Source organism: Lethenteron reissneri, chromosome 52 (genome assembly GCF_015708825.2).
Source record: "Lethenteron reissneri isolate LAM-NWPU_2019-01 chromosome 52, ASM1570882v1, whole genome shotgun sequence".
NCBI lineage: Eukaryota > Metazoa > Chordata > Hyperoartia > Petromyzontiformes > Petromyzontidae > Lethenteron > Lethenteron reissneri.
In genome coordinates this window covers 1,102,789-1,173,268 of record NC_083830.1, presented here as the reverse complement: position 1 = coordinate 1,173,268, position 70,480 = coordinate 1,102,789, and the positions used below count along the sequence as shown (strand labels likewise).

General features: G+C 51.9%; 3 protein-coding genes across 10 annotated transcripts in view; 2 read left to right on the top strand and 1 right to left on the bottom strand.

Annotated features, from left to right (window-relative positions):
• The window catches only part of SLC7A7 (solute carrier family 7 member 7), a 28,708-nt gene extending 3,765 nt beyond the window's left edge, over positions 1-24,943 (top strand). The window contains exons 2-13 of one of the 8 annotated variants that reach the window (XM_061573397.1): positions 784-1,082; positions 2,586-2,739; positions 10,216-10,350; positions 11,467-12,024; positions 15,385-15,510; positions 15,919-16,063; positions 17,574-17,697; positions 18,228-18,331; positions 20,602-20,698; positions 21,548-21,697; positions 22,277-22,460; positions 23,360-24,943. In XM_061573397.1, coding sequence (XP_061429381.1) covers positions 2,688-2,739; positions 10,216-10,350; positions 11,467-12,024; positions 15,385-15,510; positions 15,919-16,063; positions 17,574-17,697; positions 18,228-18,331; positions 20,602-20,698; positions 21,548-21,697; positions 22,277-22,460; positions 23,360-23,454 — 1,770 coding nt within the window. In that variant the 5' untranslated portion in view covers positions 784-1,082; positions 2,586-2,687 and the 3' untranslated portion in view covers positions 23,455-24,943. Of the gene's footprint in view, positions 1-783; positions 1,083-2,585; positions 10,351-11,466; positions 12,025-15,384; positions 15,511-15,918; positions 16,064-17,573; positions 17,698-18,227; positions 18,332-20,601; positions 20,699-21,547; positions 21,698-22,276; positions 22,461-23,359 lie in introns of those variants that run through there. The other 7 variants (XM_061573398.1, XM_061573403.1, XM_061573402.1 and 4 more) reach the window with 7 other exon arrangements.
• Positions 24,944-28,830: 3,887 nt separating this feature from the next.
• On the top strand, positions 28,831-53,750 carry LOC133355865 (alpha-tectorin-like). Its single transcript, XM_061573278.1, has 21 exons — positions 28,831-28,900; positions 29,726-29,799; positions 30,200-30,345; positions 30,962-31,249; positions 32,260-32,397; positions 32,970-33,135; positions 33,730-34,172; positions 35,224-35,800; positions 36,524-36,785; positions 36,876-37,245; positions 37,976-38,269; positions 39,465-39,732; positions 40,198-40,304; positions 41,195-41,228; positions 46,980-47,173; positions 47,477-47,640; positions 48,310-48,588; positions 49,776-49,938; positions 50,701-50,794; positions 50,983-51,055; positions 52,283-53,750. The coding sequence occupies exons 1-21, from the start codon at positions 28,884-28,886 to the stop codon at positions 52,299-52,301; spliced, it is 4,170 nt and encodes a 1,389-aa protein (XP_061429262.1). The 5' UTR covers positions 28,831-28,883; the 3' UTR covers positions 52,302-53,750.
• Positions 53,751-55,470: 1,720 nt separating this feature from the next.
• Positions 55,471-70,223, bottom strand: LOC133355758 (uncharacterized). Its single transcript, XM_061573086.1, has 4 exons — positions 69,591-70,223; positions 60,651-60,713; positions 60,041-60,143; positions 55,471-59,427 (listed from the first exon to the last, which is right to left on the bottom strand). Exons 1-4 carry the CDS (start codon positions 69,742-69,744, stop codon positions 58,986-58,988), a joined length of 762 nt encoding a protein of 253 aa, XP_061429070.1. The 5' UTR covers positions 69,745-70,223; the 3' UTR covers positions 55,471-58,985.
• Between the last annotated feature and the right edge of the window lie 257 nt (positions 70,224-70,480).

Here is a 70,480-nt window from a genome sequence, read left to right as displayed (position 1 = left end):
TCACGTCGTCGAGCCAGATGATTGCATCCGGAGTAGCCGAGTGGTGGATCGCTGTGATAATTCCTCCTTTATACAGATGTCTGTATGAGCCTGAAGGGTCTCTATGTGAGTCATTGGGTCTCAGGGTGAATCTATAATATCTCAGTCTTCTTTTTCGTACCTTAACAGCCACCACACGCAATCGGAGCTACTCCATAAACAGTGGAGCAGGAGATTAACTCATGGACCGACCACCCACAAGAGATCTCCATCTGCTTTGCGCAGTTTCCACTCCGCTCGATGGGAACGGGAGTACAACCCAGGCCCTTCAACATTCGTTCTCAGGGCCCCCCGTTCCCCACAGATAGGCAACTCCTGGGGCCGTTTCCCGGAACGGAGAGGAACCGCATTGCCATCGAACTGTTGGCGATATTGTTCCCATCACTGCGCAAGCAGAGGCGATGCACTGCCCACTGCAGTTTGTAGTGAGGTGCGCCTCTGATCTCCGCACGTTGAAGGCAAGGGTTGATGGATCACAAAGAGATGTGTGAAACTGCCAGAACCGGCTGGGCGGGTCAGGCGTCCAGATGGTAGCTCAGCAGCGGTGACGTCTCAGAGCCAGGCGCTCCCCAGCGGCGGAGACGCGCGTACACCGCATCTCGACTCCAGACGTGAAACAGCGCCGCTCCCTCCCTCCCCTCTCCCCCCACACACCCTCCACCCTCCTCCCCATTCTCCTCCTCCCCTCCCTCTCCGCCCCCTCTGTGCCGGTTCCTGGGTTGCGGCGGTGCGCGTTGCGGCAAGGAGGAAACAGTGTGGAAGAAGAGGCGGTGAGGAGGAGGCGGCGGTGGTGAGGAGGAGGTGGTGAGGAGGAGGAGGAGGCGGCGGTGGTGAGGAGGAGGAGGTGGTGAGGAGGAGGAGGAGGCGGCGGTGGTGAGGAGGAGGTGGTGAGGAGGAGGAGGAGGCGGCGGTGGTGAGGAGGAGGAGGAGGTGGTGAGGAGGAGGAGGTTGTGAAGAGGAGGAGGCGGCGGCGGCGGTGAGGAGGGCAGAGCTCCGCGCGCGCTCCAGCCTCGACCAGCAGCACGGACCTCATCAGAGACGAGGTGTCGCTCTCTCCCCGTCTCTCGCCCGTCTCTCGCCCCGTTTGTGTCTCCCCGTCTCTCGCGCTCGTCCTGTCTCCACTCCCCGTCTCTCTCCCAGTCTCTCGCCCCGTCTATCTCCCCATCCCTCGCTCTCTCCCCGTATTTGTCTCCCCGTCTCTCGCTCTGTCTCCACTCCCCGTCTCTCTCCCCGTATTTGTCTCCCCGTCTCTCGCCCCGTCTCTCTCCCGTCTCTCTCCCCGTATTTGTCTCTCCGTCTCTGTCCCCATCCCTCGCTCTCGTCTTGTCCCCCCTCCTCGTCTCTCCCCATCCCTCGCTGTGCCCGTTTCTCGCCGTCTCCATTCCGCCCAGCTGATGACATCACCCGCACCCACACGTGGGCGCTGTGCACGGGCAGCGCGACTCGCGTATCGGGGGGGGGGTACTCTGAGTGGGGGGGGGGTACTCTGAGTGGGGGGGGGGGGCTCTGGGTGGGGGGGGGGGTATTCTGAGTGGGGGGGGGTACTCTGGGTGGGGGGGGGGGTACTCTGAGTGGGGGGGGGGCTCTGAGTGGGGGGGGGTACTCTGGGTGGGGGGGGGGTACTCTGAGTGGGGGGGGCTCTGAGTGGCGGGTACTCTGAGTGGGGGGGGGGGGCTCTGAGTGGGGGGGGGGGGGCTCTGGGTGGGGGGGGGTACTCTGAGTGAGTGAGGGTCTCAGTGAGAAGGGGGGGGGGCTAAGTTGGTTCTTGTTGACTCTGCGCTTTGTGCGTCAGTCCTCGCTGTGCCTCTCATCCTCCTGCTGCTCCTCGTGATTGCTCAGTCACGACGCGTCGAGGCGCGGCTGCATTGAGACAAAAACACACAAACACATTAAAACACACACACACACACAGACACACACACACACACACAGACACACACACACACAGACACACACACACACAGACACACACACACACAGACACACACACACAGACACACACACACAGACACACACACACAGACACACACACACAGACACACACACACAGACACACACACACAGACACACACACACAGACACACACACACAGACACACACACACAGACACACACACACAGACACACACACACAGACACACACACAGACACACAGACACACACACACAGACACACACACACAGACACACACACACAGACAGGTCGCCTCTGTTGTTGTGCGCGTGATGTGTGGCCGAACCTGTTCCCACGCCGGGGTGTGTAGCCACCCCCGCAGCGCAGCCCGCGGTAAACTTCCTCCGCGGTGTCCTCTCTGACTGCTCGGCACGGGACCCCAGTACAAGGAAGTGAACGCGCGTTCCCAACTCGCGCAAGGAATTTCACTTCACTTTTCAAATTCAAATGAGTGCCGTTTATCATGAGCTTAAAAAATGGTTCGGGAAAATCCATGTCATATAAAAAACAACGCGTGCAACTCGCATAGAGGCTAACCGTGTTCACGTAACGATTCTGAAGAAATGACTTGTGGGTATGTCGAATGAGTTGTAGGTGGAAATCGGCCATCCGTGACGGGTTCCGTGCCATCACAGAGTTGTTCAACGCCGCGGAGTTGTGAACAGCGGCCGCATCACTCAGCAGCGGACGACGCCAATGACCATCGGCCACTCACTCGGACACCAACGGGCGCTGCTGGAGGGACACGGTTTGACTTGAGCTGTCCTGTCGGGAGGTTGATTCTCTCCCGAATGGAAACACTGGAAGAGCAGACCCACCGCACTGCAAAAGCCCCTCCATTAAACCAGATACCGAAAAACTGATTTCGTAAACCTATTTGAGGAAGCCGTGGACAATGGGGATACATGTATTTTCGTCTGAGCTGTATCCCGCCTCGAGGAGATAGTTTTATTTGGGGCTCTGTTTGGGGTCACGGAGTTTGTTTTCGTGACGTTGACAGTCGTAGAACAGGGCGGTGGAGGATGTCGCATTTCAAAAAATTTGGCACAGATAATAAGGTTTAAAAAAACACCGTGTTTGATGTTTGATGAAAATAAAAATGGGGGATAAGGACCATTTTACAACCCCCATGCCCGATGAAATCATCACACGGTGTTTAAAATTCCGTAGAAGATGTAGATTTGAGATATTGCCGTACTGAACCACATGCTTGCCACGTAGGCAACGGGAATGCGAAAGTCAAAAGACGGTGGATTGGCGTGAGTGATCGCAGGTGGCACACACAATCACACCCAGGCTTCTGACGACTGCACCTGCGGGTCTACGGTCACGTGCGAATCGACGTGAACAACGTGAATCGGCATGGAGAGTAAACTGCGTCCACACAACCACGGCAGCGGCAGCAGCTGATGCAAAAACTCGGTACACAGATGGAAAATGTAAAACTCTCCGATCAGTATGCGGAGACTGTGGTCACCACCCACAACTGACCATGGAATATAGAACGACTCGCAAACACGAAGGAGCGATGATTCACCACTCCGCTACTTCTGACTCATCCCAATGTAAAATGATTGCTGTTGCTCTCCAGCGCAGTAGATACAAGTTGGATCATGCCATGATACTCCTTTTCTCTGATTAGTCACGGATGGTGCCAGCGGGGATGGTAGGTCTCTCGCTGTACTTCACGGCGCTGTCGACGCGGTGTTCATGACGTCGATATCAACGATCTAATAGCCGGCCACGCGATGCCGTCACTGGTTTGCAATGCCCCTCGGCACGCTGGGCCCTTGCGGGCCAACGCGTAGCGGCTACCGGCAACGCGTCGTCACGTGGCCAAGAGGTGCTCCCTCGCGATGGAGGAGTCGGGTGGACTCCGGCAGGGCCGTGACTTCACCAGAGACTCTTTAGGTTGACGCACAAGAGGTCACACGCTTGTGTCGGTTATTATTTTACCCATTAACAACGATTCCAGCTCGCCGTGTAACACGGCCTGCGTATTCACACGCACTGCGTATTCACACGCACGCGCTCGCACGCCCGCTGTTGTGGTCTCATCTTCCCCAAAGCCTGCTGACACTACTGCTGCGACGCAGCCTGACAGCGGTCGAGTGGAACTCGCGCTCCACAGGCCGCTGTGCCCGCAGCAGAGCGCATGCCTGCAATCCTCGGTTGGTGTTGGGCGAATGGAGAAAGGTTTCACCGTATAGACTCTCATATCTGCTGGTTTGGTGGTGGGGAGCAGGGAAGGGTTCAACCACAGATAGTGGAGACCGGACATTCGCTTGGGCAGTTGCTGACCGTGAGCACTGCCCCATAGTGCATTAGAGTTACCATTCTCGTATAGTTACCATTCTCTTCTACTCTTGTGTATGATAGCATCTGTTCAGAAGCTAGATGCCAATGTCGAGGTCTCATAATTAGCACAGCGAGAGGGCTGAGAGTTTTCTGTAGTTACTCGTGTCGTTACCATCAAAGTGATGCATGTGCAGCTATTGCTATATTTGTTGATGTCATGGCCTGAGATGATGGGGAATATTTTTTATTCGCCATTTTCTCATTGTCATTCCGCCACTGTTTTGGTGAAACAATGGCCATTTTCCTAGAAATGCGGTACTTTTTTGTTATTCACGTGTGGCCGGCTTTCATCAGTGCTCGCTAACAGCACCTGCCTCAACAGTCCGTTAAGGCTATACGGGGGATATTTGTTTGTGTGTAAGACAGACGGAACCTGATTGGTCGGGTCAGTCTGTCGCGAGGGGTGAGTCTGGTGACATCAGCGTGCATCCTCGATTCCCATTGGCACTGCTCCCCAGGTGCTGGTTGGCATGCGGGGGATTTTTCATGAGCAAATACTTCTGCTCATGAATGGGGCCTCTGAAGAAGATTCCTTTCAGAACTCGCGCAGAACAGCGTATCACCCGGCGTGAGAGCAGTCTGCAGAAGGAGACCACAAAATGGCTTCCAAGATTCCTTCAAGTGACCTTTAATTAACACACAAAGTAGGGGGCACACTTATCTACATGGCCACCTTTCAGATAATTGTCGCAGTTTTAGCGCTTAGAACTGGAATTTAGTGAATGTAGGTGATAAATCTTTTGGCGTCATCTGGTCCAACACCATGTGAGACTAGGCTCTAAGGAAAGCTGTCTCCGGTGTGGACCAATCAACTTCAAGGACAGTGCATACATTATCAGAGTTATGTTTTTTGTTTTTATTATGACTGCAGGTATTGTGGTCTATGCAAACATGACTCCTCGTAAAAAAAGGTGTCAGTTTTGTTGCCAGATAAAAGGGTAAAAAAACAGTTATCGTGATAAATCTAGTTACAAATTTAATGTATTATTGTTCAGTCATTTGTATCTGGCCAATACTCGGCTCTTGCGAACCCAGTTGAATCGAGGGTGTGGCTGAAACCTGGGATTGGAACCCAGGATCTCAGCCGTGCCGGCTCAGTGCTCCAACACGAGCCACCCGCCTCTCCTGACCCCCCACCCATCCGTGGCACATGTCGGGCCACGCACGTTGGTAGCTGCCAACGAGCGCAGACGCGTCCCGTCCAGCACCGCGCAGACCCTCGCGCTCACAGCGCAATGCAGCACCCATGAAGCTCTGTGGAGAGGCTATTTCAGGAATCGTGTTGGCAGTGGTGCGCAAATCGAGCCTGTGCGTGGCACTGACACTGCTTCATGACGAGTGTGCGCCCTTGCGCCGAGATTGTTCCTGGTCTCATTTGTTGCTTACCCCAGACTGATGTTGTTTTACTAATTATATGCATTCGCCCATTAACTTCATAAAAGTTTAAAAGCTTTGTTACCTAATATCTGCGAAATGTTACTCCAACCCTATTTTTAAAATAATTACCTCTTGACCTTGACATTTAAAATGTCACAGCCACTCTGTACCCTGGGGGAGCTATGCATCACTGGACTCGAATATTATTATTTTTATTTTTATCCTTCACGAGCCCAGCCACCAAGGTACAGAGAGAGAGATCTAAGGGCAGATTGTGGGACGCTGCCATCAGGGAAGATCGTGGAGGTTGCTGCGCTGCCTCACCACTGTGCAGCAGCAGTAGCAGCAGCTGCAGGATCTAGCGAAGAGTGGAGCGTGGCATTGTGGTGTTGCTGACTTTGGCCACGATGACGTCTTGATCTTATAACTCGACTGGCAAGAGAACGCGTAAACTTCTTTGCAGTCTGCATGTCTCTGTGGCTATATGATAGCAGAATGTTCGTCAGAACAGGGAGCCAATGGATTGGTGTCGGTCTCAGGGTTCTGGTTGTGATGCTCATTGCGTTATTTAATTATGCATCTGGAAGGTTTGTAGAGGAGCTCCCGGACCAGGCTGGAGCGCAGTGACTCTGCCACCGAGTAGATCGGTGAGAGGGCGACAATTCGCAGCGCATCATCCGAGGCGCCCCAGGTCGTTCCTGCAAGTTTATGGGTAATGTGATGAGTGTGTAATGTGATCGCATTACAGTGCTTAAAACACATTTCTAGCAATTTAAGTTACACCATTCCACAACAGTAACTCTGGAAACGCTAAAGAAAGCTTTTACAGTGTATAATCACGCTCTAGCACAGCGGTTATTAACAGCAAGTGGTAAAGTATTTTTTGCCGACGCTTTATAAAAAGAGCGGACAAATAGGTAAATGTGATGCAATAGTAATTTTCAGCACTTTGTAAATCCGCTGCTAGATGAAGGTCTCCTCCCGCCGTGGCGGTTACAAGGGGGGCATTCGACCATACTTCACCACACTGGTCGATGTGGAGGTGGGCGGTGGGGGGTCGGACTGATTCTGATATCGCTCGCCACTGACGTTAGCCGTGGCTGGGAATTACATTTTGGTAGCCAGGTTCATAGCACAGGGCGTTAGCCACGGCGCCACTGCACCCCACCAGTCCCACGCTAATGCAATGGAAACGGCGTCACGTAGATGATTCTATTACAGCTGCCATGCCACGTGGGCGCAGGTTTCGCATACAGAGCCACTGCAGTTCGATTTGTGTTGTTTGCATATTGAATTAAACACAAGTCAATGGGTGATTCCATGCCGAGTGACGGGCGAATGAAACGCAGTCTCGTGTGCGTGTTCACACCACAGGCAGACCGCGCAGTGACGGCGGGACCTCTTATCAAGCACTTCGTCTCGGGGGGGGGGGGGGGGCAGAAATGTGATGTGAAATACACTGCTGATTCTGATGTAATAATGCCAGTAATATAACAATGCCAATTATTTATTCAGGAAGGCCTCACTGCGGCCCCAAGACTCCATCATTGAGATGTTTGGCCGGTACCATTCATGAAGCGTTTGGCTCCTTGTGGCAGGAACCCAGAGAAACCCCAGGCAGGCCCAGGCTCTTGAGGGGCCACGCTCGGTGCTGCCACCTAGTGGCAGCCTCCTCGCCTACAACGCCCAGCCAGCCCTGGCGGAGGTGTCTCATCCTCGTACTAACCCGACTCAAGTCTGCTTAGCTTTCGAGATCTGATGAGGTTAGGTGGTAATCTTCTCGTAGGTGTAATCTCTATTCCGTTAGGATCTATGCCCCAGCTGTGTTCCGCCACAGTTTAATCTGGATATCCTAACACCTGTTTTATTGCCAGACAGGGTAAAACATGTTTTTTTTTCATCAACTAAATCTGAGTCTGCAAAATGACTCAACTGTGATGGAATTTAGAACTGATAGTTAAACCTACTGTCTTCTCTATTAACAGTAAAAACACATTTATGGATTAGAAAACACACCAATAAATGTAATTGCCCATGGTTAAACCTTAGTACCAATGGACTTCAGCAGTGCCCTATTCCTGGCATCTGGCCTTTCAAAATTACTCTATATGGTATAAAACTGTTAATAACATGCACTTTATAAACTTTATACTGAACAGGTGATTGTTTTTATCCCTGTATTTCTTTCACGAGTGCGCCCCGAATTACAGACTTCTGCTGGGCCCCCGCTCCGGGTACCCCGGTGCCTTGCGTAGCACCGAGGCCGTTTGAAATTCGCATCATTAGCAATTTCACACTTGAGCAAACAAACCCGAAACATTTCTAAGGGTAACAAATGTACAGGTTAACCTGGCGGGCCGCACCCTTGGATGTTGCGTGGCCTGGCCGAGTACGATGTCCTCTGTGTACAGTACACGATGAACTCCTTGACCCTTAGTTGTGTGTGCGAGGTCACGCCACTGCCTTAGACTCCCTTGGGCTCGTACTGACCAACTCACACCGCAGCTCCCTCGGGCAACACCGACAAGAAACCGCTCCGCAAGAATCACCTCCACCACTTCGTGTCGAGCGAGTTGTGAACAAGATTCCTCGGCAGATTATGAGGCTTGGCAGGACGCCTCGTGTGCGCCGGCGGGATTCTGAAGGTAATATCGCCGCTGCTCACAAAGTAAATCATATTCTACTCGTGTGCATGACTGCAGCGGCAGCAGCAGCAGCAGCAAACAGTTCAGAAGCTCGATGCCAATGTGGAGGTCTGCTGCTGGCCACGACGAGAGGGCTTCAGCAGAAAGAGAGTTCGTGTCGCTGTTCCTCCGCTGAAGGAGTGCAAGCTGCACACACCACACACGAACCCGTGTGTGGTCACTCCTGCAGTGAAGTGGAACGGCGAATTCCCGACCTGGGAGAATGGCACCGCATCAACTAATGCGGCACACTCAGTCATGGAAACATTAAAACGAAATTAAACAGGAAAGTAAATACATAAAAAATATGTAAATGCTATTTTGTAAAACCTTTATTTCTACCGCTGCCCAGCTCCGCGCTAGTTAACTATTGCAATTTAAATCACCCTAATGCTCCGTCCCGCATCAGTGGCCCAGTTGGTTTGCCCCAGCGGCACGGCTCCTGGGGCGCTTTCCCCTGGTAGGCGTGGACTCTGTCCACGGCGTTGGGGGGGGGGGGACCTGGGGACTGTGTGAGGCCACACTGCGCATGCAGGTGGTGACAGAGGCAGGTGGTGACAGAGGCAGGTGGTGACAGAGGCAGGTGGTGACAGAGGCAGGTGGTGACAGAGGCAGGTGGTGACAGAGGCTGCTGCGCTCACCGCTTCTGTCCACAGAGGTGAGGATACTCTCTGCGTGCGGCGCTGTTCCATTGCGGTTCACAGTGGAGTACTGGGTAATGATCAATGTGTTCACACTGCCAACGTACAACTCTGTTGGGACTTAATGGTTTTCACGTAACCATCATATGATGCTGATGTAAAGCAACGGCTGTCATTTTACATTGAGGTGGTTGATGAGCCAGACGATTGCGTCAGGAGTAGTGGAGTGGTGCGTCGCTGCTGTGATGATGCCTCCTTTGTGGTTCGGGCACTGAGTTATTAGACGCTCTGCGGTTCTGTTCTGGGTGGCGACCACAGTCATCCCACACTGCCCTGAGAATTTTTAATGTTCCTATTTGTGCCTCAAGCTGATGCGGTTCAGGGGTTGTGGCCCAGAAGCTTTGTGGAAAATCAAAGTCAGGGACCTGCGTCATTGGGTCTTTGACAAGGAACAGGTGTTTGTGACTTCTTGTGAACTCCATTCAGCTTTTCAAGATTTCGTCATTATCGCCAGGGCTAAAGTTGCACTGTTGAAGGTGAAGTGCATGGGTCCAAAAGGGGTTGTGTGGCTTAAAGCGGTGGTGGTGAGGGAGATTCTTTAGATTCTGGGATTATCATCTTTTGTTATTGATGCCCTTATTTTGCAATCGTGCAAGGGTCCCCTGACTGTCCGTTGTGGACTGTTATCTCCGTCACAATTGACACGATGGGCCACGTAGTAAACCACTGCAGGATGCGCTCCTTCAACGGAAAAGGAGTTGCAAATCAACACAAAATCTCTCTGCTGGAGCCCTCTTGCCGTGACTGGCAGACGTTGGCATTTAGTTCTTGAACGTGTTTTTGCCATCACGCGCAAGAATAGAATAGAATCCGTCTCTCGGTGTAATTCCCTGCTTGGCAGAACCGCTGATGGAACAGCCAGAGGAGGGGAGGGGGGCGGGGGCGGTGGTGTCCATGCCCTGTAGGCGAAGCGCATTGATTGAGAATCCCAAACTGGTGAAGCAACTGCTGAGAGTTCAGTGTATCAGTGTATCCGGGCTCTGAACATCTCAAATCTTAAATTTTCTTGGGAAAATATTTTATTTTATCCTTAATGATGTTCATTGGTGCAATTGCACGTTTACAATGTATGTATTTAGCTTGTGTCTGCATGCGCGGAGCCAGGCAGCAGCAGCAGCTTCATCGTGTTGCAGGTCGCGGCATGGCCCCACGTCGCCGCCCGGCTTCCTTGTTGTGCGCGGTCCCACGGCGATGCTCGTCGCCATCTTGGTCCTGTGCCTGGCACCGCCGGGGCTCCAGGTACTGCGCGGCGAGCCCAACCTGCGCGGCGAGCCCAACCTGCGCGGCTGCTGCTGCTGCTGCTGCTGCTGCACACAGTGGGACCCGTGAGCGGTTCGGAGCCTGCCGAGCAGGGCCCGGTCACGGTGCCGCAGATCCCACTTGGGCGGTGGGATCTGGTGACCAGGGTGGGGGGCGGGGTGACTTGTTTCTTGGCTGACAGACAAACGCCTGTCTTCTCTGTGGCTTTTTGTAAAATTGCCCAGACGATCTTTGCCTTCTTCGGTAGGGGAGCGGTGGCGACGAAGTTAGCGCGTGGCGCTACAAACAGCCGGCCCAAGTTCGATTCCAGCTCACATACAACGCCAGTGACTAATACCTTAACTGGTCCTGGACATGTCTTAGGTCGACTTAGCCTCAAATGAGTACCCAGTGTGTAAACATTGCTACTGGGGAGATAAATGCGGCTGGGTTTGATGCTGGCCACCGACTCCCTCGTGTGCCATGCTGGCTTTAATAGGAGTTCACTATCATAACTGCCAGCACTTTCTCCGATAGTATGTTAAGGCTATAGGGGGGTCTTTATCTTTGCGTGTGATAGTGATTGAGACACTGGGGTGCATCGCGTCGACAGCCGCTGCCATGCCTCGCCCGCACCTCTTGTGTTCGCAATCCAACAAAGATTCCCTCCGGCTTGAGAAAAGTGTGCTCGTTACAAGTGGTCGTTTTATTAATGATTGTTGTTGGGAGAGAGAGATTTGTTAGCTCGATTCGTTTCCAACCTGCTTTATTTGTTCTGTTGTAATGGGTTCTCTCGTCATTTACTGATGCGAGCCCTCCAGGAGCGTCGCAAATACTGTGCGTACACACGTCGCCTGGAACTCTAGCACCACTCATTCACTGCATCCAAGCAGCATCTGCCTCCAGCAGCTCAAGATGACTCTCAGGTGACTCTCAGGTACTCACCTGCTGAGCTTGGCGTATGAGGGACTTTGAGCTCTGGCTCGGCAATTCTGAGGTCTCGATCGAACATTGCGTCCGATTCGCGAGATACGCGCGCGGGATAAAATGTGTTTATTATTCTTGTGACTCACTCTGGCTCGTAATGCGTGTGCGCGCGTTTGTGTTTGTCCGCAGGAAGCGCCGCTGCAGCGATGGGGAAGGATAAAGGCCGCTACACCGTCACCCCCTCCTCGGAGCAGCACACCAACGGGGGGGGGGGGGTCGCCGGCGAGGCGACGGGGCCCACGAACGGCGACGTCCCCGCCCAGGAGCCCCAGGACTCGATGCAGCTGAAGAAGGAGATCTCGCTCGTCAGCGGCGTGTGCCTCATCGTGGGGAACATGATCGGCTCGGGAATCTTCGTCTCGCCCAAGGGGGTCTTGATGTACAGCGCCTCCTACGGCCTGTCGCTCGTCGTCTGGGCGCTGGGCGGCATCTTCTCCGTATTCGGGGCCCTGTGCTACGCCGAGCTGGGCACCACCATCACCAAGTCGGGGGCCAGTTACGCCTACATCCTGGAGGCCTTCGGCAAGTTCCCGGCCTTCATCCGCCTGTGGACGTCCCTGCTGATCATTGAACCCACGAGCCAGGCCGTCATCGCCATCACGTTCGCCAACTACCTGGTGCAGCCGATCTTCTCCACTTGCGAGCCGCCGTACGCCGCCTCCAGGCTCATCGCCGCCGCCTGCATCTGTGAGTCGGCCCCCCGGGCGTACAGGGCGCTGTGTCGGCAAAAACAGATCATCGTCTCGATGTTGCAGCAGGGCCTGTTTTGGCTACGCACCACGTGGCTGCCTGTAATGCAGCACTGTGGAGGCAGCAGCGAGGGTTGGTGGATCGCACACAGACATCGTCGTTGTGAAACTCCCTCCCCACGGGCGTCGAGGTGCCGTACCCTCGCTCACCAGGAGAAGGCAGTACAGGGAAATGTGGACTCCACCTGGTCCATGTGTATGGGATAGAGTGTTGCCCCCTCACACGCGTGGGTTGTCTCCAGGTGCTGGGGTTTCATCCCAAATGTACACAAACCCATTAATTGACTGAAAAAAAATCGCAATATATCGGGGACCGCAGAGCTCGGGCAATTGTTTGGCTCTTCCTCACCGCCTGGCCTCCTTGCCGCTTGTCTGTGGTTCCTCCGCACGGCACCGTGTGGGATGTACACTACCCTACTCATTAACCATTATTGGGTTCAGGAATCAAAAGGTCTTTAGATAAACACTTCAGGTGCAGAACATTGTAAAGGTGCTGAAGTGATTCAGCTTGACCTTTGCCCCCTTGCCTCTGCAGATTAACGCGGGAGCAGCTGAATAACCCGGCCATGGCTCTAGGTGTTGGGAACGCAGAAATAGAGCAGGGAAAACGTTCAGTTATAGCCCTCAGCCATTCCACTGCTGGATGATGTCCTCCTCATGCCCCACGTCGATCATGGGCGTTGCTTGGTAGTACAAGAATGCGCTGAGTTGCGCTTCTAGTGTTCATAAAGAGTAGCCCCCCCCCCCCCACGTCTACCCACTTCATCAACCAAAATCACTTCCTTACACCTGTCTTAAATAGCTGTCTGTAAATAGCCTCAACGAGCACTCATCCGGATTATTCCAAATCATCATTGTTGTTACCACCACCATCCCCACTCCCACCACTACCACGGCCACTTTCACATGCCTGTGATTGGAGGTATTCACGTTTTAAATTCGCACGATGGTCCCTAGTACAATCGTGCTTAACTACATTCATAATGACTAACTAACTCTTGCCATTTCGACGTAATCAATTTATATATTTTTAATTATAATGTAACAAACTAAAACACCAACAATCTCTTTCCATTACAAATTCCTCATCGTGCCCCATAACATTAATTCACGAGAATCACAGTAGCATTAGAATTCCATCACTAATACCCTGCACCTTACCGTAATTCAGGCGAGGTGATTTTCACACATCACCTTTTTGCACTGCCCTAACCCTCCAACCACAACCAAACAACTCGCGATGAATCTCGACCACCGCGCACGACTGTGCCGATGACATCGCGGCACCCACTTCAGGACCGGGATAGCGTGGCACTCGCAACCTGAGCTCCTGCTCACAAGCCGAGGTCGCTGGACGTCGTCTCCGGCGACACGTCGTTGCCCGTTGGGAGACTCCTCCCTCTGCTGGTGGAGCAGTCAGACATTTGGCACGTTTGCATCACGGGTGGAGAAGAGGTCACGACACACTTTTACACCACCACCAAACCAAAAAGAAACCAATTATGAATCAGATAATTGGTTCTTTACCCTTCTATCTGGCAACAAAACTGACACCTTTTTGCAAGGAGTCATGTTTGCATAGACCGCAATACCTGCAGTCATAAATACAAACAAAAGACATAACTCTGATAATGTGCACTGTCCCTGAAGTTGATTGGTCCACACCCGAGACAGCTTTCCTTCGAGCCTAGTCTCATATGGGTTGGACCAGATGACGCCAGATAGAAGGGTAAAGAACCAATTATCATATTTTTACTGGCAAATGAGGTCCCCATAGTGTGAATTATGAATCAGTTATGAATCACTTATGAGTCAGTTATGAGTCAGTTATGTCTTTGAAGTAATCTAGATTACTTTGGTAAATGTTGTTTCACCCATCGGATCATTTTACGTGGTTCCAAGGCAACTACTGTTTTCCGCAAAGTCTCTTAACTACCGCAGGGTCCGCAGCTTCATCGCTGGTGGGAGAAGCTTCCAGCGTGCAGATAGCAGGAAGCTGATCTGTGTCGTTACATTCCACGGATCTCGAGATGAGATTGTGTTCACTTTGACTTGTCACAGGCACGGTGCGCCGCACACTCGCTCTTTTGCCAAATCTTTTACAACTCGTACAGAACGCCGCTGGTAGAAGAATCGAGAGGAGAAAACACTTGAAACCGTTTATAAAATGTCACTGGTTAATCATATGCTTGAGTACGATACAGTTTTCTATTGGTTCCAGGGGAAGCGTGGAATGTGAACGCGTGTTTGTGACACGTTCTGACCGCACGCACTTTCAAGAACTCCGTGTTCGAGTGCAGTCGTCAGCTTTGGTGACTGATTGCGCTGCACTCAGACTTTGGAGTGGACACGGTGCATCCACACACCCCGCCCCAACGCCTCTGTCCACCCAGCAATGTACACGGGGACAACCACAGTTCGTCTTTCAGCAGGTGTTGTGTGGTGGGGTAATGTGTGGGTACACCCACCTCTTCCAAGATATTTGGTCAGCGTGGAAGAGGAGACCGAAATATTATATAGAGGAGGCTCTCCAGAGGTTTCTCGAGTGGTGGCCTCATCCAGCAGCAGTGGAATGAGCAAGGCATTGCAGGACTGTCCATTTATCTGGCTACCCACAAGAGATCTCTCCCATACACGAACACGGATTGGGTAAGGGAAAGAGAAGGGCAATCATCCTCTCGTTTCTGTTGGGTTAGATTGTCGCGTAGGTATAATGTTGTAAACAATAACCTTCCACCACCCAACGGCGGGGCCAGTCGATTTGAGTTGTCACGTCACGAACGAATGTACCATTGATTTGGTTTATCAGCAAAACCAGTTATGGTGATAGGCCCAAGCAAAATCGAGAGAGTTTTGTCGGACATTTTGCTGGAGATGCCATCCAGCTTCGTCAGATGCCATCGGCAGCTCTGTTCTCGCGCGCCAACGCGGCACAACGTGTGGACTAATCTCAATATGTTCTATCCGTACAGGGCTGGAATGTCTCCCCCTTTACACAAGTGGGTTTTCTTTCCGGCGCTCCCATTCTTAAAATGTCTTAATATATAGAGGACCGCAGATCTTGGGCGAATTGATGGTGCCGGCTCACCACCCGCCGTGACTGCTGCTGCTGCTTTCCTGCTCGTTTGCCTCCGAGTCGTTTTATCTCTCCGAGAGCGAGCGTGGCGGGATGGCTGCGGAGTGACGTTACGAGAGTTGTAATTCCGGTCGTGATTGTCACGATGTCTGCCGTGGGCAGTGAAGCGTTTGATGGTAGCGAGTGCATATCTCCCCCCCCCCCGCCCCTCCCGTGGTGCAGGCCTGCTGACGTTTGTGAACTGTGCGTACGTGAAGCATGGCATCCGCGTGCAGGACCTCTCCACCTACGCCAAGGTCATCGCGCTCATCGCCGTCATCATCGCCGGCATCGTCTTTCTCTGCAAAGGTACGAAGTCACACCACTCACGATTAGCGCGCTCGGCTACGTGCAGTGTGAACCAAGTTCAACATAAATCTTATGTGCTCTCAATCGTCGACAATGTCTCGGTGATGTGCGCTTTTCGCGGTCGATCGTAATACCACGGGCGGCATCTCGATGCGGGCATCTTCAGTGCAGATTCTAATGACGATCCCCACAGCAGTCGTGGTGAAAGCTTGAAAGACAAAACGCTCAACACGCAGCCCAGCCAGGAAAGCTGCGCATGGATATTAAAGAGTCTTGTTCCCGTCTGGACCGTGTTCCGTTCCACGAGAGTTTCGCAAAACCGTGGCGACATCGCAGGGCCCCCCGCCGGACCCTGCGTCCGCCGATTGTGGTGACCGCTCCGTTGTCGTTGCTGCCCGCTGCATTCAGGAAAGACAGAAAACCTGGAGTCGTCATTCGAAGGCTCGAACTGGGACGTGGGGAACATGGCCCTGGCGCTCTACTCGGCGCTCTTCTCCTACTCGGGCTGGGACACGCTCAACTTCGTCACGGAGGAGATCAAAAACCCGGAGCGGTGAGGAGCCCTTGCCGGAGGCGCCGTCTGTCCCACGGAGCTTCCACCGAGATCGCGTCAGCTGCTCATGAAACGCGGTCGCCGGTGCAGATTATGGTGTCCGTGTTCTGTTTATTCTTGAGACGACTTGTGTCGAAGAGTCCGGCGTATGCGCGTAGAGTTGCTGAAGCTCGGCTTTGTTCGCACTTTTTCCCGCGTGCACCGCCAGCAGCACCACCCCTCCTTCTGGAACCTTCTCTCGGCCACTGCATTGTGAGCCAAACTCCCACCTCTTCTCCTTTAATTGCCCCAGCCAATCAAATGGCTGTTCCACCTGACCAAGCAGGATCGTCCCGGTACAGCGATCAGCGAATAGTTCTAAAATATAATTAAAAAATCTTAATTATGAATTTTTATAAAGCGTGGTCCATGCAAATTGCATCTCGCAATCGCTGAGGAGCCACAGACCGAGCTGGACGGCTGCCAGGCGATGAGCCGGTGCTACCAACGATTGTTTTGCAGTTCTTATATTGAGACAGAATCATGTAATATGATCGATAACGGATCGTATTTTGACCTTCCATACAGCAGCGTGAGTGTGATTATAAGAGACGGCTCACAGGGGTGTACAGCTGCCAGTTTGCTTTGCGTTGTTCATTCTGGGGGGAGCGAGTCTCAAAGTGTGGTTTGTCTTACCTGACAAGCACCTGTGCCTTACACCTGCACGAGATGTGCCGTCTTGTATCACCGAATCGCATCCAAAGAAGGGTGACGTCGATCACAAGCCCCACGAGTTTTCTCTGCACGCACTCTGCAGGAGAGACGAACCACTGAGGTCGCACGCCAGACGAAGCCTGCTCCCCCGTGCATCGCCGCCGCCGTAGCGCCGCTCGTTCGGACGGTCACGGATCGAATTCGGCAGCCGCCCCGAAGCTTAGCGCACGTGGATTAACCACGATAAGCGTACGCGCCATCTGCCTCATTCGCGGTGGATGTTAACGATCCCTTGACGTCATTCGCAAGAGAAGGCCATTGTGTGCCGGCGTCATGGTACAAAATTGCCAAATTCGAAAATGACACCGCAATTTAGCCCATTGGGACTTTATGCACCGCGGCAATCGCCACCCCCTTCTGGCAGCGGACCAATGCCCCGGGGGTCACTCAGCGAGTGAGAGTCACCCAGCCTCTCGAGTCCTCAGCTGGAAGTCCTCTGCTGGTTAAACAAAAATTACCTGGAAACGTGCTCGTAGGCGTCACACCGATTGCGTAACGGTGTCATCCATAGCGACGGCTTGGGGAGGCCTTCATGCAGCAGTGGATTGATCATGGCCGATGATGAATAGAATAGTTGTAACACTGTGGACGTAGTGCTGAATAACAAGAGGGTGGGGAGCACAGAGCTGCCCCGTGGGAAGCCTCGGGTGATCTGGTGATGTGGTGATGTGATGATGTGGTGATGTGGTGATCTGGTGATGTGGTGATCTGGTGATCAGGTGATTGCTGAGCTGCCTCGCCGCACGCTCTGTTGCAGGAATCTCCCTCTCTCCATCGGCATCTCCATGCCCGTCGTCACCGTCATCTACATCCTCACGAACGTGGCCTACTACACCGTGCTGGACCAGACAGCCATCCTGAACAGCGATGCTGTAGCCGTGGTGAGTGTCCACTTTGTAAGATTACATTTTCAGATAATTTTGATCATCAGGTCTCGAGGGATTTGATTCTGAATTGTTTTTAGATTGCATTGACACCCCGTTGATTGTCCACTATTTCACTCTGGATGATACGTTATCCCCCTATGTTATATTTGCTTCTGTCGGATGCCTGCGTTTTCCTCCTGGGGTCTCCTGGGACAGGTACACAATTGTAGTGAACAGTCTGCGAATATACATAACAAACATATACACAACACTGTTTGATTATATTAAATGAACGCACTTCTGAAACAGGCAAACAATTTTTGCGTCCGTTGCCCCCCCCCCCCTCTTCGATCAGGCTCAGTTGTTACAATCCAGATGTTGGGGGGTATTTATGAGTTCCCCCATTGTATTGTTTCCAGCCATAGCAAGTCCACGTGTGCTGTTGGTGCGCTCTGGTCGAGAGTCTCGTGCTTATTCCACGGCGCAGTCGACGGTGGACACTGCTCTGCGAGTGACGCCCCCGTGCGGTGTGTGTGCCTCGCCAGACGTTCGCGGACCAGGTGTTCGGCATCTTCAACTGGACCATCCCACTGGCCGTGGCACTCTCTTGCTTCGGGGGGCTCAACGCCTCGATCCTCGCCGCCTCCAGGTAGGGCACCGGTCGCACTGAGCAAGCGAAGCGACGCGGCCGGGATGTCAGGCACCTGCATCTCGGTGCGCGTCGTCGCGACGGAGCCAGCGTGAGGAGCTCCAGTCGCGTCGTCGCGACGGAGCCACCGTGCATGTTTACGGCGAGCCCCCCAAGTCGGCGACGATGCCTCGCGCACTGTTGCCGGATCCTCTCGTCCTATTGACCACTCTCAATTGCAGAAATTACTTCGACCGTCTGACTCCACTCATCTCCCCCCTCCTCCTCTCTCTCTTCGCCACCCGCATCCCTGCAGCTGCTGTACTCTCTTCCAGCGGGCGCTCTCTATAGAGGCGGAGATGTGAGGGGTGGAAATGTGAGGAGGGAGAGGTGGAGAATGTGAGGAGGGAGAGGAGGGAGATGTGAGGAGTGGTGTGGCTCTGTCACGTATCCGACTCGCAGCTCGTGTCTCTGCATCAGAACGCACATCCCAGTCAGAGAGTGATTGGCAGACGTGCGGGTGGGACTCAAGCGCTTAACGGTGCCTGCAGGGGGTCGCCTCGAGCTGGACACGTTGACCCCTGTAGCTGGAGACGTTGACCCCTGTAGCTGGACACTTTGACCCCGTGTCCATGGGAGGTGGACGCAGTGATGAGGCTCCTCTGCAGAGTGAAGCTCTCTACCGGTAGTGTCAATAGGGGACTCCGGCTCGACTCTTTCTGCCGGCAAGATCCGATTCAGCTGAGCAGCTCTGCTACCACGACGACCACCGCCCAATTCCATCGACAGCGGTGGCAGCTACAGGACATTACAGTTACAGAGATACATAGATGCTCACAGAGTTACACAGATACCCACAGAGTTACACAGATACTCACAGAGTGACAGATACCCACAGAGTGACATAGATACACATAGAGTTACACAGATACCCACAGAGTTACACAGATACCCACAGAGTTACACAGATACCCACAGAATTACATAGAGACTCATAGACTTAGAATCAGTCACGGAGTTGATTGCTTCAGCCGGTAAGGTTCATCGAGCTAAGCAGCTCTCTTACAAAGACCACCACAGCCCACGACTGTCGGTGCTGATGGCAGTTGCAGGACATTGCAGGTTGGGAATGTGTAAACTAGCGAGAGCAAATCCCAAAATCCGCGCCTCTCCGTAAATCAATGCAGATATCCGTGAGGTCGCCCCTAGGGAAGCACAGAACATTTACCGCCACTTCTGGTGACTCATCTGTGAATACGTGCGAGGAGGAAGCATTTTCCGCCACTTAGAGGCCGCTCCTGTTGTGTGTGAAAAGAAATGCAGATAATGGAAGAATCCATTAGTGCAAAGAAGTAATTTTAGCAAATCGGGGCCTGGGTTAGGCATGGGAATTGTGGGTAATTTGCGCTAAAGTCAGGTCCAGTATATTCACTTTCTCACAGCCGTCTGAGCGTGTCTGGCGCACGGCAAGAGTCTTTTCTAATTTGTATTTGCTGTGCTTCTTAACTTTTTATTTATTTAAACATAACGTGATCGTTTCCAAAAGAGGGTACAAGTTTGTCATCAGCCGGTGTGTATTTCACGTACTTGACTTTCCAGTGCACTAAGTTGAACACGACGTGTCGATGCTCTGTGAGCGTGTTCTCCATCGACAGGCAACTTAGATCTTCAATTGGCACCTTTATCAGATGGCAACTCTGCACTCCCTTGTTTTACAACTAAGTGCATAGGCAGGAAACTGCACCTCGTTTTTGACACAGACGTCCCACAAGCGCTTCGTTTGTATCCATAATAGAGGTTTTTTTGGGTTAGATTGCGTAAATATCAATTTGTCAGTTAGACCCACCCAACACGGCTGTTTAGTAAGGGTTGTCACGTAAACGAAACATGCCACTTAGGTGCAAGGTCAGCACACTGGTGTGTTGGAGAGTAAACCCACAACATTTACAATTCGAGTACGACGTTTTGCCAGTAATTACAACCAGCCTCATGCGGTGACAGCCAGAAATCCTCCTGTTTAGGTGTTAACTAGAGGGATACATGTGATGTCATCACTGCGAGACGATCAGTTTGTCATTTCTGACTTCACGGTGGTCGAGGCGTATATTACTCTGATCCCAAAATTGTGACCTATGGTATTTTTGTAATTGCCGCATTGGATGTGCATTTCTGTTTGTTTTCTACACCGCTGTTGACTCAGCCTGAGCACTATTGCGTCAGGAGTGTGATTGCGACCGCGGTCGACACTAAGAGGCGCTTGACGCGGTCGTGCTGCTGCTGCTGCTCTGCAGGCTGTTCTTCGTGGGCTCGCGCGAAGGACACTTGCCGGACGCCATCTGCCTGATCCACATGGAGCGCTACACGCCCGTGCCCGCCCTGCTCTTCAACGTGAGACCGTCTGAGATCCATTCCCACGGTTTTCATAGAGTGCACACGTACAGTGTTCATTTTCACTCACCTGGCATGAAATGCTATCTTAAAATGCATAATTCTAGAATGCCTCGGTATGTTTTTGTTTATAGGCCGAGTAGGCGCTGTTATTTGACTAGACGCTCTGCCGCCGGGCTACTCGGGCCAGGGCATCCAGCGAAGAGGCGGAGCGTGGGGGTCGGGCCTCTGCCTTGAATGATGAGACAAAGCCACCATAGCAGAACAATGCCACAGTGCGGAACACGAACCATAATGATCTAAGACAAGGGGACCGCTATGGATATGTTCAGGAAATGCTGGTGGTTTTTGCACAAGCACAAAGGCTGTGTGCTATTGGCAAATTACTCATTTGGGATCGCGCACAGCAGCGACATCGCTCCTTCTGACAAAACCTGGCAGGACCCTCCTGAAAAAGAGTCTTGAGACTCAGCGAGGCTTTCCTGGGTGAACCGGCAGAATCATAATCACAATGGAATACATCACGTGTAGCTAATTTCAACTGTACGCTTATCCGCTGCATCCATTTGTTCAACGAGAGACAAAGCAAGCATCCATATCGACCTGCTCACAAACAGGAGGTGTTTTAGAAAAAATTATGCATTTTTACCCATCCTATCCAGGTTTCAAAAGTATGGTTATCTGAACAACCCGCGCCAATTTGAACAGGAATAGCGAAGCTGCCCCACCCTGAACCACGTGTGCGCGCAGCCCCTGCGGTCGGCCTGGACGGCGCGACGTCTCGGACGCGGCCGCTCCGAGTCGAGCCTGACAGCACGCGTGGCTCTGCGTCCTTGTGTGTTGCTGCAGGGCATGATGTCTCTGATCTACCTGTGCGTGGAGGATATCTATCAGCTCATCAACTACTACAGCTTCAGCTACTGGTTCTTCGTGGGGCTCTCGATAGCCGGGCAGTTGTACCTGCGGTGGAAGGAGCCCAATCGACACCGGCCGCTGAAGGTACCCCTCACGCGGGAAACGCCGTGGCCTACCGCTCCATTCACCAATGCTCCAGTTGGGCCCCGCTACAGGACAAGCACACGATGGCCAAACATCCAAATGCTGAAAAGAATTGTCTGGAAATCACTCAATTGGGATTTCGCATAGCAGCAGTAACATCACCCCCCTACTGCTAAAACTTTGCAGGAACCTCCTGAAAAATAGTCTTAAGACCCGGTGAGGCTTTCCCAGGTAAACAAGTGAAATTATACATACGAATAAGGTTTTTCAAATAAATTATTTGACTTGAATCCAGAGGGCAGTCATACCGATGTAGAGAAAGCTTTACTAAAAAGTTGCGATCAAAAACACGCACGAATTAAGGTGTTAGTTTGAGTAATTTCCTAAATGCAGTAAAACACTGCTTACATAATACTGTGTGCACAGTGCGGAGAGATTACACTCTGTGTAGATGCGTCCCATTATTGACACTTTACACTGATAACGAATGACTGTTTGCCGGTGGAGATGTTAGTCATGTGACGGCTGCGTTTCCTAATCCGCGTGTGTGCTTGTTGTTGTTGTGGTTGTTGTTGGCAGCTGAGCATCATATTCCCCATCGTGTTCTGCTGCTGCACCGTGTTCCTCGTCGTACTCCCGCTCTACAGCGACACCGTCAACTCCCTGGTGGGCATCGCGATCGCCCTCACCGGCGTGCCCGTCTACTTCGTCACGATCCACCTGTCAGAGGAGAAACGGCCCAAGATCCTCCGCAAGATCACCGGTAATCAAGAGTGGACGCACCGCACGAGTGCCCTCCTTTAACGAGCTAAATTGGCAGCAATAGCAACAACAACTGCAATCGTTCTTATAATGTTTAGTTGGAAATATTTGGATCGTTTGTGCAATTTGCATCGTTCGTGAAAATTGCATCTGGCGGTTGCTGAGGAATGAGACGAGGTTGGAAGGCAGCAGCCAGGTTGTGAGCAGGTACCACCAACAATTTCCCAAGTTTTGCAGTCCCCGATTAATTAAGATGTTTTTCAGCCAATTAATAAACTATGAAATCGACGGTTATATCCACGGACCGATTGCCCGACAGCATAGTCCAAATCCCCTCATACATTGTGGAAATCGGTGAGTAATATGTTGGTGGTGATGATGATGATTGAAATGCATTTCCATGTAGCTTGAGTGGCATGTCCCAGGTGCCCAGGCGGGGCTGGCGCACGTCGTCTCACTCGCCGTGACGCGAGCCCCGGACACGCGGTTTGTGTCTGGGTCCAAACATTGAGCAGCCGATCGAATTAACAATATTCATTGGCTGCAGGTGACTTCTCTATAGTATTTGACATGAACACTGCCCTATATAGGTAAACATAATAGCCGACGATTAGGGCAATGGCCCTCTCTCTGCAATGGATTCAAAGCAGAAAGAGGAGCATTGCCAGAAATATCGCCTATTCTATACCTTTCCTTGTCAGGCAGCGTCATCCACGAGTGTGTTGAAGTTGTTGTTAATGCTGCTTGTGCACCACGACCAACGTAGCAGCAGCATCGCCAGTTAACTTGCCCAGCGTGCATAGGAATTGTTCCTGATTGTAGACAGTAGAGAGGCTCAATGATGAGTTACGTAATCCGGTACGAAGAAGAGACTAACACCATGTTCTGTTTCGTCCGCAGATTTTATCATGAGATACACGCAGCTCATATGCAACTGTTGTCTCACGGAGCTTGACAAAGAGGCCGACAAGGAGTCTGAGCCCAAGTCGAGTTGAAGCTTCCCACGAGAGCGACCTCCGGACGCTCTGCCCTTCCTGCTCATCGGGCTCCCGGGAGAGGCCGTGCCAGCGGTGTGCACTGAGGATCCATTACAGCGCAGGCAGCCCCGGAGTTGAGGCACAGTCGTCACATTGTGCGAATCCCGAAGCAGACTTTGACAGTCTCTAATAACTGAAATGATACCATCAGCTGTGGCTGTCACGATTACATTGTATTCTTGTTATATTTGAGACAGTTTCGTTGTTGATTTTTTTTATGGTAATTATTATTTTTATATTTGGGTGAAACTACTGAATTTGATTGCACATTACTATTAACTCTGCTGAATGGGTACTTTGCTAACATTATTTACGTTAATTGTTGGCTGGTTAGGGGGGTCTAATGCCTCGCGAGAACACTGGGCTCCTGCCGTCAAATATGGGTTTTGACCTCCAGGTCATTCCGGTCCTCAGGTCTACTGAGCAGTCTGGTAGGCAGTGGACTGAAAGATCAACCCATCTTATTAAACTTTTGCTATTTCTCTGAATCCACCTAATTCCAGCACTGAGGTTTACGGTGTGGGTGTGAGTGACACGTGACGAACACTTCCTGTAGAGAGTGCGCGCCCGAGTGTGGATTACAAGGCCTGCACAAGTGACACTTTAAGGGACATCGACACAGGGTGGTGTACTACTGGCTGCAGCGATTCCTCGTGAGAATGTCTCTGTCTCTCACTTGACGCTGGAATATATGCGGAGCGTGAGAGAATAAACAAACCTCACTGGACTTGAGATCGTAATGCGAGCACTACAGTTGGCCCTTTTAGCGTTGCCACACAAATCTAAATAATGGCGGCAACGAACGTTGGGGATCCTTTCCCGGTCAGAAACGCGACGTTTGTGCCATAACAGTTCCTGAACCCCTCCTGGAAGTGCCTTATAATCCAGACAAGATACAACACACTTCTGAATAGGTTCGTTTTTAAGCAATGTCCATTTGATATTTTCATAAACGATCTTTGTTGCTGGCATGAGACATTGGACTAGTAGCGGCATGCCGTATGGCGAACGTGCAATGATAAACCCTGACCTTGATTGTGGCTGTGGTGGATTGTGATTGTTTGCGACCACGTTCCGTCAGTTGTATTAGTCTCCTCGCATTTCAACTCATTGTCCATTCAAATAAAAATAGTTTTCATGTAAGCTTTATCCTTTAGACACCACAGTCTATTTCCACGGCTAGTTTTGAATGCATAGTTGTTTCACACAATAATAAATTAATATATATGTGTGTGCTATTGAATATATGCATCGTATATAGGTATCGTGAAGGTAAATTAGCCCATGTGGCCACGTTCAATGTGGGCTGCCACCCCCGCTCCAGCCGGCAAAACTTTTTGCAAATGTTACGAAGCTGGTGTTGTTGTCTCAAATTGATTCGAACTTGGTTTTATTTTGCACTTTTTATTAATTTTCTTGACTTGTTAATAAAAGTACACAAACCCTTCTTTTGGGTGGGTTTTTGTTTTACTTTACAGGAGTTTACACACACGTGCGTGTGTGGGGTGTGTACGTGCGTGTGGGGTGTGTACGTGCGTGTGGGGTGTGTACGTGCGTGTGGGGTGTGTGTACGTGCGTGTGGGGGTGTGTACGTGTGTGTGGGGTGTGTGTACGTGCGTGTGGGGGTGTGTGTACGTGCGTGTGGGGGTGTGTACGTGCGTGTGGGGTGTGTACGTGCGTGTGGGGTGTGTACGTGCGTGTGGGTGTGTGTACGTGCGTGTAGGGTGTGTGGGTGTGTACGTGCGTGTGGGGGGTGTGTGTACGTGCGTGTGGGGTGTGTACGTGCGTGTGGGGTGTGCACGTGCGTGTGGGTGTGTGTACGTGCGTGTGGGGTGTGTACGTGTGGGTGTGTACGTGCGTGTGGGGGGTGTGTGTACGTGCGTGTGGGGTGTGTACGCGCGTGTGGGTGTGTGTACGTGCGTGTGTGGGGGTGTGTGTACGTGCATGTGGGGGGGGTGTACGTGCGTGTGGGGTGTGTGTACGTGCGTGTGGGGTGTGTGTACGTGCGTGTGGGGGGGGGTGTGTACGTGTGGGGGTGTGTACGTGCGTGTGGGGTGTGTGTACGTGCGTGTGGGGGGGTGTGTACGTGCGTGTGGGGGTGTGTACGTGCATGTGGGGGTGTGTACGTGCATGTGGGGGGGGGGTGTGTACGTGCGTGTGGGGGTGTGTACGTGCATGTGGGGGGGGGGGTGTACGTGTGTGTGGGGTGTGTGTACGTGCGTGTGGGGTGTGTACGTGGGTGTGGGGGGTGTGTGTACGTGTGTGTGGGGGGTGTGTGTACGTGTGTGTGGGGTGTGTACGTGGGTGTGGGGGGTGTGTGTACGTGTGTGTGGGGTGTGTACGTGCGTGTGGGGGGTGTGTGTACGTGTGTGTGGGGTGTGTACGTGGGTGTGGGGGGTGTGTGTACGTGTGTGTGGGGTGTGTACGTGCGTGTGGGGGGTGTGTGTACGTGTGTGTGGGGTGTGTACGTGGGTGTGAGGGGTGTGTACGTGCGTGTGGGGGGTGTGTACGTGCGTGTGGGGGGTGTGGTGTAGTGGATAGCGCTACGCTGCGCGATGAACCCGGTGATCCGGGTTCAATTCCCGCTCACGGCCAACCCCAGTGATGAATATCTGAACCGGTCCTGGGCCTCCACTAGGTCGACTCAGCCTGAAATGAGTACCAGGTGCGGTGTGAAAACATCGCCACTGGGGAGACAAAGGCGGTCGGGCGTGGTGCTGGCCACCCACCCCCTCGTGTACCGTTCTGGCCTTCAAAAGTGCTTGCGCTAACAGCACTTGCCCCTACAGTCTGTTAGGGCTATACGGAGAATCTTTGTCTTTTTTGTGTGGGTGTAAACACGCCCAAGTTGCAGCCTTAAAATCATCCTGTATCCAGACGTCACTCAACTCTGCACCTCGAGAGATGACCCCGACTGTCACCCGCACGGTCAGACTGGCTCGTGTCTACCGCCGGTCACCGGGGTTCCATTCAAGAGGCCGTGACAAGCCGCGGTACGGCAGCAGGCAGCCGCCAGCCTCTACCCCGGCCCTCTCAACTCCCTCGGTCGAACATGCGGAGTTGAGCGAACGGCCCCCGCCGGCGAATTCCCAGAGCACCGGAGCCCACCGAGTCTGTGGATCGGCGAGCTCGAGGCCGCTTGAGAACAGAAGACGCGCATTCAACATGTTACGCACAGTGCACCACTGTGATTGACAACTCGTAGTGATTCGTGTGTGAAGTATCTGCGGCACGTGATCTCGCCGTTGGAGGATGGTCACCAGCGCGTGTTATTTCAATGCATCTGCCGTGTTCAGTTCGAGAATGGCTGGCGGTCCCACCTCGGGAGCACACACCCAACCCTGCTGGGAAAATACGAATCGTGCGTTTCGCACAAAGACCAACTTGTGGGGCAGCATTGGAGCGGTGGGATTCCATGAGGCGTTTGTGCCGTTTAATCAACATATCAAAAGCTCACCCCCATTGTTATTTATGAGCCTGACATATCATCCGCTATGCCTCTAGCCTCACGGGCAGTGGCGGAGTCCACGTTTCAAACTTATCGGCATCGCATTCCGACTCTCCCGGGGCCAGGTAGTAAATGAGCGCATGCCTCTGAGAACAGCCACGCACGCATTGCCCATCACGGGACGTAAGAACGGCTCGAGATCACGTCGAGGCCTGCTGTTGGCCACGACGAGAGGGCTTCAGGAGAGAGAGAGAGAGAGTCGGCCTCGTGTTGCTGTTCCTCCCGTTGAAGGAGCGCAGACGACAATAGCTCACTGTTTCATGTCACCTTAACATGTTTCACGTCACCGTAGCATGTTTCTTGTCACCTTAGCATGTTTCTTGTCACCTTAACATGTTTCATGTCACCTTAGCATGTTTCATGTCACCTTAGCATGTTTCATGTTACCTTAACATGTTTCTTGTCACCTTAACATGTTTCATGTCACCTTAGCATGTTTCTTGTCACCATAGCATGTTTCATGTGTGTGACACATACTTGCATGCCGATGACACTTTTCTTATCGAGATGGTGACTGCATTTACCAGTAATATTTTATTTTATTTTTAATTTAAAAAATGGGTTTATTTAGGAGTAATACTTTATGATTCGTGAATGGTTTGTCTGGTACTCATTAGCCACTGTGATGTCACTATTCATCGGTGTATTTAAAAACTGATTAGAAACATGTAATTTCCATCAGGCCCCAGACTCCAGCCCTTGTTTACTTTGTCTCTCTCTGGTCACGTGCCATGAGGAAGGGCCATTGCCCAAACCGTCACCCATTATCTTATTTACGTTTCATGTCAAGGTCACACAGTGGCATTGGCGAATGTTTTGAGTTTCTTCTCGACCAAAGTGTTCCTCTGCTGCTCCACGTCAGGCGGGTTTCGTCGCTACTGGGATCTATGGATTCCGCGTGGTAGCTTCCCTGCACTCGCACCAGCAAATAGCAACATCGAGCATACCGGGTACTCTCTGTGTGATAGGGTGCCACTCGATGTGCTGCATCGGGAAAAGCGAACTTTCAGTTGATATAAAAGTCAGCAGCCGAGAATCCCGCTCCGCTCTGTCCCTGGCCACATGCTGCTCGGGACCCCCCCTCCTCCTCCTCGTCTCCGCCTCTACCGTGGACACTCAATGCGACACCGTTCTCAACTCCGTCGAGCACCCGGTACATTTAACACGGAGGCTTTCGCGACCAATATCATCCATAACACAGGATTTATGGATTAAATCGCGTAAATATATAAATGTGTCGTTAAACACACCACCACCCACAAATCTGGCTGCCGTCTGATGAAGCTAGTTGTAATTACTGGCGAAACGTCGTTCTCAGATTGTAAATGTTGTGGCTTGGCTCTCCAACACACCGGTTAGGGCTGTACGAGTGACGAATTGGCCACGTTCTGTTACGTGACAACCCTTCCTAGTTGGCTGTGTCGGGTGGTGGCGGGTTTAACGACAGTAATTATATTTACGCGATCTAACCCAAAAAAACCTGCACCCGGCAAATTGAGGGGTTCTCTCTAAGCTCGCAGCAGCTTAAGTTTAGCAGCAAACGAATACAATCAAGACGCGTGACCTTCACAATAACAAAACGCGAATGTTGAGTGGCACCCTAATCTGCAATAGTAGCTCTGAAGAAAGAGGCCACGCTGATGAAACTAAACATTTAGATTTCGGGGCTGTGGGAGGAGAGGAGCCGTGCGTGGACGTCTGCTGCGGCACAATGGGCGCGTTGTCCACGGCCCGGAGTCGGGAAGGGGGAGGGAGGGGAGCGATGGGGTCCAGGTGAGAAGACCCGAGGCTGATGGAGCAGAGCAGCTGAACGCGAGCACCGGGAGAGGACGTGCGCTCGCTCCGGGCCCAGGGGCCTCTCTCCCTCCCTCCCTCCACCATGACGCGGACGCCGAGGTAGGGCGGTGAGGTGCGGCGGCGCCCCGGGCACTGCTCGGAGTCGCCGTGCGGTGCCGCGGCACCCAGGGGGTCACTACGAGCGGTCAGCAGCAGGAGGATGAGTTAGAAAGCCATCGTGCCAAGGGGCAAAGCCAAGCGTGATCTTTGGCCCTCCCTCTGCTGATGAGACCATGAATGTCGAAACTGTTTCAGAAGCTCATGGCTCGTGTCTGTGGAACCAACGATTCTGAAAATGATGCGTTCACAGAAGGGCATGTGGCTGATGTGATGTGTAAAATTTACTTTTTATTTGGAGGGATAGGCATGGCAAGGGGTCAAACTGTCTGACTATGTATTAAGTTACTCGTACTGTATTCTCCTGCATGACGCTGACGATTATCTTGTGTTAAGTATCTGAATCTTCTTGGTTATTTCGGTAAAGTCACGTAGAAGGAAAGTAATAAATAATAAAAATAAAACATGATAAAATAATTCTCACGACGTTTCGGCCACAACACAGCGTCTCCCCGACAGACCTGGTCTTCACCTGAGGACGGCTGCTTGCGTTGTGGCCGAAACGTCGTGAGAATTATTTTATTATGTTTTATTTTTATTATTTTATTATTTCCATTCTATGTGACTTTACCGAAAGAACCAAGAAGATGAATCCCCTGCAGTCACGAAAGATTTAAATCGAAATTTAACCCGATCCATGTTCTTCGTTCTCGGAGATTGAATTTAGCAAAATGACGTGCAAAGCCAAAGTTAACCGTGATGTTTTATGTACGTGCGGTTATCTGTGACTATGTTGAGACCACCAACGTCCTTGCACATCATGTCTAGGTTGGCAAAGGATCCAAGGCTGCCCAGGGACTTGTTGCGCATCTTGGTGGTGTGCGTTCACATCACGCGCCAAGGTAGAGTGTGACCTCTCGCGCGACTCTGCGTGGTGGGGGAGAGGAGGATGGGGGCCTCCAAGACATCCATTGCTTGGCTCGCGATCATTTATGTGAACCATTTCTAGTCGTGTGATAGGAGGCTAACGGAATCTGTAATCATTCACACATGTTGGTTTCTCGCTGCATTGCGGCGTTTGCCTGAAAATAAGCAGCAGCGGAACAGGAGTAAGGCGAACAGGTCGCCTCTCCCCGGGGTTATTGACAACTCAAGTCAGAAATGTATTGTCATGAAAGCTGCATTGTAGAAGTCAAGGCGTCGAGTGTGAACCACCCAAATTAGCCGTGACCGTGAAGCAGTGCGGCGTAGGCCCCGTTCCGGGTTGACACCCGGGTGCTGTGACCTGTGCGTTGGCTGCAGGGGCCGGCGTTGCTGATGGGGACTTCTACCCGTTCGGGCTGGAAGCAGGAGACAAGGAGACCCCCAAGTCCGACGATGGCGGCTCTCCAGAAATCCATCTCTCATCGCCCTTCACGTACTTTGGCATCGTTTACCATTCCCTCTACGTACGTCTCTCACAAGGCATCCGTGCAAGACGGATTTTATTGATTTTGCCACTCTCAATATGTCCCCTTGTTTGTGTTCCGTCGAGCAAAGGACACGTCGAGCAAAACGCGAATATCGCGCCCAAGCCCCGTGAGCGACACCCGAGGCACGCACAGTCCACACGGATCCCTGAGAAACACACATTCACCTCGCCCTCTCTGGGTGTTCGGATTTTCGCTTGATCCCATGTTTTATATAAATTGTGTCAACCAGAATCCTCAAACTAAACTATGCACGTGACTGTTATGCAATGTGGATGTCGGCACTTCTCGACGGTCAGCGCACGGGACATTGCAATCCAGAGGTCGCTGGTTCAAGTCTCCCCGCGATGGCAAGCGAAACAATGAGGCGAGTTTCGTAAATTACCATCCACCACCCTAGGTCGACTCAGCCTTCAAATGACAAGCTAGCGAGGTGTGTAAACAAAATCAGCACTGGGGAGACACAGGGGAGCGAGGGGGCCGGAGCCCCCGGCCTGTCGAGGTGCTGCCCGCTGACGCGAGCACTTGCCCCATTAGCCCCTGAAGAGGTTGCACGGGGTGGATCTTTGTCTTTGTGCCTTCACTCGCACCGCAGGTGAACAACAACGGGATCGTGTCCTTCCGAGTCCCCGTGGGCCAGTTCACGCCGGAGGGCTTCCCCCTGAGCGACGGCCGCGCCTTCATCGCCCCGTATTGGGCCGACGTCCACAACGCGCTGGCCGGCTCCGTGTCGTACCGCGAGGCCCTCCAGGGGCCCCTGCTAGCCCGGGCGGCCGCCGACATCCAGCGCGGCTACGGCTCCCGCTCCCGGCAGCCCCTCGCCTGGGGGTTCGTCGCGACCTGGAGCAACGTCACCTTCTATGGCGGCAGCGAGAGGACGCCTGTGAGAGTACACACGGGACACCTGTGAGAGTACACACGGGACAGGACACCTGTGGGAGTACACACGGGACACCTGTGGGAGTACACACGGGACACCTGTGAGAGTACACACGGGACAGGACACCTGTGGGTGTACACATGGGGCACCTGTGGGAGTACACACGGGACAGGGCACCTGTGAGAGTACACACGGGACACCTGTGAGAGTACACACGGGACAGGACACCTGTGGGAGTACACATGGGGCACCTGTGGGAGTACACACGGGACACCTGTGAGAGTACACACGGGACACCTGTGGGAGTACACACGGGACACCTGTGGGAGTACACACGGGACAGGACACCTGTGGGAGTACACACGGGGCACCTGTGGGAGTACACACGGGACAGGACACCTGTGAGAGTACACACGGGACACCTGTGGGAGTACACACGGGACACCTGTGGGAGTACACACGGGACACCAGTGAGAGTACACACGGGACAGGACACCTGTGAGAGTACACACGGGACACTGTGAGAGTACACACGGGACACCTGTGGGAGTACACACGGGGCACCTGTGGGAGTACACACGGCAGAGGGCACTGTGAGAGTACACACGGGACACCTGTGAGAGTACACACGGGACACCTGTGGGAGTACACACGGGACACCTGTGGAAGTACACACGGGACAGGACACCTGTGGGAGTACACACGGGACACCTGTGGGAGTACACACGGGACAGGGCACCTGTGAGAGTACACACGGGACACCTGTGAGAGTACACACGGGACACCTGTGAGAGTACACACGGGACACCTGTGGGAGTACACACGGGACACCTGTGGGAGTACACACGGCAGAGGGCTCCTGTGAGAGTACACACGGGAGTGGTCACGTGGTCACCCCAACTGCCCCCTCCCGCCACCTGAGAGAAGCGGGAGCCGGGGCCGCGTGGGCCCCGCCGGGGGTGACCGTGGCCTGCCGCACGCCAGCGGCTCAGCCCGTGTGCCATTCTCTGCAGATTAACTCCTTCCAGCTGCTGCTGGCCTCCAATGGCAACGTGTCGTTCGTGATGTTTAATTACGGGGACATCACTTGGACGACCGGAACGGCGAGCGGAGGGGACGCGCTGACCGGGCTGGGAGGAAAGCACGCGCAGGTATGGAGCCGACGCGCTCCACGTGCCCCCCCCCCCCGCGGTCAGGTCACCACGCCGCTGGCTCTCTCGACGCGGAGCACTTAGCGGCATCGCCGCCCTCACGTTGCATGGGTCACCCGCGGTTCATCAAGTCTCGTCCCAAATGGCCAAAACTGGCACGTGAAACAGGTGCATGACCCGACTGACACTCATCGCAGCTTCCCCGAACAATCAGAGGGCATTCCTCTTGACACTGCCATTGCTGCCCTACTCAGCCATCCTCAGCGTGGCCGCGCTCCAGCCTTCGGATCCGGTTGGCCGCCGGACTGTTGTCCGCACGGCGCCCAGACTCTGGAGCTCCCCGCTCCTTGGAGATCAGAAACTCGCAGTCGATGGAGACTTCTAAGTCCCAGTTGAAGACCCCACCAGCTGTTTAAACCAGCCTCTCTCTCTCTCTCTCGTTCCCAATCTTTAGTCGTTCTCTCCCCGGTTACCTCTTCCGAATATTCCTTCTTGACACGCACGCCTCTCTGACATCCGTTGTTTATTGTTGTTGTTGTTGATGTTGTTGTTGTTACTGTTCACGTATCCAGGCCGGATTCAACAGTGGCGATGAGGGCCGATACTTCACTCTTCCCGGCTCCCGGACTTCCGACATCGTTCACGTGCAAAACACGAGCAACGTGAACAAGCCGGGGCGATGGATCTTCCGTGTCGACGGGCTGGAAGTGGACCCAGCGAATGGATGCAATGTAAATGGTATGGTAAGAGGTTTTTAAAAGTATCATATTATGAGCGAGTTAATGCATCGCAATGTCATTACAATATGGTGACGTGGCCAAGCCAACGCACGCTTGCCGCGTGCCGCAGAGATTCGCGGTTCCAACCCATCGGCCGCCCTGGGTAGTACTACCATGTTATGTCTCACCCAGTCTGAGAGGAGACGACGGTTGCTTCTGGCAGCTCAAGAGTGCGAGGAGCCATTGTGATTGTCGCCGGTGCAATAACTGCAGGCGAAAGAGCATTGCACCACTATTCACTACTCCCCCTGTACAACTTCCACGCCATGTAGGTTCAACTAAACAGCACTTTTACGCCGCGTCTGTGCCTTTTTAATCAGTTACTATTTGAAGGCCACACGCTGTTATTGATGTTTAGTGTCTCTGTGACCCCGCAGGGTGACAGCTTGTCCAGGCCTCACGCGCGCCCTGTCTCACGACTCGAGAGCTTCGCTTCAAGCGAAGAAGCGTCACCTCACGCGCAACGACTGTAAACGGCCGCTACCCTCACGGTGGGGTCGTAAGCCTTTGCTTTCCACGTGCATTTGTATTTTCACATTGATGTCTTACGCAGGTCAATTCCACAGATACGGAGAGATGTTTTGGACGGACGAGGCCTGTTCCACCAAATGCAGCTGCCTCGACAGCTTCGACGCCCTCGCCCCGGACTCGGTGGCGTGCGTCCAGGAAGCCTGCGGCGCGCACGAGGCGTGCGCGCCCGGGCCTGGGGCGGCCGCCTTCTCGTGCCGCGCCACCTTCACCGCCGCCTGCGCCTTCTTCTCGGGCGCGCACGCGCGCACCTTCGACGGCGCGCTGCTGCGGACCGGCGGCCGCAGCGACTGCAGCCACGCGCTCGTGCGCCTGTGCGACGAGGAGCAGCAGGACGAGGCGTTCAGCGTGGAGGTCGTCACCCAGAGAGGGGGGCGAGGGCGGGCGCTGTCCGACATCACCCGCCTCACCGTCGTCGCGTCCGCCCTGCGCATCGCGCTGAGCGCGGGGAACAGCGCTCACGTCAGGGTAACTCACGTCAGAGTAACTCGCGTCAGAGTAACTCGCGTCAGGGTAACTCGCGTCAGAGTAACTCGCGTCAGGGTAACTCGCGTCAGGGTAACTCGCGTCAGAGTAACTCGCGTCAGGGTAACTCGCGTCAGAGTAACTCGCGTCAGGGTAACTCGCGTCAGGGTAACTCGCGTCAGAGTAACTCACGTCAGGGTAACTCGCGTCAGGGTAACTCACGTCAGGGTAACTCACGTCAGGGTAACTCACGTCAGGGTAACTCACGTCAGAGTAACTCACGTCAGGGTAACTCACGTCAGGGTAACCCGCATCTTTACTTCTCCTTAAAACGCTCGCGTGAAAGGGGCAGAGCGGCTGTTTTAGTTTGCCGTTGCTGTTTATTCGTTTTACGTCAAAAACGCTTCTCTGCATCTCAATAAATGGGTCCTGTTTGCAGATGTTTGGCCAGTTCCTCAGGAGTATTGCCTGTGGGTAGAATGCGACCGGATGCCCGGAGACCCCCACACACACGAGGGGAGAACTTCCAAACGTCGCCGGAGACGGCGGCGGAGTCGTTCAGCGGCTCCACAGACGGCAGATTTCCCCCCGACAGCTGCGCGCATTTCATTGAATTGTCATGAATGTTTCTGCTTTACTGGTATTCAAGAGAATGGATTGCTCAACCCGCAATGGGATGTAATTTCTAACAGCCACCTTGTTCGTTAAGACGAGATTACAATTCACGCGAAATGTTTACTACCTCGCCTGGTACGCAGGAGGTCGTGTGTTAGATCAAGACCCTGACGCCTGCTGCTTTACATTTGCAGTTTGCGAGTTCTCTCTCCCCGTGGTCGTGTGGATTTTTCTCTGGGTCCTCTGGCTTTTCCCTCCACACTTCGAAACATACGTTCAGTGTACGTGACTGATATAGATTCTCACGTCATAAGCCACTTTGTCGAGCTATCATTTGTGGCCAGGTCGCTTCTGAAAAAGAGCTCACGGCTCAGTGGACATTAGCTGGTAAGTAAAAGTGGTTGAGTTTCGACTCTAACACCGCCCCGCGCTTCGTTAGGTGAACGGGGCGGTGCGCTCGCTGCCAGCGCTGCTCGACAACGGCACCGTGCACGTCTACCCCAGTGGCTTCGGCACCGCTTTAGACACCAGCTTCGGCCTGAAGCTCTCCTTCGTCTCAAACCACCTCGTCTTCGTATCGCTGCCTGGCCGATTCTTTAACAAGACCTGCGGAATGTGTGGAAACTTCAACAACGACACTGCCGACGATTTCCCGAGGGCGGAATTGAATTTGACCGCGGAGAGCGAGAGGCGATGCGCCGCGCCCTGCACCGGCAACTGCTGCGACTGCAGCAGCGAGAGCCACAAGCGGCTCCCGAAGCAGCAGACCTGCGGGACACTGAACCGCACATCGGGCCCCTTCGTCGACTGCCACGCGGCGGTGGAGCCCGGCCCGTTCGTGACGAGCTGCCTGCTGGACGCCTGCCTCGCGGCGGGCGGCAACGGCTCTCGGGGGGGGCAGCAGCAGGAGGAGGAGCAGCAGCGCCGGGCGGTGTGCCGCGTGCTCGAGGCGTACGCTCTGCTGTGCCAGGCGCTGGGCGCCAGCCTCCAGCCCTGGCGCGTCCACACGCCGTGCGGTGAGAACGGCACCCCGACCCTCCCCGGAATCCCTGAGTCAGTGAGTCGTCCTTTCCCACGAGAGCGAGTGGACACCGTGTGGCACGTCACACGGCGAACTCGTTGCTGTGACGGGGGATGGTTTATTATGAAGCTGACACGAGGTCGACTGGAAGAGTCTTCCCGTGCGTAATGGGCGTCTCAGATCCCCGCATGTCCAACGCGTGTACACGGTGAGTGTGTCACCCTGGTGTGTACACTGTGAGTGTGTCACCCTGGTGTGTACACGGTGAGTGTGTCACCCTGGGGTGTACACTGAGTGTGTCATCCTGGTGTGTACACGGTGAGTGTGTCACCCTGGTGTGTACACTGTGAGTGTGTCACCCTGGTGTGTACACTGAGTGTGTCACCCTGGTGTGTACACTGTGAGTGTGTCACCCTGGTGTGTACACTGTGTGACACGCTGGTATGTACACTGTGAGTGTGACACGCTGGTGTGTACACGGTGAGTGTGACACGCTGGTGTATACACTGTGTCACCCTGGTGTGTACACTGTGAGTGTGTCACCCTGGTGTGTACACGGTGAGTGTGTCACCCTGGTGTGTACACTGAGTGTGACACGCTGGTGTGTACACGGTGAGTGTGTCACCCTGGTGTGTACACTGAGTGTGTCACCCTGGTGTGTACACTGAGTGTGTCACCCTGGTGTGTCCACGCTGAGTGTGTCACCCTGTCGCCGCAGGCTCCGCGTGCCAGGAGCGCGGCGTCTACGCTCTGTGCGGCAGCGCTTGCTCCGACTCGTGCGGCGACCGGACCGCCGCGGCGCGCTGCGCTGGTCCGTGCCGCGAGTCGTGCCGATGCCCCCGGGGCTCCGTGCTGGCCGAGGGCCGCTGCGCCGACGCCCTCGAGGCGTGCGGCTGCGTGCACCGAGGCCTCTACTTCCCCGTTGGCCAGGTTGGTTGTGCGCTGCGTGGGGGGGGGGGGGATAGCCGAACCCGTCCTGGGTCGCTGCCCCGACTTGAATCTTTGTTTGTCTGAAGGGGGAATAATCGGGAGCGAAATTGCGACGATGAGTTTGTGCTTCTATTCCAGAGTCTTCCGCAGGACGGGGAATGTAGCCGCAGGTGCACCTGCGGCTCCGGCGGGGAGGTGCGGTGCCAGGAGCTTCAGCGGTGTGCGCGCGAGGACGCCTGCCACGCGGACGCCGCCTCGGCGTGCACCCTGAGGCCCGACTGGACTATTGCCACATTCGATGACGCTTTGCTGAGGCTCCCCAAATATTCCGGCTTCGTGCTGACGAGGCTGTGTGATTATTCAACGCGTCCAGATCAAAATATGGATTTTCAAATCGTCATCAGTGGAAGAAACCAGCCTTCGGACCAACAAAATACCATCAGCGTTGACGTCAATATTTTGCACTATTCTCTCAATATAACACGCAGCAGAAGTGGGATCTTGGTGCAGGTACGTGGAATGTTCCTCACCACCACTGTCGAAGTTGTGGTGAGAGGCATTTGTCTTGGCACAGACACCTGGTATGCATCTCTACCGCTCCCCTCCACGACCACGCCACCAAAGCCACTTATCTGCCCATCCCTCCACAGTCCAGATGATCCAACATGCCACCGCCAGGCTTCTCATCCACACCCCGGTCCCCCGATCCCTCAACTGGTTCCTGTCCTGGAATCAACTTCAACTGTGCCTCGTCATAATCATCTGGAATGTACATCGCTGGCTCAAGATCATGAATCGCAGATGATTCATCAAGCCATGGTGTATCGAGTAGGGATAAGCATTGGCTGTATACAGAGAAACCCCTCCCGCTCTCCTCGTCCGCACCCCGTGACCCACGCCCACACATCGGTCCATGCAGGGTCGTCCACGTGCGGTGTCCCGGATGTGGTAAATAACAATCCTGATATCCGCAATTATCCGTGGATAAGAGGAGCAGCAGATCCTTGCAATTATTAACCAGGGTAGCGACGCAGCAAAGGGGAGCGTGCATCATTTGCATTGAGTGCGGATAATAGGATCCAGCAATGGGGACCTCCACCCCACCGCGGATAGGAGGAGGTGTCTCTGTTCATGTCGAGAGGCTCCTCTCTGCGAACTCGGCTGTAAGGGTCAAGCACTGCGCACGCACGTCCACGCGCTCTCTAACGCGCTCTCCTCTCTCCTCTCTCTGTTGTTGCAGATGGACGGTTCCCCGGTATTGCTGCCTCTTAGTTTGGGCGGTGGGAGTTTCCAGCTGTACGAAATGGAGTCTGGCATGACCGTTTCGGCCACCAATGTGAAATTACAAATCACGTTTTCTGTCAGTGGCAACGTGGTGGTGTGCGCGGGGGAGAGGCTGCAGGGCCTGACGTGCGGATTGTGCGGCAACTTCAACGGCAATGCGAGCGACGACGCCTACACTCCTGATGGGGTTGTTGCCGATAACCTGGAGGAATTCGTCTTCAGTTGGAGGCGAGGCATCATAACCTGCACGGTACAGGCTGCGATCACATTTGGCGGATGTTGCAACCATGCATGGGTCTCTGTTTTGCATCCAACTCTTCTAATTGGTCTTGAACCTCCAATTTTCCCAGTGAAACTCACGTTATATTCATGCGTGCATATCAGATAAAGTGTGAATCAATTGCTATTTTGTTCTTAGAATTGGGTTGTTATAACACGGCAGTCGTTTTTGTTTCCGTGTCTAATTCTAATTGATCGAATTCATCTTCGTCGTATCGCTGATGTTGATGTAGAACAACAGCGAGAATTGTACATTGAGGGAGTTGGTGAGATAGCTCATTGCGTCAGAAGTAGAGGAGTGGTGAATTGCCGTGATGATGCTTCCTCCTTCGTATTTGTGAATCGGGCAGTGGGGCGTCATGTGCCCCATGGTTCTGTTCAGGGTGGTGACCACAGTCGCACGATGGATTTTTTTTGTAGCATTTTTCCATTTTGTGCATCAACTATCTGCATCAACTGCCATGGTTTGTGTGCGGATGCGGTTCAGGGGTAGTAGCCCAAAAGCTTCGCGGAAGATCTAAGCCACAAATCATCTGCGCCGTTGAGTCTTTCACGAGGAGGTGTTTGAGAATGGGGTTTTCCCTTTTTTCTGGCAACAAAACAGGTGTTAAGATGCTAAAACACCAAACTGAAACATTTTACAAGGAATCATGTCTGCGTTAACCACAATGCTTGTGGTAAAAATACAAACAAAAAACATGCTCTGATAATAAATGCAATGTCTTTGAAACGGATTGGTCCACACCAGAGACAGCTTTCTTTCGAGCCTCGTCTCAAACGGTGTTAGACCAGAGGACGCCAAAAGGCGTACACAGCACAAAGACAACGCACTGTCAGAGTAATGAGAGCTCGGGGTGATGTAGCTGCTCACCCCGAGCTCTCATTACTCTGATTTAGTTTTGTTGCCAGAAAACAGAAAACCTGTTCTCATATTTTGGTACTGGCAAAGGAGGTTCCATGATGATGAGGTGTTTGTTTTGATGTCTTGTGGACTCCATTTAGTTTCCCAAGCTTCAACATCATCAGGGTTGAAGATCAAATTCACTAAACCTGCAGTATTTCATTGAATCTCAATGGTCTGAGGCACCTCTAGTATCGTATGATCATAGCAGTGGTCACTGCAAAGCCTATCTCATTGTTATTTATTTATTCCACATTCGTGTCAGGATTTCTGCAAGGAGTTCAATGCCTCGTGTCTACTGGGCGATCAGCACGGGGAGCAGGCTTGCCTCGTTCTGCTGGGGACCTCCCACAACCCCTTCGCGGCGTGCCACAGCACCGTCGACCCACGCCCGTTCCACCAACGGTGCCTGCGGGCGGCCTGCCTGTCCCCGCGCCCGCAGGCCGGGGTGTGCCGTGCGATCGAGGCCTACGAGGTCGCGTGCGGCGGCATCGGCGTCCGTGCCGAGTCGTGGCGTAACGCCACGTTCTGCCGTGAGTCCTCGGGGCCCTCGCCGCAATGCGTGGCTGGAGAGATGAGTTCCCAGTTGTTCAATGGTTGTCACCTCAGGCTATTGAATAAGTGTGTGGCAGATAACAAGAAGATTACGAGTGATTCCATAAACTTGAGCTAACAACCTTCTGGACCGATATTATCCATCAGCATTGTTCAAGTGATAAAACTGGGGAAGTTTCGATCTTCTGGGTCTCATCAGCAGAGCCAGGCTTGTTAAACTAATGCTGCTGGTGATGTTGTTGGCAAGAGCTCTCCGCCTTCACGAAAGTGCAAACAGTTCCCCCATCTGGAATGTTAAGACCAACAATGGGTGAGAGAAGATTAAAATCTTTGCATGTCGATGTATCTTCACTATAGCAACATTTAAGAACGGCAGACCATTCACATTTATAGCGATCCAGTGTGACGATATTCCCTGCGATTATTGTGGCCCCTGTTTGCAGATGACAAACCACATTTGGATCAGATCAACGCGAGCAGCCCTCTCTCAGCGACCAGGATGCCGGAGTCTACGGTCGGAGAGGAGACCACGTCTGCTGCTGAAGTGGAGGTAAAGATGGAACGTGGTCTCCTGCCCGAGCGAGCGATGGATGGCACCCATCTTCTTTGGTGCAACCTCTAAGCACGAACAACCACTGTTGACATCCCACAGTCACACCCGTGATTCCCTATGGTCTCACTACCATGTATGTATGTAATGGATGCCGTTGGCCTGGGGAGAGAGTCTGTCTGACTCTGGTGATGACATCGTTACCCAGGGTTCCGCTGGCCTGCTGGAGCTGTCATGGGTCTCAGGGAGTCGCGTCTGCCTCTGGTTCATACAGAATGCCCAGGGGCCCCTGGACCAGTTCAGATGAGGCCTACTCGGGATGTTGCCAGCGTCCCATGTCCAGTAATGGTTATGGTTTAATTCTGTGACAATGTTAAGCCCAGATTTCGCAATTTTATTTCACCATTGCCCTGTGCGTTGACATATGAGGGACTGTCTCAACACCAGAGAACTTAGCCTCACTGTGATGCATGTCATGTATCCAGGAAATCCTCACCGACTCTGTAGGCTATTTTTCAGGAGGGTCCTGAAATTTCAATGTTTGGTCAATTCCACGAATGAGTGGGTAGCATGTGCGGGAGGATTCCAGAGAACCGGGAGGAAGCCACGCAAAGAGAGGATAACACTCCAAGCTCTCACAGATGGATGCCGTCCACTTGCTGTGCCTCCATCTTCTGGCTGCCTCACAGCCCGTTGGGTTTGACAGCTCCACAGATCATAATCCACAGGCATTCGCCTCCAAGGCGACGTACAACAGACGTGTGCCTCCACACCCAGCTCATGTCAAAATAGCAACGCTCACCGCCAATCCCGTTCCTCATACGTGGACTGTGTTAACATGCGTGCACGTGTTACATTCATGTCACTCTCCCGTCGTGTTCTGTTTACAGAGACCACCAGAACCAACAAACTTCATCATCACAGGTAACGGCACCTTTACACGACGAGCGTTTTCAACCACACCAATCGTTTCTCCACGTTTGTGCTCATTGGCATCGCTGCGTTTACTGAGACAACACCGTTCGCTTTTGTTCAATGATGGACAAAGGTAAATCGCCACGGTTTTTCTGCCCTCTTCACAAAGCAAATCGGCATGCATTTCGCTTTGGACTTTCGCCTCGTTTGACGCAACCCAGTGGTAGCGCGTTCTGCGTTTGTCGCAGCGGTTCACGGTTTGATACCAGTGGCCACCCTGGTTAATACTGCGGTGTGTAATAACCAAATTGAATACGCGCCATCTGTCTAACTCACAGTGGATGTTAAAGTTCCCCTGACGGCATTCGCCATTATGTAATTTTTCTAAATTAGAAAATTACACCACCATTTATTAATCCGGGATCACACACAGGAATAATCGCGACCCCGACTTGCAGACTAATACCAGGGTCACTCTTGTAAAAGAGGCTCCATCCTTGTCTCTTGAGTTCTCACCAGGTTACACAAAATAAACTGGAACATTTTACATTCGTTGAAAAATACAGGCCTTGAAGTCATTGTGATTTTACGGACCTAATGATTCCTCCCTCACACGATTCAGTCGTAATTCTAGTCAGTGATTATTTTCATCTTCTGGTAAATATAGCGGCACCTCGTGGCTTCAGAGGTCACGTGAACCCAGTACAGCGATGAGGCCGTGCACGGCGACACGCCCGGGGGTGAGTGACGCGCCGCTTTGCTGTGGAGCTCCCAGCTCGTGGGCCACTGGAGGTGCTGCGATGCTCCGCAATGTAAAACTAAATCTCCGATTCTTCACTTCAATTGTGAACCTTGAATCGTGACAATTCATCGAAGCGCGAGTGAGACGAAATCATCGCAGGCCTACGACAGGAATATTTGTCGGTGCCACACGAACGCGCGAACCAGCCGTGGTGTTTCTCTCGTGAGTCAAGCCTGGGGCAGGCTCCAAGCCACTAAGGTGACCAGGTTGATCCAAGCCACTAAAGTGACCAGGTTGCTCCAAGCCACTAAAGTGACCAGGTTGCTCCAAGCCACTAAAGTGACCAGGTTGCTCCAAGCCACTAAGCCACTAAGGTGGCCAGGCTTCTCCAAGCCACTAAAGTGACCAGGTTGCTCCAAGCCACTAAAGTGACCAGGTTGCTCCAGGCCACTAAAGTGACCAGGTTGCTCCAAGCCACTAAGGTGGCCAGGTTGCTCCAAGCCACTAAGGTGACCAGCTTGCTCCAAGCCACTAAAGTGACCAGGTTGCTCCAAGCCACTAAAGTGACCAGGTTGCTCCAAGCCACTAAGGTGGCCAGGTTGCTCCAAGCCACTAAGGTGACCAGGTTGCTCCAAGCCACTAAGGTGACCAGGTTGCTCCAAGCCACTAAGGTGACCAGGTTGCTCCAAGCCACTAAGGTGGCCAGGTTGCTCCAAGCCACTAAGGTGACCAGGTTGCTCCAAGCCACTAAGGTGACCAGGTTGCTCCTAGCCACTAAGGTGGCCAGGTTTCTCCAAGCCACTAAGGTGACCAGGTTGCTCCAAGCCACTAAGGTGACCAGGTTGCTCCAAGCCACTAAGGTGACCAGGTTGCTCTAAGCCACTAAGGTGACCAGGTTGCTCCAAGGCACTAAGGTGGCCAGGTTTCTCCAAGCCACTAAGGTGACCAGGTTGCTCCAAGCCACTAAGGTGACCAGGTTGCTCCAAGCCACTAAGGTGATCAGGTTGCTCCAAGCCACTAAGGTGACCAGGTTGCTCCAAGCCACTAAGGTGACCAGGTTGCTCCAAGCCACTAAGGTGACCAGGTTGCTCTAAGCCACTAAGGTGGCCAGGTTGCTCCAAGCCACTAAGGTGACCAGGTTGCTCCAAGCCACTAAGGTGACCAGGTTGCTTCAAGCCACTAAGGTGGCCAGGTTGCTCCAAGCCACTAAAGTTACCAGGTTGCTCTAAGCCACGAAAGTGACCAGGTTGCTCCAAGCCACTAAGGTGACCAGGTTGCTCCAAGCCACTAAAGTTACCAGTTTGCTCCAAGCCACTAAGGTGGCCAGGTTTCTCCAAGCCACTAAAGTGGCCAGGTTGCTCCAAGCCACTAAGGTGGCCAGGTTGCTCCAAGCCACTAAGGTGACCAGGTTGCTCCAAGCCACTAAGGTGACCAGGCTTCTCCAAGCCACTAAGGTGACCAGGTTGCTCCAAGCCACTAAGGTGACCAGGTTGCTCCAAGCCACTAAGGTGGCCAGGTTGCTCCAAGCCACTAAGGTGACCAGGTTTCTCCAAGCCACTAAGGTGACCAGGTTGCTCCAAGCCACTAAGGTGGCCAGGCTTCTCCAAGCCACTAAAGTGACCAGGTTGCTCCAAGCCACTAAGGTGGCCAGGTTGCTCCAAGTCACTAAGGTGACCAGGTTGCTCCAAGCCACTAAGGTGGCCAGGTTTCTCCAAGCCACTAAAGTGGCCAGGTTGCTCCAAGCCACTAAGGTGGCCAGGTTGCTCCAAGCCACTAAGGTGACCAGGTTGCTCCAAGCCACTAAGGTGACCAGGCTTCTCCAAGCCACTAAGGTGACCAGGTTGCTCCAAGCCACTAAGGTGACCAGGTTGCTCCAAGCCACTAAGGTGGCCAGGTTGCTCCAAGCCACTAAGGTGACCAGGTTGCTCCAAGCCACTAAGGTGGCCAGGTTGCTCCAAGCCACTAAGGTGACCAGGTTTCTCCAAGCCACTAAGGTGACCAGGTTGCTCCAAGCCACTAAGGTGACCAGGCTTCTCCAAGCCACTAAGGTGACCAGGTTGCTCCAAGCCACTAAGGTGACCAGGTTGCTCCAAGCCACTAAGGTGGCCAGGTTGCTCCAAGCCACTAAGGTGACCAGGTTTCTCCACGCCACTAAGGTGACCAGGTTGCTCCAAGCCACTAAGGTGGCCAGGCTTCTCCAAGCCACTAAGCTGACCAGGTTGCTCCAAGCCACTAAGGTGACCAGGTTGCTCCAAGCCACTAAGGTGGCCAGGTTGCTCCAAGCCACTAAGGTGACCAGGTTGCTCCAAGCCACTAAGGTGACCAGGTTGCTCCAAGCCACTAAGGTGACCAGGTTGCTCCAAGCCACTAAGGTGACCAGGTTGCTCCAAGCCACTAAGGTGGCCAGGTTGCTCCAAGCCACTAAGGTGACCAGGTTGCTCCAAGTCACTAAGGTGACCAGGTTGCTCCAAGCCACTAAGGTGGCCAGGTTTCTCCAAGCCACTAAAGTGGCCAGGTTGCTCCAAGCCACTAAGGTGGCCAGGTTGCTCCAAGCCACTAAGGTGGCCAGGTTGCTCCAAGCCACTAAGGTGACCAGGCTTCTCCAAGCCACTAAGGTGACCAGGCTTCTCCAAGCCACTAAGGTGACCAGGTTGCTCCAAGCCACTAAGGTGACCAGGTTGCTCCAAGCCACTAAGGTGGCCAGGTTGCTCCAAGCCACTAAGGTGACCAGGTTGCTCCAAGCCACTAAGGTGGCCAGGTTGCTCCAAGCCACTAAGGTGACCAGGTTTCTCCAAGCCACTAAGGTGACCAGGTTGCTCCAAGCCACTAAGGTGACCAGGCTTCTCCAAGCCACTAAGGTGACCAGGTTGCTCCAAGCCACTAAGGTGACCAGGTTGCTCCAAGCCACTAAGGTGGCCAGGTTGCTCCAAGCCACTAAGGTGACCAGGTTTCTCCAAGCCACTAAGGTGACCAGGTTGCTCCAAGCCACTAAGGTGGCCAGGCTTCTCCAAGCCACTAAGGTGACCAGGTTGCTCCAAGCCACTAAGGTGACCAGGTTGCTCCAAGCCACTAAGGTGGCCAGGTTGCTCCAAGCCACTAAGGTGACCAGGTTGCTCCAAGCCACTAAGGTGACCAGGTTGCTCCAAGCCACTAAGGTGACCAGGTTGCTCCAAGCCACTAAGGTGACCAGGTTGCTCCAAGCCACTAAGGTGGCCAGGTTGCTCCAAGCCACTAAGGTGACCAGGTTGCTCCAAGCCACTAAGGTGACCAGGTTGCTCCAAGCCACTAAGGTGACCAGGTTGCTCCAAGCCACTAAGGTGGCCAGGTTGCTCCAAGCCACTAAGGTGACCAGGTTGCTCCAAGCCACTAAGGTGACCAGGTTGCTCCAAGCCACTAAGGTGACCAGGTTGCTCCAAGCCACTAAGGTGACCAGGTTGCTCCAAGCCACTAAGGTGGCCAGGTTGCTCCAAGCCACTAAGGTGACCAGGTTGCTCCAAGCCACTAAGGTGACCAGGTTGCTCCAAGCCACTAAGGTGACCAGGTTGCTCCAAGCCACTAAGGTGGCCAGGTTGCTCCAAGCCACTAAGGTGGCCAGGTTGCTCCAAGCCACTAAGGTGACCAGGTTGCTCCAAGCCACTAAGGTGACCAGGTTGCTCCAAGCCACTAAGGTGGCCAGGTTGCTCCAAGCCACTAAGGTGGCCAGGTTGCTCCAAGCCACTAAGGTGACCAGGTTGCTCCAAGCCACTAAGGTGACCAGGTTGCTCCAAGCCACTAAGGTGGCCAGGTTGCTCCAAGCCACTAAGGTGGCCAGGTTGCTCCAAGCCACTAAGGTGACCAGGTTGCTCCAAGCCACTAAGGTGACCAGGTTGCTCCAAGCCACTAAGGTGGCCAGGTTGCTCCAAGCCACTAAGGTGGCCAGGTTGCTCCAAGCCACTAAGGTGACCAGGTTGCTCCAAGCCACTAAGGTGACCAGGTTGCTCCAAGCCACTAAGGTGACCAGGTTGCTCCAAGCCACTAAGGTGACCAGGTTGCTCCAAGCCACTAAGGTGGCCAGGTTGCTCCAAGCCACTAAGGTGACCAGGTTGCTCCAAGCCACTAAGGTGACCAGGTTGCTCCAAGCCACTAAGGTGGCCAGGTTGCTCCAAGCCACTAAGGTGGCCAGGTTGCTCCAAGCCACTAAGGTGACCAGGTTGCTCCAAGCCACTAAGGTGACCAGGTTGCTCCAAGCCACTAAGGTGGCCAGGTTGCTCCAAGCCACTAAGGTGGCCAGGTTGCTCCAAGCCACTAAGGTGACCAGGTTGCTCCAAGCCACTAAGGTGACCAGGTTGCTCCAAGCCACTAAGGTGGCCAGGTTGCTCCAAGCCACTAAGGTGGCCAGGTTGCTCCAAGCCACTAAGGTGACCAGGTTGCTCCAAGCCACTAAGGTGACCAGGTTGCTCCAAGCCACTAAGGTGGCCAGGTTGCTCCAAGCCACTAAGGTGGCCAGGTTGCTCCAAGCCACTAAGGTGACCAGGTTGGCCCAGTGGAGAGAAGCGTCCCCAGGTGACGCGAGTCCCCTCCTCGATCTCCTGCGAACGCAGCTCGCCTCACGCTGTCGCCCGCCTGCTCCTCGGCTGGCCACAGGCCCAGGTCCCTGGGTCGAGGAGATGTTCTCTCTCCCTTGCCTGGCACCCGGGAGGTTGTGGGTCCAATCCCGGACCCTGACGATGCCTGTTGTACATTTGGAGTATGTGGTGGTCACGTGGACATACAGAAGCACATGCTTTGATTATTTGGCCGCTACTATAAATCCCCACGTGTGATGATGATTTAATCCACTTTGATGGGTTGTGGTATGTGGCCAGGTCGCCTTTGAAAACGAGGTAATAGCTCGGGACTTTACCTGTTCAATAAAACAGAATAAAACCGGCACTTAACTCTTGGTTGGGTAGCTTCTATTGCTCACCAGAATAGTGTGGAAATTGCGAACGGCGTGTCGGTGTGTCTTGCTGGTGCATGTGCCGATGTCGTGTCCGGAGACTCGCTGCTGGTGGAGGTCTCGTGTTTCGCGTCGCACATGGAGGTGGTGCTGCCCAGGCTGGCGCTGTCGTGGCACGGCTACAGCGTGAAGGAGGTTCACCTCAACGACGAGCGGTGCACCCCACGCACCTCCCCCAGGGCGTTCAGGTGGCAGCTCGTCGCGTCGTACGGCGCCTGTGGAAACACCATGAGGGTAACAACATGTAAACCCTCACTCGTGCGGGACACTGCGCGTCGGGACGATGAACTGGCATACTTTTCTATATGATAAGCCACTTCGTTGAGTTATCATTTGTGGCCAGATCGCTTCTGAAAAAGAGCGAATAGCTCGAGTGGGCTTTGCCTGGTAAATAAGATGCATTCGTTAGTTTTATTGGAGCAGGAACAACGAGGACGTGTTTTACATCTCACCGAGGGATTTCGAGGTGTGCGCAGTCCCGTTGGTGGTGACCACGGAGCTGAGCGGTGGGCCGTGTTACCCTCCCTCGCCTTGCAGTCAAACACGACGCACGTGGCGTACGTCAACACCATCCGAATGCGCACGGCGAAACATGTCGAGGACGCGGTGGTGCGAGAGACGCTCGTCAATGTGGAGTTCGCCTGCGCGTACGAGCGCGACATCCGCGTGTCGCTGAACACCATCATACAGCCCATGACCAGGTGAGTCGCGCGGCCGCACGCCGTGGACACGTGGCCAGTAAGCGATGTCGTCGTTGTTGTCTTCGCCTGAGCGATGAAACCGACTGACTTGCGCTCGGTGTTGTGGTTTAGTCCTTAAGGGGGTACCGAACTGGGTCTCCCAGAACATTGTTGTATCGGCAGCGATGTCCATAAACACAACGCGTTGTGTAACAGGGGACGAGAGACGGCACTTGTTCAGGAGCTGTGGGCACGTAGAAATTCCACTTTGGCAGCATGCGAGATTTGGGGTATTTCTATGAAAGAGAATACACGTTCTTGTCATTACGCTTGTTTACCCGGGAAAGCCTCACTCAAGAGTCTCAAGACTCCTTTTAGGAGGGTCTTGCCGAGTTGTTGCAGTAGGGAGGCGATGGTGCTGCTCTGTGTAATCCCAACATTTTGTAATTTTCCGAGTAATGTTTTAGCATTGGGATGTTTTGGCCAATACCGTTAACATGTATGTTTTATTTTACAATGCACATTCCTATATATTTGTATATTATTTGAATATTAAAATCGGTACTGAATGACCTGTATTATAGATGTTTCCATTACAGCTGTTAGTGTGGAAGGCAGTTTTAAGATTTTGCCGAATCGTCACGGTTTTGCGTGGCAGATGTATGACTTTGAATGCACTTCTTTCGACAGTGTGATAAACATGACCCTGCCCGTTAAGAAGGGAACGTTCGTGGCCAGGATGTTGCTGTACGTCAACGCCAGCTACCGGTTCCCGCACGACGCCGGGGACCTGCTGCTGTCCACCCTGGACACCCTCTTCGTGGGGGTCGTCCTCAAAGACGAGGGCCTCCAGATATTTCCCGACAACGGTCGCACAAAAGCGCACTTGGTGCTCGTGCTCAACGAGTGCTGGGCCACGCCGGGGCCCAACCCTGCGGATGACACGCGGTACACCATCATCCACCACGGGTGAGCCGCACGCACCGTGCCCACGCCACAGACTTCTACCCCATTGCTCAAAGAAAACGACGTCCTCAGCCATGAAACAAATTGCATCTATAGCGTGCTTGCTTAAATGCACCTCAAAGCGCCTTACATCTCATCTCAACCATTTAAAGGGCAACCCCAGTGGCAGTTGTCCCTGTGCGGAAAACTGTGACTCAGCGCCGACCTGCAATTGAACATTGGTCCACGGGTCAGGAGCGATGGTTGCTGTGCAATTCCATTTCAGTATTTTGCAGCTAATTTTTTGTTTTACTTAGATCGTGGTGCCGGCACACAATGGCCTACACTATTCAAATGACGTCATGGGATCTTTATCCTCCGCATTGAAGCAGACAGCGAGTCGTATTTTTTATGGTTATTTCATGTGCAGTAATAACCAGGGAGGCCACTGAATTCAAACCTTGAACTGCTGCAACAAGCGACGAATGCACTGCCGTTGGACTGCGTCGCCGCCCCTATGATAATATTCGTGATCCACCAATCATAAACTTCCTTTCTGTTGATTTCACGCGCCCATTGCTCTTTATGCCATCTTCTATAATTGCGTGGCCATTGCTCGCTAGCTTCTGCTTTAGAGTTTTGTCATTGTGACGCTCGAGGGTGTAGCAAAAAAACACCTCGAGTGGTTTTATTTTGAAAGAGAAGTTCTGAACTGGGAACCATGGGAACACGTGGGGCCCCATTTCACGTCGCTATTCTCGCTGCCGCTCAAGCGCTGTTTACCAGAATGACGGCTGTTTTCGTGGAAAAAACCCATCATTCTACAATTCAGAGATGACGCATCCATCCTCCCCACCACTACCGCCACTCACAGCACAATTGCGGAATGGCCCAAAGCCCGCAGGTTAGGGCAGAGCTGTGGCAGAGCAGAGTGGTGAAATTGTCCACTTTTCTCACTCACTCCCCACCTCGATCTCACGCTTGTTCGCCCCCTCTTCCAACCCAGAATCCTTTGCGCAGCTGTGATGTCACTCGAGCAGGAGCCAGATATCTCATTTCCAATTCCTCTAGAAGCCTGGAACAACCCTCGTCGATCATGCACCGCACGCAAAAAAATGTAAACTGGTCATATTTCGAGTACAATAAACACGTGTGGCAGTAACGTGGTAAAATATCTTCACGTGGTGCTCGCATTCGCGTGCGTGGCACAGGTGCACCAACCCGCGGGACAGCACCGCGCAGGTGGAGGAGAACGCGGTGTCGCAGAAGTGCCGCTTCCACGTGAAGGTGTTCCGCTTCGTGGGGAACCAGACGGAGATCCACCTGCACTGTGACGTCTCGCTGTGCGACGCCATGGAGGCGGCGTGCACCGTGGTGAGCCGTGCGCTCGGGACGTGCGCCACAACGCGTGGCCATCATTGTCGCCTTCACTACAGTAGTTCTCATCGCAAGAAAGAGAACTTTTATTATGATTCGTGATAGATGTTTTGGGTCAGACCGCGGCACTATCGCGCGCGGTGGTCACCGTTACCTCCGCAGAATCAGAATCCGGTGAGGTATGAAGCTCGTATTCACGGATGTCCAGTGCGGGCACGGGGTCAGCAGAGGGAGTGGGCTCCCCAGGCCCCTCCCTCCCTCTGCCTACTCCACCGTCGAGCAGAGTGGCCGCAGCAGAAGCCGGATTGCCCTGGGCGGGTCGTGGAGACGACGCAGGGAGTCATACTCAGAAGACGACCATGCACAGAACTTGAACAAGGAGAGGGACATATTCTTGGTTCTTTCGGTAAAGGCACGTAGAAGGGAAATAATAAAATGATAAAACAACATTTTTTAAAATTGTTTTATATTTGTATTATTATAATAAAAAAAACTATAATTTTTTAAAATTGTTTATATTTTATTAGTTTATTATTTCCCTTCTACGTGACTTTACCGAAAGAACCAAGAATATGAATCCCTGCAGTCACGAAAGCTTTAAATCTAAATTTAAGGAGAGGGACGTTTGAGATAATGAATGTTGGTGTTCAATGTCGGTTTGCTTGCATGGGAGAGACGTCATCATGATTCTAAGATGTCTCAGTGAGGCATTCCCGGGTGAACGAGAGTAATGACAAGAGCTTGTTTTCTCCTTCATAGAAATGCCCCACATCTCGCACGCTGCCGAGGTGGCACTCCGATGTGCCCACAGTTCCTGAACAAGTGCTGTCGATTGGCCCTATACGGCGGAGAGGTAGGCACTGCTTACAGACTGCGTCATTTAAGCCCCTTTTGTTTATCATTAATTATGATGATGAATACCCTGTCGAATTAAACCTACATTCCACCACGTCGAGTACAGTGCGGTTCGAAGTAATGTTTTAATGTGGCGTATTCTGGTGTCAATGTAAACGTTGTTGTGTTTTCTCTTCTTCAACGGAGGTGCGAGCTCGCCAGGAGAGCGGCGTGGGCCTGACACAACTCTGCTGTGGAGTCTCTCTCTGCTGGCGCTCTGGTGAGTTGGAGACAAATCCACGATCGGAAAAGTCGTCGATGTGGCACGATTCGCGCGTCTGGCGACGTCCGCGACTTTGTCTCAGAGTGCCTCGGACTCAGCCGTTGGGAGAGAGCTTCGTCAAGTCCACAGGGGCACGATTTTAAAACCCTGCGCTGATTATATCCCTCGTCGCCCCCCTCGCAAGCTCCGCTTTCCTACCACGTGTCTACACTCATTCCTATCACGTGTCTACACTCATTCCTCCCACGTGTTTAAACTCATTTCTATCACGTGTCTACACTCATTCCTCCCACGTGTTTAAACTCATTTCTATCACGTGTCTACACTCATTCCTCCCACGTATCTACACTCATTCCTACCACGTGTTTACGCTCATTCCTGCCACGTGTTTACGCTCATTCCCCCCACGTATCTACACTCATTTCCTACCACGTGTCTACACTCATTCCTGCCACGTGTTTACGCTCATTCCCCCCACGTGTCTAAACTCATTCTACCACGTGTTTACACTCATTCCTACCACGTGTATAAACACTCATTAATTGTCTGAAAACACCTTAATATATAGAGGACCGTAGAGCTCAGGCAATTGTTGGCAGTGCCGGCTTATCGCCTGGCTGCCACCTTTCAGTTTGGTCTGTTCCTCAGCGATGTAATTTGCACGACCAACGACGCCGTATATAAATGAAACGCTGTTATGATTGCGAAGACGCACTCTACCCGACCCCCAATTCTCTGTAATTCACCCTCCGCCTCACCGTTCGCGCCATCACAGAATCGCGCCCCGTCCCCTCGCAGAGCCGTCGCTGCCCTGCGAGTGCCTCTGGGTGTTGGGGAAGTTGAAACGTTGTGCGATGTGAAAAGTCGCGTGACCACTGGCGCCACGTTTGGTTAAATGCTGGCTCTGTCGTCAGAGATAAGGCAGCAGACAGCGAATGACTCTGATGCCCAACTGCTGCCATGTCAGCCACAACAAGCGGGCTTCGTGAGTTCGAGTTTGCATCGTTTTGTGGTATAAAAATACAATGAGAAGAGTGCACAGACACACACACACTGCATCGACACAATGTAACTATATCAGCTCTGTGAGATTGTTTATGTGATAATTGTGCAGTTGCATCCTCGAGCCAAGAGATAAGTCAGTTTCTGACCCGTCTGCGATTGCTGCTGCTGTATATATTCGATCGGTCACATCTTCGTGCTGATGTCATTTTTGTTTTTCAGCTGTCTCCCAAGAGACTGAATATTTTCTTCGCTGGAGACAATGTTTAATTTATGCTATACACTTTACATTACAATTGTTACATATGTTATTTTGCTGTGATGGAAAGTACCTGGAAAATGATAAGTTTGGGTAAGGGAGATGGGAAAAAAATCTAACGAAAACGCTTCTAATCGACAAAGTTAAGTATATATACGGTCTCCAAATACACATCACTGCCACACAACACGCCTTGAGCCCAACACTAATTATAATTATTTTCTGATTATGCTCGTTTACGCAGGAAAGCCTCACTAAATTCGTGACTCTTTTTCAAAATGCTCCTGTCCAGTTATCGCAGGAGGGAGTGATGGTTGATATTGTAGATTCTATTGGAGATAATTTACAGTGTAACTTTTCAAATGTGGCAAGTTTGGACCGTGATGCAGGCACACAAAAGTAACTATTTTGCGAATGTCATCATGGGATCGTGAACATCCCCTGTGAAGGAGATGGTGCGTGGTATAGGTAAGGTTAACAAACACAAAGTATTAATCAGGGCGGCAGCGAGATTCAAACTGCAACAAATGGCGAATGCACTACCTCGGGGCCGCGTCATCGCCCACGTGACACTGAAAACGCACCGCACGGTCATCTCTCGATTGCAACGAGCGCGACTCTGCCAGGAAATATCAGTTTGAAATGTCGTGTTCTCAAATAACGCGCCGAGACCAATGGAGGGGGGGTGCTGGATCCGCCACTGACGGCACGGAGGAGAGTTTGTCTGTCAGAGCTTGTGAACAGTGAGGTTCTCTCCGATGATTCCAAACTCCCATGGGACGCCTGCTGAGACGTCGCCGCAGCACACCGGTGGCGAAGCACGGACGTCGAGAGCCGTGAGTGTTGCACGGCAAGGCGTCGGGAGAGAGCCCTGCCCAGGTGCCAGGACCAGTGACAGAGAGAGAGCGAGGAGGCGTAATTGGCAGCGACATAAAAAGAGATATGCACCTTGGTACAAGAGGCAGACTGGAAGTGGAGGAAGAGCGCTCAGGCTGATGGCGCTAAGCGGGCGATGGTCCCTGCCGAGTCGGGAAGAGGGGAGCCGTGGGAGCCGTGGGAGACGTGAGATGCGCGGAGTGGCAGGCGCCGAGTCGAGCTGTGTGGGGAAAGTGCTCTCGGCGAGGACCTGTGGAGTCCGGCACGGCACGCGAGGTGGTGGGCGGCCAGCACCACGTTCGGCCGCCTTTGTCTCACCAGTGGCCATGTTTACACACCACACCAGATACTCATTTGAAGTTGAGTCGACCTAGGGAAGCCCAGGACCAGTTCAGATAATCGTCAGTGGTGTTGGCCATGAGCAGGAATCGAACTCGGGTCGTTGGGTTCATAGCATCGCGCGCTAACCACTGCACCACTGTTCCCCTTCAGGGTTATGTACACACACACATAGGACTGAGACTTTTGTCCTGGTTAGTTCACGTGTATTGAAGTTGATAATTGGTTCTTTACCCTTCTATCTGGGTAAAGAACCAATTATCATATTTTTACTGGCAAATGAGGTCCCCATAGTGTGTTTTGAAGTTGTTAACGAGTAAGAATAAAAGCGTTTCCGTTCATCTTCGACAAGTCTCCGAGGAGGTGATGATTCCGCGCGTGTGCTGCGTGAATGACGTCGCAGGCTGTGGCCGAGCCTCCCGCCACGAAGGCAGCTGGCGTTGTCGTCTGCCGCGAGCAGAGCGCCCAAGCCACACATCAAGGCCGTAATCTATATATATAAAATCGCGAATCTGTCTGTCTGTGTGTGTGTCGCCGGACCATACGCACTTTCATTGGATGCCGGTTGCCCCTGGCAACGGCTAGCGACGCCTTCGCCGCTTTCATTGGACGGCGGTTGCCCCTGCCAGCGGCTAGCGACGCCTTCGCCGCGGGCTGCAGTTTCATTGGACGGCGGTTGCCCCTGCCAACGGGTAGCCACGCCTTCGCCGCTTTCATTGGACGGCGGTTGCTCCTGGCAACGCGTAGCGACGCCTTCGGCGCGGAGTGGACGCCATTTTTAATTACCCTTACAAATAGGCGCACGCACTAACACGCGACTCTCACGTTCATTCATCAAAGTTGCACGACCGGGTGCCCTACTTAGGCGAGGCCGGAGGCTCTGCACGCTACTACGCCTCGACACCCAGCACGCGACTGTGAGGTAAATGCATAAAAGTTTCACCTCCTCTTGACAACCCCCCCCCCCCCACCACAATGTTTGAAATTACTTTTATAGGGTCGCTACATTATTAAATTACAGCCATTACACAGTATTATTGCAGCACGGGGGGGGGGGGGGAACGCCACCCCGACCCAGCGTCATGCCTGGCAGGCAATTTAGGCGAGGCCGGAGGCTCTGCACAGTACTACGCCTCCACACCCCACCCGTGTCAAGCGACGACTTTGTCGTATAAAGTCGCTATACCCAGCGTTGCCCGGGGGGAAAATACATTTTAAATCTTAAGAAATATTTTGGCACACCAATTGACCTGTGACGTCAAATATGTCATGTGACCCGCGCATGTGTATGCGCAACGCATTGGAGTGTCGTGGTTAGCGCGCCGCGCTACGAACCCGGCCACCCAAGTTCCATTCCCGCTCACGGCCACCACCGGTGACGATTATTTGAACCGGTCGTGGGCCTCCCCTAGGTCGACTCAGCCTCAAAACGAGTAACTGGTGTGGCGTATGAACATCGCCACTGGGGAGACAAAGGCGGCCTGGCGTCGTGGATCCAAGACCCGGGCGAAGCCGGGTAGTACAGCTAGTTTGTATATATATGGGGGGGGGGGGGGGGACACACATCTCCCCCCCCCAATATTCAAATATGCTCAAAATGTTCCCCCCCCCCCCAATATATTGCTATGTAAATAAAAACAACAATTTGCTAAACCTTGGCCACAATATCTGGACTAGTCTTCATATAAATCAATGCATAGATTTCTGTTTATATGATTGTGGTTATGGTTGTACTTTATTAATCCCTAGTCTCTGCCATTACATGCAATGAAACAAGAAATGGTAAAAAAAGTAAAAACAGAGCAATGTAATACAATACACTATTATACATTATTGTAAAAAAAAAAGTCCATCCCATGTGTTAGTGATTTTTTAAATATTTTAGGCAGGAAATGAGTTTTAAAATTTAGATATTTTTCTGGGTTGGGACCCCCAGACACCCTCGAAGATTTGGTTCCCCCCCAATGTTGACTCCATGGCTATGGCCTTGCCACAAATAGAGATGGCAGGGCCGAATTAACACTCCCTGGGTTCCTCTTCGTCATTGGAAACAGCCGCAGCTGTGCATCACAGATACTCTGCCCTTCCTTAAAACTGTCACGGAAATGGGAACAAACGGGTTAATAAGGTTTTATTATAGAATATTAATAATTAGTTTCCTTCTGCATTTAAGCCATTTCCATACGGTATATATATGACAAAATCAAATAAATACTCATATAGAAAATAATGTTTTTATTAAATACTGCTTTTAGAGCAGTTTTCAATGCACACAATACTGCAAAGTGAGATTGCATATGTGGAATTATCATATGAAGCATGAATCATTACCAGTTCCTATAGGGTTAGATTGTGTAAGTATAATGAATGCTATTTCCATCCATGCCCTCTGCCACCCGAGAGTCGATCGAATCGAGTTGCCACGTCGGGGCAAATGTGGCAGTGGATTGGTTTATCAGCAAAACAGAGGAATATTTGAAAGCAAACAGAATATTGACAATTGCATACAAAGTGTTGCTGGATATTACATCCAGCAGCATCAGGTGTTTACAAAAGCTGAGGTCCCGCGTGCATGATCTCTTTGAAGCATACAATTCATATTGTTCACGGCACATTCGCCTCGATCATCACATTGTCAGTAACAATTATATTAAAAAAAAAAGCATACAAACTTAACTGCTGTTACAAACGCACTCTGATAGGCTGGCTATAAATGGAAGCCATTCTGAAAGGGAGCCATCTCATCTCAAGAAACCTTTGACGGCCACCCCGACACCTCTGTATCTTTTCAGCAGGATTGGTTTCAATGCAGGAAAACTCTGGACCGGTTTTGACATTCAGTTTCTCATCGGCAGAGCCAGGTTTGGTTCAGAGTTTGTCTTCCACCAATGCTGCAACAATAAAAAAAAACGGAATCGGAATCTTATTTATCCTGGAGAAATCCGATGAGCTATGAAGCTCTTTTTCACAAATATCCAAACTCCCAGGCCATGTGGCCAATGGAATGTGCGAAAAAATGTTTTAATGACCTGTGAAGGAAGAATAGACTGCGTATTTATCTTGACTTTCTTCTCCACAACGAGGCGAAATACTTTTCATGTCACCCTCAGTTCATATTTATAAGGCAGCTTATTTTCTCAATTCCTGGCAATTGTTTTTCAAACTGAACAATGCCATAGCAAGTGTAACCATGGGGACAAAAGTTCCACATTTAAGCATTTGAATAACCTAACAGAGTTATTTACGATTAACTTGTGGTCCCAATTCTAAATACAGGTGTGTTAAAGTGGTCATGAAAGATTCCGTGATATTGCTCAGACAAGCAGGCATCCTGGTATAGTAGCAATCGAAAATAATAATAAAATGTATTTACATAAAATGCGTATGATTCGTAGCTGTCCGTGAATAATGAACGTCTTGCTCCACAATGTAGTCATTGGCAGCAAAGAAGGTGACTAGAGGACAGAGTACTAAGCCAGTAGGACAGCTGAAGAGCATTTGAATCTGGGGTTCAGCCACCTGCGATGACACTGAAGTTTAAAGAGCACCGCGTTGACGGTCTCGCTTGGTCGCCAGTGACTTCATGCACAAAACGCATCGTGCTAAACTTTTTTCCCCACTCAATGTTGTTGAATTTTAGCCCTGATAATTAAAATATGTGCTTGACTACGAAGCGACACCAATCTCAAAGCAGAGCGTGGGAAAGTGTGCCCCATATTGTGTATATGTAGTGACATCGGGGATGTCACTGTATGGTGCTGGCCCCGTGGCGTGCGATGCACAGTCATCGCGTACACCCCGTAGGCAGGTGTGGTACCAGCGCTAGCGGGGCTTGGTGAGCGCTGGAATAGCGCGGCCACCACGCATGGCGTGTAGTGCGGGCTCCCACAAGGGGGAGCGGGAGAGTGTCAGCCCAGGGCCATGGCACTCTGATTGACCCCGTGGACACGTGATCTGGAGTGTCCATAGAGAGGTCCCCAGGTGGGGGGCTAGGGGGTGATCACGTGTCCAGGGAGAGCGCCCGAGAGAGATCGAGGGGGAGCTAGAACGCTCGAGAAGGCGGGCGGGGCCAAGGGCGGAGCGACCCCAACCCAGGGGGGATATAAGGTGGGTCCCTGAGAGGGACCGGGGTTCTTCGTTCGACAGCTGGAAGCTCTACGTCTACAAGCTGGAAGCTCCACGTCTACAAGCTGGAAGCTCCACGTCTACGAGCTGGAAGCCCTACGTCTACAAGCTGGAAGCTCCACGTCTACAAGCTGCAAGCTCCACGTCTACAAGCTGCAAGCTCCACGTCTACAAGCTGGAAGCTCCACGTCTACAAGCTGGAAGCTCCATGTCTACAAGCTGGAAGCTCCACGTCTACAAGCTGGAAGCTCCACGTCTACAAGCTGGAAGCTCCACGTCTACAAGCTGGAAGCTCCACGTCTACAAGCTGCAAGCTCCACGTCTACAAGCTGGAAGCTCCACATCTACAAGCTGGAAGCTCCACGTCTACAAGCTGCAAGCTCCACGTCTACAAGCTGGAAGCTTCACACCTACAGGCTGGAAGCCCTATGTCTACAAGCTGCAAGCTCCATGTCTACAAGCTGGAAGCTCCACATCCACAAGCTGGAAGCTTTACGTCTACAAGCTGAAAGATCCACGTCTACAAGCTGGAAGCTCCACGTCCTGCGAGGCATCAACACGTGGTCGGGGAACCGAGTGAGGGCCCGACCCTTCGTAGCTGTAACTCCTACGTATAGTGTAGTTAGCTGGGTGGTCACCACCCTGGGCTGTATCTGGTGAAGGGGCAGTTACCCCTTTGTGTTACAATAAATGGGTTGCCTCTAAAAAACGTCCGTGACTTAGTTGGACTCACTACATATAAACTGGCCACTTTTAGGGTTTGTCATACGTTGCGTGAAAATATATTGCTGAAAGTGCATTCGTGATGACATAGGGTCTAAGAGTTGCGCATTTATAAATGTACTTACTGGGAACTGGGTATAATAACCTGTAAATAGACCCAAAAAATACTTGAAATAAAAGCAAGATACCTTCTCTCTCTGCAAGTGATTATTTCACGATGGAAAGATGTTGATGTCGCTGGGAGCCGGGTTTGGTGAGTGCTGGAACAATCAACTAAGACACAGCAGCAGTGACACTCGCAGCTTGTGGTCTGGGTCACTGGCTGGGTGAAAGAAACCACAGCATCACGACCTTCCTCACCTTTGTTTCGTGCATTCCACAGTCGCAGAGCCAATCAAATATTCAGTGCAACCCTAACCCTTATACTCGTGACTCCCGCAACAGTCGGGACGTGAGCCACCTGTTGTTGAATGAGAGATGTTGGCTCGGCACATCGCCCCCCTGGGTTGGTCACAGAGGAGCAGGTGCAATGAAGGCGCCGACGGTGAACAGGAGCGCCGTTGACGGCGATTCGCGACGGTCATGATACGAGGTCACCCGGGGTCAAGCGGAAGCAACAGTTGCACACGCGGGCACCGGCTCCTTCGCACCGGCGCCCGCCGCCTCCACAACGGCGCCCCTTTGATGCGCCTCCCCCACGCTCCGATACAGCTCATTGTCCACCATGGTCAGCCCGTCGTCCGCGGCAGCGGGGGTCGTCGCGGCTCCCGGCGCGCCGCCGGCGTGCTCCTGCACCTCGTCCACCAGCTCGTAGATCCCGCCGCCGCCGCCCCCCGGCTCCGGCTCGCCCGCCCCCTCGGCCGCGCGCCCCGTCGCGGGGAGGATCGTTATTCCGTTGGCACCGCAGGGTGGAGGATTTTCCTTCTCGATGTCGTGGGCGCTGCCCGTCTCTGCCATAAGGTTTCCCGCTTCTCTGATGTCCACCATCTGCACCTCGAATACGCCGCTGCCCCTGCGCCTGCGAGCTGCGAGGCACCTGCACGCGCTGGGGAAGAGGCGCGCGCCCATCGTGTCTCCTCAGTCTGGCCCATTCGTGGTTCGGGTGCCCGCCGAGTTCTCTGCGCACTTTACCAATTTAAGTGCAATTCATGCTCTCAACTGTATTTCAAAATCAGGTCATGGAGTACCATAATCCTAATCCAAGTGTGAACATTTCTCATTAAAAAATAATCCCAACTCCCTCTATGGTGGTGTTCTGCCGATTCTATCCTGGCCAGTCGTGGACGTCGTCCCGTTTGCTCACTCGTGCCAGGCGAGCCGGCGCAGCACAAGACTCTCACGCTCGAGAGGTACCCGCACAGCCCTGTGCTCAATCCACTTCTGGCTGAGAACCGACTCACGCCTTGTGGCGTCGTGGGAACTATTTTTCCATACTTCGCTACGCTGGTCAGTGTGGGTTGTGGACGGCAGGGAACACAGATGTGGAAGCAAAGACGGTTTGGTCAGGTGTTGTATGTACTGTGTGTTGAGCTTCTTTCGCACCGTACGTAGCCAACCGTGCTAATCATAGGTGTGGTCAGACGCAGGATACGGACATCAGCTCTAATGTGTGGCTTTGTAATGGAAGCGTGTGTAGAAAAACTCACTTAAGGGCTCACCTCAGCACGCAGACGAACACCAGCAGGGTGACCAGAGTGACCGATAACCCGAACACCAGCAGGGGAATCAGGTTCGCCTTTGCAAACAAACGCTCGAAATCACCTGCGTACAAACAACAGCCGGGGGTCAGAGTCACGGTTCAGCGACGTCATAGCACGGCATATTGTGCACTTCTACTTGGTCTCGCCTTCACACAGCTCACTCACGTCTTGGCAGAGACTAAGAGTGGCCACGCATCCAGTGTGAAGGAGGAGAGCCACTTTGTCATCACGCTGGAGGCCGATATCTTTATCCTTGAGCTTTGTTACTCACAAACTCCTGAGTCTCAACTCTGTTTCAGGAGGCTCCTGCCACGTTATCGCAGTCGGGGGGCGAATTCCCACCGAGTAACTTTCAGGTGATTTCTTTTCAGCGTTGGGATATGTTCGCCAATACCAGTTGCATTGTATGGTTTTTGTTAGCGATGGGAGTAAATCAGATAACACGGAGGAATCCCATGCAGAATAGGGGGAGAGAATACAAACTCAACACAGAGGGTTTATGTCCACAGTCTGGACTTGTGATAGTGTTGATGTGAACTATACGCACTGCAGTGTGAAGGAACGTCACCTTTGATTGTTGGCGATGTGTTGCTGAGCTGGCTGGTTGTGCTGCGTACTGTAATTTTTTCCTCTATAACACAAAAACACCAATATTTGCGTGCGACAATGGTACAGTAGCAGATTGATTGCTCTAAAGAAATAGAAAACAAATTTCGATTGAAAGCTTTCGTGACTGCAGCGATTCATCTTCTTGGTTCTTTCGGTAAAGTCACGTAGAATGGAAATAATAAAATAATAAAATAAACCAATAAAATAATTCTCACGACGTTTCGGCCACAACGCAAGTAACCTGGTCTTCATCTAAGGACGGCTACTTGCGTTGTGGCCTAAACGTCGTGAGAATTATTTTATTATGTTTTATTTTATTATTTTATTATTTCCATTCTACGTGACTTTACCGAAAGAACCAAGAAGATAGAAAAAAACAGTTTTGCACGTGAGTTTTCCAATAATAAAAAAAAAAATTGGTAGAAAATAAGCTTTCAATGCGCACACTTTTATTTGTACTCAAAATTAGAAATAAATTATTTTGATATTCTTTGGGTCTTTCGGTAAAGTTACGTAGATAGAAAAAATAACAATAAAATAATAAAAATAGAGTGAATAAAACATAATAAGAATATTACGATGTTTCCATCGCAACACACGCAATCGTCATCAGGAGAAAAAAAAAATGTTGACCCCGGAAACAATCTAATTTGGTTTGCTCTATAAAAGAGGGTGGCCTGCATAAATACAAATGTCGAAAGGAAGCCACCAAATTTTGTAGCACATCAACATTTGTTTCTGCAAATAAAAGTGTGTGCTTGTTGTTTTACATTGTTGTTGTTGCTCTCGCTATCAGGACGAGGGCTGTTAAACAGCCACTGGGGCGCCATGACCAGCGGTGACATTCGCGTCTCTTTCACTGCTCACAGGCTGCCCAGCAACATCCGCTGTCGTTGAACCAAACGTTTACCGTCGTAGGTGGGCATGACCATTCGTGATTTTAAAAAGTGGGGGGGGGGAGGGGTAAAATGTACGATTACACTGTGTAACAAATTGTATTTCTTTTTGTTCCTGGGTAGTAATTGTTATTTCCTAATTGCTTATGCCTCAAAAGTAGAGAAAATGCCTATTATTCCCCACAAACTTTGCTTTTGTGACCAGGACAGTGATATTTTGAAATGTACCTATTTTCCAGAACATTCCAGATAGATTCAGTGCCGAGTAAACTTGGAGTAAATTCGAGAACATTCTAGAACTTTCCAGTAATATAAATAGTAGTATAAGTACAGGGGCCTTAAGCCCACCAGTTCAGTTTAGTTCCAGCTGCCTAAGTGGATACATATCTGCATTTTTCTGAGATGGCATCAGGAGGCTGCAAGCATCTGGCAAACGCATTTTGCGATGTCTGCGACCAATTTATCAAGACAAGAGCGAAAACGTACTCTGTGGAAGCATCTGCTAAGATGTGTGATGCCGACAAGGCATATTTCGGCATGCCTGTCGGGGATCAAGACAAACCCTGGGCACCTCATTTCACCTGCGAGCAATGCAAAAAAAAACTCTGGAAGGTACGATGTACAATTTTTGCTTGGAATTTTAGGTTATAAAATTTGTAAAAAAAAAATTATGTTTAACAATTTTCAATGTAATTGAAAAAATATATAAAGTATGAAAAATGTTGCGAGAATCTCTTACACATTAGGTCATGGGTGAAATACATGTATTTTTGTAGGATGGTACAGAGGGGAAAAGAGAGCCATCAAGTTCGCTATCCCAAGAATTTGGCAGGAACCCACTGACCACTCAAGCAACTGCTACTTCTGCATGGTGGACCCTTCCAAACGTCGGACTGGCAAGAATGCACCTGCTATCACGTATCCGGACCTTCCTTCATCCATCACCCTGGTGCCACACTGCCATGAGCTCCCCGTACCCACTCTTCCGGAGAGATAGCAGCTGTCTTTAGAAGAGAACAGCAAGTCAGAGAGCGAGGAATACGTTGTAGATCCAAATGACAATTTCAGAGGTGGAGCTGAGGAGAGAAGCCCATACTGCCCCAACCAAAAATACCTCAACGACTTGAACAGAGATCTTGGTCTCACAAAGTCCAATGCCGAGCTTTTGACGTCTAGGCTCAAGCAGTGGAACTTGTTTGATGACAGTGTGCAAGTCGCAGATCAGAGGAAGCGTCACCAACCATTTTGCAGCCTCTTCACTCGTCAAGATGGGCTCTGCTGCTGCCACAATGTGACCAGTCTGTTCGAGCCAATCGGAATCGCCTGTAACCAGAATGAGTGGCGCCTCTTCATTGACAGCTCATCCAGGAGCCTGAAAGCCATGCTGCTCCATAATGGTAATAAGTACCCGTCTCTTCCCCTGGCTCACTCGGTGTACCTCAAAGAGGATTACAACAGCATCAAGACCTTGCTGGACGCCTTGAAGTATGATGAATATGGCTGGGAGGTCATCGCAGACTTCAAAATGGTGGCATTCTTGATGGGTCTCCAAGTCGGTTTTACCAAGTTTCCCAGCTATCTTTGCCTTTCGGACAGCAGGGACACCAAGGCGCTCTACCACAGGCGGGACTGGCCACAGCGGACCGGTTTTTCTGTGGGGAGGAACAACGTCAAGTGGGAGCCACTGGTGGACCCCCGGAAGGTGCTGATGCCACCACTGCACATGAAATTGGGCCTTATGAAACAATTTGTCAGAGCTGTAGATAAGGAGTCGGCAGCCTTCAAGTACCTTAAATACTTCTTCCCTAAGCTGTCTGAGGCAAAGGTTAAAGCCGGTGTCTTCGTCGGACCACAGATAAAGAAGATCCTGGAGTGCAATGAATTCCCCAAGAAGCTCACTATTAAGGAGAAAGCAGCTTGGAACAGCTTTGTCGCAGTGGTTCGTGGCTTCCTGGGCAATCACAAGGTCTAAAACTATGTGGAGCTAGTTGAGACTCTAGTGAAGAACTATGGCACAATGGGCTGTAGGATATCCCTCAAAGTCCATATCCTTGATGCTCATCTTGATAAATTCAAGGAGAACATGGGAGCGTACTCGAAGGAGCAAGGCGAGCGCTTCCACCAGGATATACTGGACTTTGAATGCCGCTACCAAGGACAGTATAACGAGAACATGATGGGAGACTACATTTGGGGGCTGATTTGTGAATGTGATTTACAATATAATTGTAAATCTCGAAAAACTATTGACTTCTAACTCTTGTGTAGTAATTTTTGTATTACTTTAGTATAAAAACATGTTAATTTTGATTAATGTTGTTTTTTTCTGTCTTTATGTGAACGAAAATACATAAATTCGCCCGTTTTATCATTGAAAATAGGTACATTTCCAAATATCACTGTCCTGGTCACAAAAGCAAAGTTTGTGGGGAATAATAGGCATTTTCTATACTTTTTAGGCATAAGCAATTACGAAATAACACTTACTACCCAGGAACATAAATTGTGTTACATAGTGTTATTAATGATTAAAATATAGTTAAAACACGAAAAGGACCACGATGGGCAGGACCTGGACCGGTAATTAAATCTTGAATTGTCACGCAAGGCGAGTCTGTGTAGAAATTTTCAGCTCGTTCGGCTTCGTAGATCTGAAGATATTTAGTGTCAAAGATTCCAAAGATTATAAACAGAAGAGCAATTAGTGGCTAGAGAATAAATCAGGTCCAATTGGTTCTACATGCAGAAGAGGGCTTATCAGTCTTCATCGGTGTGAATGATGAACCTCGCAGATGATGGGTCTTATCAACCAATGAGCTGGGAGCATTAAATAGCCAGGGGAAGTTACATACAGGGTGCTTCAAACAAACGTTAACACTTCTGAGAATTTGCAACAACACCACAAGAAATGTGCCTCCGGACTCTGGAGACCACCTGGAGAAGATTCCAGTCACGTGTTGACAACGATGGCAAACAAGTGGAGACTCTTTGACTTTTTGAAGCTATTAACATACATTTGTTATCATGTTACAGTGTTATCCGGTTTATTTCCCATTGAAAACGATAGTCCCATATCAATGGCAACATTTTTTTGAGGCACCTTGCATATAAAAAGAGGCCCAAGTCTGCTTAATGAGGACTCCCTGGGGGAGAGAGGTTGCAGCAACTGGAGCACGGCATATTCTTTGGTTCTTTCGGTAAAGTCACGTAGATAGATAAAATGATAATAAAAGTAAATAAAATAAAATACGTTTCGATCACAACACAAGCGATCGTCTTCAGGAGGAAAAAGGGGGAAGGTCACTGAAGGAAACTGTTTTTAAAGATTTCAAAAATGGGCGTGGCACAAGCTTCTGGTGTCAGAGCGAAGGTGCCCTGGGGTCAGAGAGTACCAAGGTGAAGCACGGAAGGTGACAACATACAACAAGTTATGACTTAAAGAGTTTGTACCCATCCTCTCTGTTGAAATTGTGTCTGTGTCTGTATATATGGATGGCTTCATGAACGAATATTTGTTGATAGCTAGTGAGCTTGCAACGTACCATCGTCTTAGAGAAATCAATTTCGTGTGAGCCAGTCGCATTAAAACAATGATCAGCCACAGCCGAGGTATTGGTCCTACCGTGTTTCAAATCTGCCTTATGCTCACGAACACGGTCCGAGATATGTCGCTTAGTTTCCCCAATGTAACTACTGCCGCAGATACAGCTTAGTTTGTTGGCGCTGGGATATTGCATGTCAGGGATCTCGTCCTTCACAGATGGGATCAGATCACGAATTTTATGTACTGTGTTAAATCGAACCTGGATCTTGTGTTTGTTCATGATTTTGGATATCTTTTTGGTGATCCCTGCTATGTATGGCAAGGTGATGGTTTTGATTGGATCCTAAGATGGCTCCTTCATCACGGTTGGGGTGATGGCTTTGCAGAACTACGGACCAGGAGGACATCAGGTGGCTAGCCAGGGACAACGGCCAGCAGAGAGGCGTTGGCGTTATAGGAAGAACGAGGCAGGGAGATTAAGTAAACTTCTACCCCCACTATAAACATGTAGGGTGTCTATGGGTAGAGGGAGAGCCTACTAGGAGGGTTCACTCTGTTTCCAGGCAGCTTGGTGGGGCAGCCAACTGAGGAGCAGTGGCGAACACGCACGGGAGTGGAATAGCGCGGCTCGGAGTGCCGGCCTTGGGTGTCCTACTACTACGGTGTCCTGGGAGGAACTATGCTAACAGTTTTGTGCAGTATAGAGTTGCGGTAATACTGACAGTCTTGTGTGCGCACACATCGCGTCGCAGTGTTGAGCTGCACTTCCGTGTTGAGAGTCTGTCTTCTGAACGTGGGTGTTTTGCTGAGAGATGCTCACAGAAGCAGTATCTTTAGACACATGGCGATGGTCGCACAGAACGGTGTGACACTGACTATGCTTGTGCAAGGTGGGACTTTAGCTGGTGCACAGAAGTACGCTACAACGAGTTGTCCAGGGGCTTTCAAAGTCTCACACAGTCGATTCGGCCCTATATGTAGGTAATGCTAACACCAGGCTACCGATGTCCAAGAATGAGAGACTCGGGCGGTGTTTGTATGGATAAACATAGAACCGTGTGAGTTGGCACCAGGGTGGTGCGACTCCTTCCCTGATGCCGTGTCTTCGAGTTGGGACTCTGCCCTTCTATTTCTCTAATATCACGGGTTGAGCTCTATTTATAGTGACCTCAGATCGCTAACTCGCATCCCACCCGTGGTACTGACTCAAGACGTCCTGATTTTTTTATATTTGATACATGAACCGAGGGTAAGGGTCCAGAGGACCTCTAATGGGCTTTACCTGCAGTCTTGGTTATGACAGTGATGTTGACTCCACGCACTGCTGTCTGTTGGAACGTTACTGTGATGCCGCCGCCGCGAAGCCGTTCGGCAGGCACCAAATCCCCGACCTCGCCACCACCAAGCAACGGAGCCGACCCCGCGTCCCCCTCACCTCACATGAACACACCCGCACTCATTTCCCCCCCCCCCCCCCCCATAGAGCTCCGAGGGGAGGTCGCCTGGCCGACCGGTTTTTATCTGAGAGACCCTTATCGGGATTAATTCTCACGGTTTCCGGCGATCAGGGAATTGGATGACCTCCCCCGTGCTACGTGGCACCGCGGCGCTGCGGCCGGCCTTAATATGGTGTGGTCGCGGCGTGGGGCATTCGGCCACCGCGGTTGAGGCGCATTTCCCCCCACACACACCCCCACGAGTCGACGGGGCAAGCAGGGGAGGCACGGGACAGCATGAATAGCGGGATCACAGGGGCTGTTGCGCATAGTCATGGAGGGTTGGGATAATTGCGCTTGAGCGCGCAGGCCCCATTGTTAGGGAGGGTAAGGGATTAATTAGGATTTACGCCTTGCACGCGGCACACTGATTAGCATATCAACAGCGCCCAGAACCGCCGTGCGCGTGCCAGAGGATCGCGAGCCCATTGTTTAGCGCAGCATCCCCTTTGAGGTAGGGAGGATAAATAGAGGGGCGCAGAGGGGAAATAGCTCTCTTCTCTCCAGGCCAGCGGATCAGCAGCAGCTCCAGCCAGCGACCCGGACGTCCGTGCGACGCATCGAGGTACGTTGTTAGCGCAGAGAGCAGCGAACCTCCGCGGGCACCAAACAGTAAGTGGGGAGGTGAAGTAGGGTAGCGTAAGCCGATAAATAGGGAATAGGTACAGGTTTGGGTGGAATAGGCCAGCCTCGTCGACTCACTGATTCAACATCAATTCGCAGGTAACATATAATAAATCATTAATAGCGAAGCGTGGTCTCGCGTGATCTTGTCGTGCAGTGTGAGCGTGTGGGTGCGCGTGTGTACGCAGTGATCCTGTAGTGCTGCGGCTCGCCTCGGGGGAGCGCTGCGCAGAGCGGTGCGAGAGTGGGTGTCGTGTGTGCTCACTCCGTGTGTGATACAGGTGCGCGATCGTAACTTGAGTAGTCCGTGTGGAGTTGGAGTGCACGAAGCGGCGTGTGTGTGCGTACGTTCGTTACGTGTCGGATACGGATGCGCATTGGTAACGTGCCGCACAGGGCTATACTGCGAGCACGGCGTTTGATTGATGATGATGTGCGCACGTATGCTCGCAGCGTGGGAGCGCGGCGCGAGGCTGTAACAGTAGGGGCGTCGCGTTCGAATGCCGGCGAAACCGTAGCGGGTAATAGGGAGGTGGGGTAACGTAAACGAAATAGGGGATGCAGGCGGGAGGGACCCCGGGGGCCAACGGCCCCCACATTACACCTTTTAATGACAATGCGTTGCTATTCTGTATGGTTGTGTTGGTTCTTCCTGCAGTTGATGTCTCTGTAAAAAAATACAAATTTATGTCATTGTGCAGAATGTAGGTAACAAAAAATAAACAATCCCACATGTCTGTCCAGAAACATACAAATTCGACATTTTCTACGTTTCTGTCAACCACATGGCCTTCTGGAAGAACAACGTGAACAGCATTCGTTCAATGCAAGCAAACTCTGGAGCAGTTTCTGCTTACAGTGCTTCATCAGCAGAGTCAGGCTCGCTTGACCCAACGCTGGTGAAACATCGCGACCTATCCAGTCACATGGGGTTACACCGGCAGTCTGCAAATGTGCAGTGCGAAGTCTTGTCTCCACCTTTTGTAACGATGTTTGTGTTCCTAGAAATGGGGTCACATGCTGGTGGAATGAACGAACGCACACAGAGGAAGGTGAAGATGGTTGATAAAAAAAATGTTATTCTGATAATGGATAACGTGGTGATGGCAATAATGACGACGTTGACAATGATAAAGATGATAATTAAAATATATTGACACAGTGAAGGTATGGTGATGATGAAGGTAAAGATGGCAACGGTGAAGATGATATTGATAAAGGGATATTTTAAATCCACGATCCTCATTTATTCTGATCACTTTACAGATGCTTCTATGTTTGGCCAATTCCCTTTTAAAGCATCGTCAGCCATGTTATATCCCATCTGTTGGATGAAGACTTCCTCAAGTCAACGCAATTCCACACCGTCTCGAGATGCAACAATCCACCAAGCTCCCCCACAAGCCAATTTCTTTGCTCCATCACCACGGTGGATGTACCGCTCGGGCATGAGCCACCCCCGTGCGGCCATCAAACCCCCTGTAACCATGGCGTGTACTGCCCAAGCCCATCTGCTCTCTTGACGGTCAATACGACGTTTCTTGCATGTTCCCCAATTCACGTTCTCTCTCTCTCTGACATCCCAAGTCTGCACATTTCCTACGCCTCATGCACTGATTTGAAGAGTTATCATATGCAGGAGCTTGGGATATGTACGGTGCAAAAGAAGTTTAACATGCAACAGGCCGATGCGCACATCTCCTTCGTTAATGGGAAATGCAAAGACAAGCCTGATTAGTGCGATTGCGGCCCTGCAACCCAAACTATGGACCATGTAAACCCATATACACGTCGAGATACATAGAGATGCATTAAAGACACAGGCCACAGTATTGCAATTATGGGCATACAACCCACATGTTGGACCATGTAACAATCCATTGTGGTCCGCACTCCCTTAACAGAGGAAGAGGAATGGGAAAACGACTCTAACTCGACTGAAGTCCGTTTAACACGCAGTAGGCTTTCTGCGACCAATATCATCCATAACAGAGGTTTTTGGGTTAGATCGCGTAAATATATAAATGTGTTGTTAAAACCCGCCACCACGCGACACAGCCAACTAGTAAGGGTTGTCACGTAAACAGAACGTGCCAATTGGTCACTAGTACAGCACTAACCGGTGTGTATATTTACGCGATCGAACCCAAAAACCTCCATTATCTACCGAAGTCGTCTCGTCGTGACCAGCAGCAGACCGCGATTTGGCATCCGGCTCATGAAGATTGCTGTGATCGTGCTGCTTCATTCTCGTAATAAAGTATTTTTTTAAAAACCGGCAAGGATTCTGTTTCTTCACATTCCATAAATGAAACAAGCAAGTGTGTGCTAACGCTTACCACTCTTGTTGTTACCATGGTCTTGCCCATTCACAGCGGCCAGCCACAGACAGCACAGAACACACAACTTGAAGATCATTTTGGCTCTCGCAGGTCTTTGACTCGAGCTGAGGACAGAGTTGAGAGAGCAGATGATCGAGGGCACTGCTACCATGTGGCTGCAGCGAAGAATATGGTGTGGTCAAGCCGAGGCGTGTTCTCTTCAAAAGTTGCAGAGGGCGTTTGTTTCCACATTAAAAGAGGAACTGCTGACTGTAGTTTCAGCATATCGGCTAAAAATTGGTTTCCTAAACCCTGGGTGTATGCGGATAGTTTCCCCATGGGACCACCACTGTGGGTTCTCTTCAAGGTGACGCTTGTTTTTCATTGCCCTCAGTGCGATGAAGGACCGAGTCGCGTGCGATCCAGGAGTTTGAAGTGAACTTGTTTCTGCGACCAGCGGGAAGGATGCTGGCTCAGTTCGCTACCGGCAGCCCTTGGGGTGGGGGCTCTACCCGGCACTGAGTCGGCTCGGGGAAGAGGGCGCAGTGGAATTAGTTTTCCTTGCCGAGCCGTGCCGAGCCGCGCTCTCGCCTGGTCCCAGTGTGGCGACATCAGAGAGTGTGCAAGCGGCACCAGTGCCGGGCACTGACGTCACTCGGTTCACCTCCCACGGCCGTGCTTTTATCTATTCATTTGTAAACTGCGAAAAATCACATGGATCAAATGCAGTCGTAAACAACATTAACTGTGAGAGCAGCAGCATTTCTGTGTGGCTATGGGAAGGAAAGGGACGGACTCAGGAGAGGCTGAGTCTGCCTGGAGAAGAAGTGTGACTGGGGAAGTGTCACGACTCGAGGTATCTTCCCTCACTGTCAGCGACGCCCATAGCTCGCTGATCGATACAAATA

Coding starts and splice junctions, on each gene's coding strand:
- LOC133355865 (XM_061573278.1), top strand. Junction 32,398..32,969: donor TGGGAGGAAAGCACGCGCAG/GTATGGAGCCGA, acceptor TCACGTATCCAG/GCCGGATTCAACAGTGGCGA. Junction 33,136..33,729: donor GAATGGATGCAATGTAAATG/GTATGGTAAGAG, acceptor TGTCTTACGCAG/GTCAATTCCACAGATACGGA.
- LOC133355758 (XM_061573086.1), bottom strand. CDS start 69,744: ATGGTAGCAGTGCCCTCGATCATCTGCTCTCTCAACTCTGTCCTCAGC. Junction 60,714..69,590: donor CCATGGTAACAACAAGAGTG/GTAAGCGTTAGC, acceptor TTTGTGTTATAG/AGGAAAAAATTACAGTACGC. Junction 60,144..60,650: donor CACATCGCCAACAATCAAAG/GTGACGTTCCTT, acceptor GTTTGTACGCAG/GTGATTTCGAGCGTTTGTTT.